Source organism: Danio aesculapii, chromosome 2 (genome assembly GCF_903798145.1).
Source record: "Danio aesculapii chromosome 2, fDanAes4.1, whole genome shotgun sequence".
Taxonomy (NCBI): domain Eukaryota; kingdom Metazoa; phylum Chordata; class Actinopteri; order Cypriniformes; family Danionidae; genus Danio; species Danio aesculapii.
The window spans coordinates 48,693,589-48,758,588 of record NC_079436.1 but is presented as its reverse complement, the minus strand read 5'-3'; the positions used below and the strand labels follow the sequence as shown (position 1 = coordinate 48,758,588).

At 35.9% G+C, this 65,000-nt stretch overlaps 2 protein-coding genes and 1 long non-coding RNA gene across 4 annotated transcripts in view; 2 read left to right on the top strand and 1 right to left on the bottom strand.

The window, feature by feature from the left end:
- The first annotated feature begins 1,326 nt into the window (after positions 1-1,326).
- On the top strand, positions 1,327-4,339 carry LOC130237210 (uncharacterized). Of its 2 annotated transcripts, XR_008838529.1 has the most exons (7): positions 1,327-1,599; positions 2,133-2,202; positions 3,049-3,106; positions 3,194-3,292; positions 3,405-3,568; positions 3,659-3,754; positions 3,928-4,339. It is a non-coding gene; the product is annotated as an uncharacterized LOC130237210 (long non-coding RNA). The 2 variants fall into 2 exon arrangements; XR_008838528.1 differs by lacking the exon at positions 2,133-2,202 and having other exon boundaries at positions 1,330-1,599.
- A 6,207-nt stretch (positions 4,340-10,546) lies between these two features.
- On the bottom strand, positions 10,547-19,562 carry LOC130237200 (natural killer cell receptor 2B4-like). The gene is made up of 7 exons (XM_056468075.1): positions 19,333-19,562; positions 18,334-18,639; positions 15,379-15,678; positions 15,162-15,287; positions 12,805-12,845; positions 10,888-11,013; positions 10,547-10,764 (listed from the first exon to the last, which is right to left on the bottom strand). Exons 1-7 carry the CDS (start codon positions 19,388-19,390, stop codon positions 10,618-10,620), a joined length of 1,104 nt encoding a protein of 367 aa, XP_056324050.1. The 5' UTR covers positions 19,391-19,562; the 3' UTR covers positions 10,547-10,617.
- Positions 19,563-62,778: 43,216 nt separating this feature from the next.
- The window catches only part of si:dkeyp-94g1.1 (uncharacterized protein LOC797092 homolog), a 9,162-nt gene continuing 6,940 nt past the window's right edge, over positions 62,779-65,000 (top strand). The window contains exons 1-2 of the mRNA XM_056469589.1: positions 62,779-63,130; positions 63,206-63,538. Of these exons, the coding sequence (XP_056325564.1) occupies positions 62,779-63,130; positions 63,206-63,538 (685 nt within the window). The remainder of the gene's footprint in view (positions 63,131-63,205; positions 63,539-65,000) is intronic.

The following is a 65,000-nucleotide window of genomic DNA, read 5'->3' as shown; positions in this document are numbered from 1 at the left end:
GTTTTATAGACTTTCATTGGGATACTCAGTCTACATAAAATCCAAAGGCCATAATTGATTAAAACTTAATATGATTTAATCTTGATGAATAAAGCAAGAACAATAAGTGAGATGCATTTTAAAATGCACTACGTTTACAAATAAATGTAAAATCAAATCCGTAATCTTCTGTAAGGGAATGGTTTACTCTCATTAATGTCATGATGATGCTATTGAAAAAATATCAATTTAAGGTAATAGATGCACATTTCAGAGGCGTCATTTTATGGCAGGGGTAACAGCCTTCAATGTACAGATGTCAGTGGGCAGTGAGTTTTGGAAATCAACAAAATTAAAGTTTAAGTAATGATGATGATGATCTTATTTTGACTTGCATATCTCCTAATAGTTTTTTTTTGTATGAAGCAGAAAAGAGGGATGAAGTCAGGGAGTTTAGACTTAATAAACCTAATTCTTGGCCATAACATAAGTCAGGTCTAAGACAACACACAACAGATAATTCTATAAAACATACTTTTTGTGTTCTATACAATCTGTAGAATTTCATTCTAATGAAATTAATATTCATTTATTCATTTTTCTTCAGCTTAGTCTCTATTTCAGACGTCACCACAGCAGAATGAACTCCCATCTGTTCCAGAATATGTTTTACGCAGTGGATGCCCTTTCAGTCGCAACCCAGTACTGGGAAACACCCATACACTCTCATTCACACACTGATGCACTACAACCAATAAGTTAATCAATTCCCCTATAGCACGTCACTAGAATCAGTGACCTTCTGGCAACAGTGCTAACCTGAGCCACCATGCTGTCCTGAAATTAATATATTTACGCAAAAGATTTCTTAAATGATCTTAGCATATCACTTCAGTTGTATCTTTACATTGCTTTCCAGTTACATTTAGAATTGATTCCTTTCATTTATTTATTTCTAATAGAATAATTGTATAATAGTAATGAGACTCTAATTTGTAAAAAATATTTTTAAAAGTATTTATTAAAATAATATATTTGTCATTTTATATATTTATAAATAAACAGTGTGTGGCTTTGTTGTGGGGGCGTGGGTTAAATGCTCACTCCAAGCTAAAGCCAAAAGGTGGCAGCCCTGGCTTTATTAAAATGTTTTTATACATTGTAGACATTTTTATTATATGTCCTCACTTTCTATATAATATGTAATGTATTTCACGTGTGTCTATCACTTATCTAGTGTTAAAATCTGACATGGAGCTGCACTGAAAAGACATGAGGTGAGGAAGGTAGTAGCTCTGCCGCAATTCTGTAAACCCTAATGCTGTAACTAATTAATTGAACTGAGTTGTATTAACTTAAATCATTAAAATTCGTTAATCTTAATTAACCTAGATGAGTATTTAGAACTTTTTCTTATTTTTGAGTTTGTAAAAATTAAATCTTTCAAGTAAGGTGAACGATTTTGCTGTGTTTAATTTATACAAAATGTCTCTTTAAAGTTTCATTAACTCAAAATCTTTCAGCCCAGTGATTTTGCGTGTGACGTCATCCAGGTTCACGTACGTTCTCGTGCTTCATTCGTTTTTTCAAGATGGCGGATCGGCCTCGCTTCACACTACAGTAAGTAAACTATTTACAAATCCAAGAAATATTAAATTTATGTTTTAATCAATATAATCACAGTAACAGTTCAATGTAATGTAGAGTTTGTCTGAATGCGTTTACATGTCGTGCATTACATAAAACGTGTTTAGCCCCACTTGTTGCTAACTAACGTTAACATTACTGTTTAAAAAAAATTTGAATCAGTGCAACGTTAGCGTTAGTTGTAATGTGTTAACTATGAATTTTAACAGTGTTATAAGGACAAAAACATTTGAAATCGGCAGATTCAATGTTTAACATATTTTTAAATCTTGGCGCGAGCATGCGTTTAGGTTGTCATGGTGACGCGCGCTCACACAACCGCACGTCATGGCACTGCGCTGAACTCTGTCCGGACTGTAACTGTGGTATTATCTTCGCGATCTGTAGGCACTACGGAAACGAAAGGTGCATAATCATAACTCAAATAATCTCCGCCTAAATACTGAATGGTATTTTCTGATGACGGGCAAAAACTACCTCAAAACGTAGCTGTCTGTCACACACAGCTTGTTGCATGCTGATCCATACACGAGAGCCTAACGGAGAACATTTAAGCTGTGCTCCTCACCTGAGCAGGTACAGAGCAAAGCTTCATCTCACACTAGCACATTGAGGTAAAGTTGGTTTTATATTCATACATTCGTCCAGTAACAACTTGTGACTCTCTCCATATGTCGTTTACCATGGTACTTTGTGTATTCGGTCTGAAATCATATACAAGTATGACATGAAAACAACATTAACGTTACACTTAATGCACAATTTTTTTGACTGAACAATGTTGTACTTTGAAAGTCATTGGCTGCTAATATGATTTTACTATTTAGAATATACAAAAACTACTTTTCTGAAATTATATTATATTATTAAGGAGAAAGTCTGAATGTGTAAATATAAAACTAACTTTACCTCAATCACCAGTACTGATCAGCACTGATTATTTCCCTGCGATCGAGAAGACATCTCTGCATATCAATGATTACCTGATCAATGCGATCAGTTAAATGATTTTAAATGTCATTTTAGTCAAACATATGTTAAAGATATGGTAAACGTTTTTTTTTCCAATCTATTTTTTAAAAATATTTACTCTGGAGAGAATATATGTAGCCTAAAAACAAAGTATGCCTATCTATAACACCGTAATACAAAGTAATTAAAATTATTAAATAAAATATTAAATAAAATAATAACAAAACAAATATTCTAATCATCCAGACGTGGTAAACAAGAAATAGTTTTTCTGATGTGCAAATTTTGCAGCTTAAAATATATTTATATCTTAAATATATATATTTTTAGGCTATATATTTTTACATCATTAGACAATAAGGTAAGTTTTGTTATTTCTAGCTTTTAAAAACAGGCCTTAAATTTATTTGTCGTCCTATTCAATGACACTGTGACTTTGTGTACATACAGAATTGAAGGTCGGTTGTTGCTGACTACAGAAAGATTCTTATATGGAGGCATGTAAAAGGTGGGTAAAATATTCATTTTGTACTACTATGCCTGGCATATCCAGTTAAAATAAATATTACAGTGTATTTGCAATGATTTTTTGCAGCAAGGAAAGTGAAACTTCAGCTAGACCTTGAGTTCAGTTTACAATATGAAGATCCTGATATCAACATCTGATCTGATCAACACCTGATTTTCATCTGAGGTAAAAAAATAAATAAGTAAATGAAACATAATGATAATATTAATATATTTTTCTAGCATTATATATTTTGTAGTGTGGGTTTGTTTTATGAAATTTTCTCTTGTTTTTTTAGCTGCAGAGTACCAACATGTTACAAATGAGAATTTTCCCCACAAATTCTTTGGACAACCGCACCACCACCAATTTCATTTGATGACAATTTTAAGGCAAACAGCATCCAAAACTGACAAGACAGCAGATACCCTGGCTAATCTTTTGAAGGTTTATGATGAGCAGGTATGTTTAGGGTCATGTATTAAAGTATTAATTAAAATATGAATATATATTTTATTTAGATTTTTTTTTTCTTAATTTTTGTCTTTGCAGGAACTGCATGATGTCAGTTCATGATGGACTACTGTTATCAGAGGTCTTTTGGTCTTGCTGCGTGAGCGTGACTGGGGATTCTTTAGGACCATCCTGGTAAGACTTCATTCATTCTTTTCACAATTAGGCATGTTCTATTGAAAAGATGAAAGTTGAGGAGCAACTTTTACTTAACATATTTGTAATCATGACTTGTTGATGAATCATGTAAAATTGGCTCAGTCATATTGATATTGTCCTAACATTAATATCCTTGAATTATATTTTAGATTAATAATCCTGAAGTGCTGACTGAAGATGCTTTATTGGCCCTGCAGTCACTGAGGGTCTCTGCTGTCCTGAAGAATGAATTGGACACCACCCACAGCACACTTCCAGACCTTTTTTGTCTTGTTTGGATTAATGTAAGCTCTTCACATAATATATAGTAAAGGACTTTGAACTTGTACAAAAAGTTTTGCTTGGCATGGATGATAGAAAATAGAAAGTCGATTAGCATAGAATCCTTAAAGAATGAGTTGATGTAGAGCCTTTTTTTGTACTCAATAAAGACTGTCACTGGGGTAGTAACTTCAAAACATGAATGTACCTTTAATTGGTAATGGTGCATTTTATTATATATATATATATATATATATATATATATATATATAGAGATAGATTGTCTAAAACGTAAAATTCTGTCATTTACTTACTCTTCACTTGTTCCAAACCTGTTTGAATTTCTTGCTTTTGTTGAACACTAAAGTTATTTTGAGGCATTGACTTTCTAATAGGAAAACAAATACTGTGGAAATCAGTGGTTCCAGGTTTCAGCTTTTTTGTCAAAAATAACCTTTTAAGTGTTCAACAGAAAAAAGAAACTCAAACAGGTTTGGAATAAGTTAGAGTAAATGACAGAATCATAGTTCAACCAAGACTGAATATTTATATATATATATATATATATATATATATATATATATATATATATATATATATATATATATATATATATACACAAACCATTTGATAGTTACTGTGCCAATGACTTTTTTTCTAAACAAGAGTCACTTCACAGAATGTGCACTTATTCTTTATTAACGAATGCTTTAAGACTAAGTTTCGTAGTTCTTATTAATCTTATTATTATTTAATTGTCAAACTTATAGTGTTTTTTTTCTTGAAGCTCTTGTTTGATATATTTGCATTTTGGGAAATTCTTATTAATTTCAGAATAGTGTTTATTTTAAATCTCCTAATGTCTAATTGTTTTTATTGTTTCATGACATTTGTAATTGCACAGGAGGCACATTTGTACTGTTGGACATTTTTTCTTTAAAAATAAATATCTAAAATGGAAATATTGTCTGTGTGTTTAAAATTACAGATGTATTTTGATAGATTTATAGGGTTTAAAGATTAAAATTATGGCTAATTTCATTTGTGAAACTGAGATGAAGTTAATTTAATAAAAATGCTATCAAAATGTATGAGCTGGGTGACTTGAGTATTTAAAGTTGAAGGAAATTAAAACAATTAGGTTAATTACTATTAAAATGTATGAGCTAGGTGACTTGAGGATTTAAAGTTTGGAGAAATTAAAACAATTAAGTTAATTGCTATTAAAATGTATGAGCTGAGTAACTTGGGTATTTTAAGTTAGGAGAAGTGTCTTGCATGAGTACAACAAACTCAAAACTTGATGTTTCTGTTTACTTAAAATAGAAAATTTCATAACTTAAAAAATTTGACGTAACTGATTACCTCAAATTTTTTGAGTTTTGTCAACTTATTCGGGATTACAGTGAGGGTGCACCTGAGCTCATGTTAATTCTTGTTCAGTGGTTGCTCTTCTTCTACGCAGGAAAGTTCAATAGGAGTCTGTTTTGCTCTGACTGACTGCAAATATATATCATATTAGCTCAAAAATTTCTCAAAATTGGACTTTCAATCAAAACGTAAATAAATAATGGCCAATCAATGCCGGAGGTAAAGGGCTGGCTTCAAAGGATGAGATAGAAGATAACGCCATCATTTAAAGGTAATTCAAGTCATGTCAAGACTTCATTTACAAGTACCGTTACTGTAAAGGTAAGACCAGTGTGCAAATCCTGTGTGTGTAAATGAGAGAGAGAGAGGGTTGCTGTTATAGTTGCCTGTACTAGCATACAGCTGGGTGTTTTTAGGGAGGCATATTTAATCGCTATACATTTTACATTCTTCCTTGACCCAATATGTACCTGCCATGTGTATAGAAAGAATGCTGATATGATGTATGAAACACAATCAGTAGTTGGCAAATAAATCAGGTGTATATGTTTGTAAATCCGACTTTTGACTTTGAAAGTGTCAGTTCCTCACCAGTAACAAACCTCACCGCACGTCAATGGTCATGTGTAGCATATTGCAGTCTGGGAAACAGTATCCCAACCGGAGTCCTCGCATTCATCAGGTTTAGCAACAGTAGTAGTAGTGTTGTCACGATACTGGAACTTCCAACTTTGATACGATACTACGGAAAATATCAATACTCGATACAATTTTCGATACACCAAGGAACTAAATCTGTAACATTAAGGGTGCTTTCACACCTGTGAATCGATTAATTTGTTCCGAAACAGGGATTACAATTGTTAAAATGTTGCTCTTTGCTCTTGGTGTGGTTCACTTTCACACAGCAAAGTTTCTAAATGGACCAAAAGAGCTAAAACAAGTCACGTGTGAGTAAACTCTCCTCACATTGGTCAGAGTTTCAGGGTTTATTTTGCAGAGTCCCGCTCAGCTTTTAGGGGGGTGGTGGTTTGATTGTGTTTGATAAGGTGCGCGCGACGTGTCTGAAGAGCAAGGAAAGATGCAGTGGGGGGGGTGAGAAGGGTGTGCAACGTATTTGAGGACCGGGAGGAAGACGTGCAATTTCCTGGAGATTAACACTCGTTTGCGGGCATCCAGGAGTCTCTGTGCATTTGCGGGAGACTCCCGAAACTTCCGGGAGACTTGAGATGTCTGGAATGACCTCCCGCCCTGCACATAATTCTTTCTTCATATAGCCATATGCCTATTACATATCCATAAAACACTGTGATATAACCAGGCTCGAATCGTATTGCTTTCTCACTACAATCGATCTGCTCCAGAGTTCGATTCAATCGAGCCGAGACCACCTTATTCAAGTGATCTCAGAGCGATTGTTTTGGCGCGGATCCGCGATTGCTGGATTCACATATGTCAAACGAACTGTGCTAACGGGGCAAACGAGACCGGTTCTGAAACAAAAGCCTAGGTGTAAAAGCACCCTAAGAGTATTCAAGTGCAGTTAAAAAACTAAACCATACCATGTTTTGCCATTTTTTTTTATTAGGTGTCAGCAGTCCTAAAGTCTAAAAGGCAATGAATTACTAGTAAAAACAGCTAAAACAATCTTATCTTATTTTCTGATTCTAACAAAAGTTTTCAAATCTTAGAACTCTTATGTAATATTATTAAATGTACCAGAACTAGCATGGGCATTTGTATTTTTTAACTAAATATATATACAAAAAAAAAATACTTTAGCAGATCTATTGCATATCAATAATACAGTACACTACAAAAATATACAAAACTGATCTTACTTATATTGAAATTCTGTGTTTGACCACTGGGTGGAGCAGTTCCACCCAGAGAGGAAGAGAGGAACAGGTGTGTAATCAAGGGGAGCATAACGTTTCTTGATCGTGACCATGATTGTGAGTGTGGAAAAGCAGTAAGGAAAGCCATCCTATGTGGTTCATGAGTCCATGATGAAACAGAACTGTGAGTTTATTACATGATAAACATATTTTTTTCTGTATTCTTTGCAATCCTGTATATACAAAGCAAAGCATGTGAAAGTCCAGTTATGACATTGAAGAAATAAGAAAGATTGAATGTAGAGGTCCACAACTTGAGAGAAGTCACAGTCACTCTGAACTGTGGTTCTGACCACAGTTGTTCCCAAGGGGTTGGTTATTCAGGCCACAGGATTTCCAATTATTTACAATGTTTTCTTACAGGAGCATACATTAAAAAAAGTTACTGCTGAGTTACTGATGTGCATTAATGTTATATTTTTTTCTTTAAAAAAGCGTGATTCTCTTGCGACAACACAAGTATTTGCTGCTTCAGAATATTTCAGACATATGAACACATTGGATAATTCAGTGGAGCAAAGCCACACCACATGCAACTTGATCTTCCATTGTTAAATGAATTTAATAAAAAATGTGCAAAATTTTCATGCTAGAAAGCATGTTTTATGTGGGAATGTAACTGATATGATATGCTGCAACGGTCCCTTTAAATACGAGATCAATGTAGTGAATTTTGCCGCTCTCGCCGCCGGAGCTGAAGGCAGACAGCGTTGTCGCCAGGGTGGCCAGAGCAACCTTTGACGCTCTCACTGCCTTCGGTGTGAACGCACAGATACATTTCTCACAAAAAAATAACATGGAAATAGACATTTTTGCACATGCTGCAGTGCCATGTAACGCTTTATTAGGAGACGATGTAATCTAGCAGCTCTGGTGTATCGAAAAAAAAGAGTGAATATTACAATGAAGGATGGACTTTACTTACTTTCAAGAGTTCACATTTAGCTGACGATTGATTATAAAGCTTGTTTGGCATGCTGTCATGGGAGAGAGCCCTGAGCTCATAAGATCCTCAAACCTGGGGCTCCCTCCCGTTTGCAAGGCGAGAGGGGAGTTTGAGCTCTGGTAGATCTCGAGAACTCCCTTGCTGTAGTAGCTAATAGTGATTGCTCTTAAGAAATAACTACTTATTAGGAGCATGTCTATGGTGCCGATTTGGATTAGTTAATTAACTTAATTTGCATGTTTTTGTATGGTGGGAGGAACCTGGGAGAAACTCACGTGAGCACAAGGAGAACATGTAAACTACACAGAGAAACGTCGGCTGGCTTGGTAAGGACTAGAACCAGTGACGTTCTGGTTGTGAGGCAACAGTGCTAACCACTGGGCCATCGTGCCGCCCATCTAGGAAAGGAGGAGTAGGGGTGTTAAGGGGGGATTCTTCAAAACGAAGATGGCTATTATATGGAACTTAGGATATTTATAGTGTCTTAGGAATCGTCTGATTGGTCAATCATAAATTGAATAATGTGGGACCAGTCGCAAGCAATCATAAGCACGTGATTCCACTCAAAATTAGTTTATAAATAAACTTATTTTGTTTATTGTCAGTAAAACAATCAATGCTAATCATTTCCCAATTCCAGCCTCCATTTGCCCCCAACTTTGAACCTTTGAACAGTAAGGACGTGTGTGCGTGAGTGTGCTGATATTGTTCTGATGTGGTAATCTGTTATATTGTAATCGTATCTGTACAATTTAAAATTATAAAATAAGTAAATATTACTGCAATTATTCAACTCCCTGCTGTTATGTAGAGACCAAGAGAGAGAGCAAGCAAGTTTGTATCCTTTAAAATTTTTCAGTATCAATATTTATCAATATATCGAAATTTGAGTAGTAGGTAGTAGGTAATCTGGGAATTTCACGCATATAGAAAATCTGTTTACTATTTGTAGTATACATATTACATACTGCCAATATAGTACGAGTTGCCTGGTAGTATTTGTGAGAATATAAATTGTTTCAAATTAATATAATATATTAAGTTATATAGCTGTAAATTTATATTCTTTAGTTTTTAATGTCATTTCATTCGAAACTCTAACAACCCAGGTGTGAGAGACATTGCCTTCCTGAGCATTGGGGTATCCCGAAGTAATGCAAATGCTACAGGCAGGGTCTCAGGCCAAAGAAACTGTTTTATTGATTAGATTTGGGCAGGTGAAACTTGTCTGGTCAGTGGCTGGACAGGTTCTTTCACCCATTTACCTCATTTACATGTTTTTGTCTCCTTAACACTGCCCCTCCTAAAACGTATAACAGACAAGAAAACTCTGTTCATAGGAGACTCTTGTAGACTCTAATCTAGACTCTTGCAGCCTCATTTGTACTCCTTGAAGATAACTCTTTGACACACAGTTCAATAAAGAACTACAAAATTGCTGTTATATGGACTACAAATCCTGTCATGCAGCGCTCAATCAGAGCTATAGTCCTTTATACCTGGACTATAAAGAGAGCACTCTCACACACACGTCAGGGCTGAGTCTTGTTTGAAGTATACTGAATGACAATAAAATATTGACACTGTAAATCCTTGTCATTGGCAATATTTCTAAAAAAAAAAAATAAGCTTGAAAGATTGTTGTTAGCTGGGTGGGGGTGACATTGCAACAAGCACCCAGAAGTCAGTGTACAGTAGTTTATTTATAGCCTAATGGTTTCCAGTTCTTGTGCTTGGATTTAGGATCCAAAAGTCATAAGTTGTATTATCTTTTTAGAGCTTATTATTTGCAATAATCGAAAAGCTGATTTTAGCTACAGATTAACCTACAAAATGATGTCATAGTTCCTCCACTCTATTGAACTGAGTTTTACTCATGAGCTGAAAGAGGCAACCGCATGCCATGTGATTATATTTGTTAAAAACAGTGTTGTAACATACACTGTAAAAAAATCTGTAGTTTTATGGTTTATTTCTGGCAGCTGGGGTGCCGGGGAAAAAAAAATACGTAAAAATTGAGTCCGTTAAATTACAGAAATGTTCTTAAATTTAAATTTCTGGTAAATTTCTGTAATTTAATATCCATTATTTTACTGTAAATATCTGTAATTTAAAGGTCGTTATTTTACGTTTTTTGTCTGGCACCCCAGCTGCCGCAAATAAACCGTAAAATTACGGATTTTTTTACAGTGTAGGTTATTTTACCTTGTCAGTGTTTCCAACAAAGTTTCAGAAAGGCAACCACAAGAAAAGTCTAATTACTAATGACTTCAATTTTGTATGCATGGGTATGGTATTTTAAAGATATGTAAAAATATATATATATCTATTGACACACATTTTATTTGCATTCTACTAATATATTATTTATGAACAGGTGGTCTGCCACGTTGGGGTTTTGTCACAACCGAATAAATAGTATTTTCTGATTCAGTGGGCAGTGCTGGTGTCTGGTGTTCACCTATTGTACTGTAGGTGGTGCAGGGGGGATTTTCTATTGTAGTCTGTGCCTGTATGTGAGGAAATACAGATGAAGTAAACATAAATCAAGTGGAGTACATACAGTAGGAAGACAATGTAACTGCTCTTTTGATGCTGCTTGCATAAGGTAAATGATTTCATCTCTTTCTCACCTCATGTGTTGTGATTGTCTGACTGGTGTCGTGAGTTTGCTTGTGCTCTCCTGCAAACCCATACACAGTCTGAGGATTCTCCGATTTCTCCAACATCTCATGAGGGCTTTTTACTTTATTCTTTGGCTGCAAAACAATTTAAAGAGTCATATTAATCCTACTGTACATGCTTAATTGCATTTATACTACAAGTGTAATCAGGGTGTGAACTACGGGGAGCTAGAGGGAGCTCGGCCCCCCTAAATGAGGCATGGACTCCCCTGAAAACATGATTCAACAGTTCCCACTTAGATATGCTTGGCGTATAAAGCAGGTTTGGCATGCTGTCCCGGGAGAGAATCCTGAGCTCGGAGATATTTGAGCCCAGGGCTCCCGCCCGGTCTATAAGCATATCAGGAGATCCGAGATCAGGTAGGTCTCGAGAGCTCGCCCTTTAGAAAAGGAGGGAAAAGGAGGAGATGGGGTGAAAGGGGGGATTCTTCCAAACAAAGATAGAAACAGTAGGGAGAAAATGATCCATTTATAGTAAATTAGGATCACTCTGATTGGATTATTACTGATTACAGATGAGTGGCCAGATGTGCTCAATCATATCACGTGCTCCTCTCGAAATTAGTTCATGAAACTTCACTTTGTGAAATTTTGTAGGGTGTCAAAAATATTGACTGTATTATTTTGACGTGTGTTTTCTGTATTGTGTGATGTAATCGTGGATTATTATGTGTAAAAAGGCAAACATATCATTAGATCATGCATGACGGTAATTTACACCTCACTAAAAAAAGATAACTCTTCTATTCTTGTCATGAACATCAAGGTGTGGGGGCGCTGAGGAGCAAAGTCCAGTCATGTCAAGGATGCTTTATGTACGTTGAGACTCTGCTTATTCATTTTCCAAAACAAATGGTGTGACATTATTTCATTTTATTTGCTTTATACATTAGGCCAATACAATGTTCTTTTTTTAAATGCTGACGTTGCTGTAAACATGTTGGACAATAAGCTAAAACAGGTAAACTTGACAAAACGGAGCCCCTTTCAATGTTGTTTTTCATTTTTTAATTCACGATTATGCTTTACTGGAGTGAAAAGTGAGATCACATGACATTCGATAGCCCTATGTAAAATAAAAAAGCATATGCTGTCCTTAGTGTCATCATCTTGAACTTATAGAGTGTATTGAAAAATGACGAGGTTATTCATTTTGCTGTTAAGTGAAAAATATTTGTTTGTTGATTTTATATAAATGAAGGTATTCCTTTAACAGTGCAGGTAAAAATCAGACAATGATGTTCTGTTGCTTAGGCTGCTGTTGTTTATGCGTGTAAAACATTGCTGTTTAAGAACAGGGATCCTGTGTGTTTTATAGCCTTAAAGGTCCTGTGAAGTGCTTTGAATTTAGCATTTTTATTCGATGTTTGACAATCTCAATTGAAAAATTAAGAAAGGGTGGGACAGAGTAGCTCCTTCCCTTTTAAAAAAAACAGCCAATAGTGTTTGGTTTTCTCACAGCTCTGCCAGTGAGTGGTTGAGCTCAAACACATCAAATGAAAAGTAAATGAGAAGGGGCAGATACTAGAGAGCATGTGATTGGTCAGAAGATTTGATAAGAAACTGAAGTGTGACATGACTTGAAAAAAAATGTTGATCTATTTAGGCAGAAGATCTATCAGTTTTATATTTTCTAAACGCAAATTGTCACTTTTTTTTTTTTTGAGCACACTAGATTATAGACATCTCAAATCAAGTCAAATATGTACAAACCAAATGTTGGGTTAATTTTTTACATTCAATTTGACATTTTTAACTGTAGGATTTGTCAATATTTGACCCAGCATTGGGTTAATATAACCCCGCATTTTAAGTGGTCATTCCAGATTTATCTATGATGTTGCACAAAAATGATTTAAAGCTTACCTTAACTTGTGCATAGATGGTGTGATCAGTCACTTGGTCTTCTAAGAGATTCAGAATAGAACAATTATGAAGAATCCCGCAAAGAATAAAAATAATATATATACAGTGCATCCGGAAAGCATTCATAGCGATTCACTTCTCCCACATTTTTTTGTGACAGCCTTATTCCAAAATGGATTAAATTCATTTATTTCCCTTTCAATTCTACACACAATACCCCATAATGACAATGTGAAAAAAGAGTTTTTGAAATTGTTGCAAATTAATTACAAATAAATAACCTCACATGTACATAAGTTTTCACAGCCTTTGCTCAATACTTTGATGAACCTTTGGCAGCAATTACAGCCTCAAGTCTTTTTGAATATGATGCCACAAGCTTGACACACCTGTCTTTGGGAATTTTTGCCCGTTCCCCTTTTCAGTACCTCTCAAGCTCTATCAGGTTGGATGAAAAGCAACGATGTACAGCTATTTTCAGATCTCTCCAGAGATGTTCAATGGGATTTAGGTCTGAACTCTGGCTGGGCCACTCAAGGACATTCACCGAATTGTTGTGAAGTCATTCCATTGATATTTTGGTGGTGTGCTTTGGGTCATTGTCCTGCTGGAAGATGAACCGTCACCCCAGTCTGAGGTCAAGAGCACTCTGAAGCAGGTTTTCATTCAGGATGTCTCTGTACATTGCTGCATTAATCTTTCCCTCTGTCCTGACTAGTCTTCCAGTTTCTGCTGCTGAAAAACATCCCCACAGCATGATGCTGCCACCACCATGCTTCACTGTAGGGATGGTATTAGCCTGGTGATGAGTAGTGCCTGGTTTTCTCCAAACAAAACGCCTGGCATTCACTCCAAAGATAATTTTGTTTCTTATTGTCTGAGAGTCCTTCAGATGCCTTTTGGCAAATTCCAGACGGGGAGTGGCTTCCATCTGGCCACTCTACCATACAGGCCTGATTGGTGGATTGCTGCACAGATGGATGTCCTTCTGTAAGGTTCTCCTCTCTCCACAGAAGAATGCTGGAGCTCAGTCAGAGTGACCATCGGGTTATGGATCACCTCTCTGACTAAGGCTCTTCTCCCCTGATCACTCAGCTTAGATGGCCGGACAGCTCTAGGAAGAGTCCTGGTGGTTAAACATCTTCCACTTATGGATGATTGAGGCCACTGCGCTCATTGGAATTTTCAGAGTAGCAGAATAGTTTCTGTAACCTTCCCTAGACCTGTGCCTTGACACAATCCTGTCTCTGAGGTCTGTAGACAATTCCTTTGTCTTCATACTTGGTTTGTGCTCTGACATGCACTGTCAACCCTGGGACCTTATATAGACAGGTGCATGCCTTTTCAAATCATGTCCAATCAACTAAATTTACCACAGGTGAACTCCAATTAAGCTGCTGAAACATCGCAAGAATGATCAGTGGAAACAGAATGTACCTGAGCTCAATTTAGAGCTTCACAGCAAAAACTGTGAATACTTCTGTACATGTGATTTTTCAGGTTTTTATTTTTAATAAGTTTGCAACAATTTAAAAAAATCTTTTTTCACATTGTCATTATGGGGTATTGTGTGTAGAATTTTAAGGAAATAAAATGAATTTAACCCATTTTGGAATACGACTAACAAAAAAATGTGGAAAAAGTGTAGCGCTATGAATACTTTTCGGATGCACTGTACATATACATATACAGTGGTCCTTCGCTATAACACGATTCACTTTTCGTGGCCTCGCATTGTGTTCTGCATCCTGATTACCGCATTGTGTTCTGCGCCCTGACAGGCTGTAGACCATAGTCAATCAATCTTATCAATGCCGTGTCTTCTGTACAGTACAGAATGCGTGTTGCTTGCCTAATTTACATTATTCATCAATCACTAGCAGTGTGACTCTGAAGTGCTGTACTGTATGTTTGCAAGTGTCACAATGTTTGCACTATGTCAACCAAACGTTCGGCACCGTCAAAGCCACCTGCGGTAGCACCCAAAAGGCAGAGGAAGATGCTAACCATCGCACAAAAAGTTGAACTTCTGGACATGCTAAAGGAAGGTAGAAGTTACGTGGCTGTAAGGCATCATTACGGAATAAATAAATTATCAAATGGTTTTGATCTTTGGTTTCATTTTCTAATACTGGACTTATTTTTCAATGAAGGTTTGAATTAAGTTAATGTCTGTCTGAGAAAAGTGTATAAAGTGTGTAATTATGAGTTTTGCAGCCTTAAAACATCCATAATAATTAAAAGTAAAAAATAAAGTTGACTACTTCGCGGATTTCGCCTATTGCAGGTATTTTTATAACGTAGCTTCCGCGAATACCGAGGAACCACTTTACATATTCTTTTCATTTCATGCATACCTTTTTTATGCTTCTGGCTAATCCAGAATGTTACAGAAACTGCTACAAAAACCACCATTGCAACACCAGCAGCAATGACCAAGAGCCAGTGCAGAGGAAAAGAACTGTGTTGTGTTTCAGGAGGTTCTGTTGAAGTGAAATGTGACAATAACAGTCATCAGAGCTCTCCATTAAAGATATTTCTTAGTATTTTGAGTATAAGCGACTAAATATTTACGTGAAGGTGATGTACTGTTGGAGTTGTTGCTTGCTTGATGAGATGTGCAAAGTTGGTTCATTTCTATCGTGGCGTTTTTCCAGCTGACTGGGTTACTGTAATTACAAACAACCACATTCTCTATGCAATACAGGGTTAAAGTCTGCATTTCAGATGATGTCACTTCCTCCTGACTGCAGTTGTCGCTGTAATATCGATTGTTGAGTTGAAGGGTATGAGCACTACATGAGACGTCAACAAAGCAGGAGTTAACACTGATCATGATCGACTTCTCATGCAGAACAGGAGAGTCCACTGCATCTGGAATATATTGAAGTAAATTTGGCATTAAGAAGCAGGTTGAGAGCTTAGATGGACTTGTCAGAATGCATGTTGTTGTTGTTTTTTAGAATAAGGGAGCTGAACTCTCGTGACCCAAAAATCAGCACTTGATTGCAAGTTAAAAGAACAGAATGTCATTTCCCCACTAGGAGGCGTAGTTCACAATAAAGATGTATGGTGCATTACAAATGGGATATATCACCCTGTGAAGAACACTTTGGAGAAAACAAAAATGGCCGCTATATAGAGCTTTGGAACATCTACGTCATGACGAGTTGCAGTCGGCCTTGTTTGTGGACAAACGCAGGAGAGCACAATGTAAACCAATGGAAATCACAACCGAAAAAATACCTAAACATAGTAACATCTTTTGAAAAACATCTCCCAGCTGACGTGTATATAGTTTTTATAAATGCTCTTTGTGTGTGAAGCTGATAGTATGTATTCCATAACATTCTGCTTCTCCAGTTAGACTTTACTGCTGAAGACAGAGCATGAGCGCAGGGGATGGATCAAATAAATGAACGAGTTTATCTGTAACTGACAGGGTATCAACGAGCTGCTGCAAGAAAACAGTTCCAGATATGATTTTCTTCTTTTTTTGTAGAACAACAGTTAGTTTATTGCAGATGAGTGTATATCTGATATAATAAATCAATAGAGATTAGTGGGAATCAGACGCAGACAATCCGGTATCGGTTCTGTAACAGATCCTAAGCAGTTATTAAGTAGCTACTGAAATAATTTATCTCATATGCGATATATTGCGGTAGCTTACGAGGCGATCGCGAGTAATTAAAAACACTCCATCTACGTAAAAAACGCTGAAACTCTGCACACGTTTCCTCTCCTCCTTACAACGATACTTTTGGATAGACGAGCATGTCTGCAGAGTGAGTTTTCTCCCCGCGTCTATCAGGATCAGCTGTGATCACCGCTGCTGTTTATTAGTGTCACTTATCAGTGAACAGCGCCAGAGCGTTGGAGCCAATTACAGCCTTTTCTGTTAAGCGCGTGACCAGTAGACGTTTAACAACTCGCTTGACAATGCTCTAAAAGCAAGCGGGATCATATTTACGGTTGTTAAATTTTAAATGCTTATGTTATTCTGTGCATTTAAGAGCAGGAAATTTCTTTGAGCAGGTAAAATTAAAGGTACAGTACATATATCTGACTGCTTGTATTAAAAGACAAAATTGTATTACAAATACACAGTGTATTAGAAATTATGCACTTTTATACAAGAATTCTTGTGCTGTGAAGTAAAATATAAAATTGTGTATGGAAAGCATAGTCGATGCACCGAGATATTAAATTGAACCAAATCGAAGGCATGATAATCGTAACCGAACCGTGAGACCAGTGTAGGTTCATACCTCTATGGTGGAGCTTAATTTTATAAGTTATGTGAGCTGTTTAAGTCAGTTTAACATAATGTAAGTTCAGTGGACTCGTACTTAAAAATTTAAGGCAACCATGATTTTTTTTTTTACAGTGTGGGAAATCGTAGTTTTTGCTATTCATGTATTCCTACGTGTTGTTTGAGAAAAGATATACACCCTCATGACAATGGTGTTTCCTAATGAGAGATGACTGAGCTGAGTCATGCACTCTGCCACTGCACACATCATTTATGGGCAGTTTTTATTCAACTTATTGTGTGATGTGGAAGTGCGCTTGTTTTTGTGATTGTCTTAGAACTTTTGAAAATTCTGTTTCCTATGAGAGAAATGACTTGGAATAATAAATGACAGATAACGGTCAAAATACTTGCTCTAAAAACAAGTGTGTTCTAGGCTTGTGCCGGTATTCGGTAATGCGATAAATCACGGTAATGAATATGCACGATATTGTTATCGTGGGCACTTCAAAATACCGTGAAAAATAATAGATCCGAATTTATATTCTTAGAACGTGCCTTAGCTTATTTTCCATCAACCGCTTGAAGAAACACTGCGTATACGCTGCGCAGAACTGATGGTCACTCTGATGTAAACAATCCCCACATGTAGAAGCCCTGTGTGCACGCAGTGCGCGCCGCCGCTGCCACCGCTCTCTAATCCTCACACGAAGAAGAAGCATGGCGGAAGGAGGAACGCTGCCGACAATTTATCCCCCTTCAAAAAAAAAGTCAGAGGTTTGGAAATATTTTGGGTTCCAAAAAAATGCAGAGGGATTGCTGATCGAAGACGGTTTCCCTTTGCACATTCACTTTGATATAATTGCTCAAGTTTACTTTTATATTGTGTATTGTTTTATTTATATTTATTTGTATTTAAATGTTTGAAGTACTTTTAGTTCATTAAAAAGTTATTAAAGTTACTAAGTTGACGAAACTGAAGTTTTTTGTTTTTTTACCTGTTTCTCTAGTAAAATTACAATATCGTGATAATACCGTATACCGTGATAAAAGCTCAATCAATTAATCGCAGCATGAAAATGTGATACCGGCACATGCCTAGTGTGTTCATGACTATACATAAAAAGTAGAATCATTTAATCTGAAAATATCGTTTTGCAGCAGGAAGCAGCTTAACAAGCTGTTTTTAATGTTAAAAAATCAATGGAAGTGGAAGAGACCGGAAGACATGAAGAATATAAGGTCAATGTTTTGAATAACTATGCAACACTCACCTATAACTGACACATCATATGCAGCAACCACTGTTTCTTTTTCTCCACTTGCTTTTGCTGTGTAGTTTCCACTGTTGTTCTTTTGCATGTTCTTCAACGTCAGAGAGAAGGTTTGATTATTGAACTCTGCTCTCTCCTTATATAAACTGTGATAATTAATTTTTTTAGAATTATTGAAAAATCTGACTATGTTCTCATTTGAATCTTTAATCCAGGTTAATTTACTAAACCCAGGCAGAGTTTTACTTATTTCCAGTTTAACGGATTGCCCTGTTTGTACGAACACAAGACCTTCTGATCTGGATGCTGAGGAGAAAAAACAACAATGTATATGTTATTTTACTAAAGCGCAGGTCATGCCTCAGTTTATTATTTCATTAAATTGATATATTAGCCACATGCAATAACCATCCATGACTTATTGTGTAGAATTTACACTAGATGGAGCTGTTTTCTTAGCTGGACATGTTAATAAAACAGAATAGCTCACTTAAAAAGGGAAATTACCTCAAAATTAAATATCAAATTATCTCAAGATTTGAATAGAGATTTTAATAAATATCATAAAATTACCAGTTCAAACTGTCCAGCACTGTCATTATTTACTAACCCTCAAGTGTTTCCAAACCTTTGAGTTTCTATTTTCTGTCAGATAGCCATACAACAGAAGCATTGACTCCCATTATAATTTTTGCTACTATGGAAATCGGTGGATTCAGATTTCCAGCATTCTTCAAAATATCTTCTTTTGTATTAAACCAAATACAAAAAAGCTCAAAAGGTTTGGAAGAAACAGAAGATAAGTAAATGAGGACAGAATTGCATTTTTTGGCTGTAATATAAACAAATATTTGTCATACAGAAATGTCAACAAACGTCATACAGTCCGTAAATCATCAGACCATCAAAAATCTAAAACATGCATGCTGTAACGAAATGCAGCTAACCATAGAAACAGCCATTAAAGAATAATCAGATTAAATGAACATGGTTTGGTACCTGTGCTGCAGATCATCAGAAATGTCATGAAGAACACGAGATGGTGACCAGTTTTCATTGCAACAGACTGACAGTTGATCCTTCTGTGGTGATCTGTTGCTTACTTTCAAGCTAAGGAAGTGTGAACCTTATTTAAATTGTCTAGACAGGAAATCCAAAAAAATACATTGAGTGTTAAAATTCAACAAAATAAATGTAAATATGTAGTACTGCGAGTCTGTTTGTGCAGTCATCCGAAGACGGAACCCAAAATGGCTTGATGTGATGTTAGCACAACACAAACCCCTCAGAGATCTCACAACAAAGGAAGATCTCACGTACAACCAACCACTTCACAAACCACTAGCCCTTAGCAGTGAGCGTGTAAGACCCTAAGTAGGTTTTGCACAGTATCAAGTAGGTTTGCACTTGACAAACTCATCTTCAGACTGTGGTAAAAGCTCGCCTCATAGTCTCACTCTTGATTTTCTTTTCATGCTGATTGGCTATTTTCTGGACATTAAGGGGGTCAAGAATTTAGGAATCTAAATTCCTTTGATATTTTGACATAAGAGTTTTTTTTTTACTCGACTCAAGTACAGAAACAGCTTTTTTGAAAGTCATTGGGAGTTCTGAATGTAAATATCTTCACGTCAGAAGGGCACATCGTTATTGCCAGAGATTTAAGGGTGCTTTCACATCTAGACTTTTGTTTTGGAACCTGGTGCATTTCCCCAGTTAGCGCGGTTCGTTTGGCATATGTGAATACAGCAATCGTACTCAGATCTGCGCCAAAACAATCGGTCCGAGATCACTTGAATGAAGTGGTCTCGGCTCGATTGAAACGAGCCCTGGAGCAGATCGATTGTAGTGAGAAAGCAATACGATCAGACCCGGGCTATATCACAGTGTATTATGGATATGTAATAGGCATATATGGCTATATGAAGAGAGAATTATGAGTAGGGTGGGGGGTCATTCCTACCAGTAAATGTGTGTTTCATGTCAAAAACAACAGTGAAAGCATGTTAACTATTAAGGAGAGCTGTTTATCCATTAGGAAAATTGACCGAACAGACTTGGTGTATCTGTTATTTATCTCTATAGTGTAAAACCTATAATGCAGTGGTTCTCAAACTGTTGTATGTGTACTACTAGTGGTACGCAGGCTTCCTTCTAGTGGTACGCAGAGGATTCGCTGAATAATTAAAATAAAAAAAATGAACACACTTTTAACTCTTTGACGCATACGATAACACCGATGTGATCAGTAAATTGATTTTAGTAGGCTTAACCCTTTATTTTGTTTTCAATTTTCTAATGTTTATGTATTCTGTCATTTGAAGCTAATCTCCTCTCCATAATTGTAACGGTTAGTCTAGTGCAGGCATGTCCAAGCTCGGTCCTGGAGGGCCGGTGTCCTGCAAAGTTTAGTTCCAACCCCAATCAGACACACCTGGGCTAGCTAATCAAGCACTTACTAGGCTTTCTAGAAACATCCGTGCAGGTGGATTGAGGCAAGTTGGAGCTAAAATCTGCAGGACACCGGCCCTCCAGGACCGAGTTTGGACACCCCTGGTCTAGTGGTTAGCACATCGACATATGGTGCAATAGCATGTCAGGGTGTTCAGAGTTCGAATCCCGGCTTGAGGACTTTTCTCTACCCTACACTCCACCCCACCCCCACACCCACACATCGTCAATCAACGTCATAAATTAAAATAAGGACGCATGACAGCTGAGCGGGACTCAAAAAAATTAACTCTGAAACTCTAACCAATGTGAGGAGAGTTTACTCACATGTGACTTGTTTTAGTTATTTTGGTCTATTTAGAAACTTTGGCGTGTGAAAGCGAACCGCACCAAGAACAAAAAGCAACATTATAACAATTTTAATCCCTGTTTCAGAACAAGAGAATCGATCCACAGGTGTTAAAGCACCCTTACTGTCTCATGTGGAGCGCTAAATTCAATATAGGCAAAATGGCTTATTATATTGTGTTCTGTTGTCTTAATTCATGTTGCAACCATTATAACATTAAGCATTAGTGTTTTGCATAATGGCACTATCTAAAACACTAACTTTATTGTTTGCTTTATTTTACTATGGCTTAGTTTTTAAATGAGACAAAGTTGTAAAGTAATGTGTATTTATATAGCGCATTTATCATATAGCCATACACCCAAAGTGCTTCACAATCATGAGGGGGGTCTCTCCACACCACCACCAGTGTGCAGCATTCACTTAGGTGATAAGACAGCTGCCACAGGACAACGGCGCCAACACCAACATGGTGCGGCTAAATAACTAAATGGCCCTGGGAGTAAGTGCTGTTTGCAAATTGGTTCACTTTTAATCTCCAATGACATCTGGACCCAGTTTTTTAAAAGGTTTAATAATAAAAAAATGGATCTGGATTTAGTTTTTTTTTTTTTTTTCGATCCATGATCATGTAATCCAGCTTACTTTTTAAGCCAGTTTTTCAAAGCAACATCAGATTGGATCAATCTGATCCGGATAGGAACTTTTCAGAATCACTAAATCTGGATAACCAGTGCTCAAACAATGTAGAACTATAGATATGTAAAGAGCCACAAGTAGAATAGCCAGTTTGGAATCAATAAAACTTTTTTTTATTTGAAAGGAAAACAGACACTTAAGAAAAAACTAAAAACAAGAAAACCCCTCGCCATCCTCTTCCAGCAGTCCACTCATCTGAGCTCTACAACACAAACACTGTACATTGAGGATATTTAGAACAAGTTTTAAATATAGATGTATTGAATTTAATAAAAAAGACTCAATGTCAAAAACTCCACAATCATTTCAGACTTCCTCATCTAATGTGGAGAGACCAGCTTGTCTGAGCGTAACCTTTAGGAAGCGGATCCCATGTCTGGCCTTGGTTTGCTGCAGTTTAGTCAGTTGTTCCTCTACCAGATGAAGCTGTGCTTCTGCCCTTTCAGTTTCTTTGTGCAAATGTTGAAAGTGATTTCAAAAATCAGTGATTTGCCATTCTTTGCATTTTTTACTAATGTATCACTAATAAATATTCCAAAAAAACAAAAATATTTTCCATTGTGATGAATATATATATCAATTAGTGACGGAATAAAATGTTTTGTTTTTGGTCAATTTTGACAGCTGTTTGGGAGATTATTTTATGAGGCCAAACTCTTTCTACTTTGCTGTAGGCCTATACTGAAAGGTTGAATACATTAAAGCCTACCTAATCACTGTAGCCTGACGAATGAACAAATACAATTAAAACCTTAGGAATAAATAGGATATATTGTAAGATACCGCATGATCCAAATTAAGTATTATTTGATACATTTTTTTAGTTTTCATTACATTGAGGGCATGAAATCAACACTGAATCCACCCTTCTGATGGCTTCAGTTTAATCCAGATCTTTTTAGATCAAAGTGATCCAAATCCTACAAAAAAGGTCTGAAAAACCCAAACTAAAGGTTTGATCCGGATCAAAACCAAGATTGGATTATGTGATCTAATCCAATTATGTAATCACTTTGAAAATGCCATTTTCAAGATTTGATCCAATCCATTATCCAAAATCCTAGTGGATTACTTTTGAAAAACCGGCCCCTGGACACTAAAGGAAATGTCATGCATGCTCAGATACATAAAGCAAGTGGCTTTTCTTGATGAATCTCATGTTTTTCACCATTTGATTTTGAAAATGAATTCTGTGTAAACAGAGTTATTCAAGTCATCTGGAAAATTTAATTATTCAAAAGTCAACTTTTGGTTTCAATCTCGTGCAAACCTATTTTACATTAAAGCAATGTCTTTTACTCCGTTAACTTGCAAAACTCGCAGTTTGCCCATCCAATTTTTAAGAGGCGAAAGGGAGGATCTTCATTTTATCATTGTGATTTGTTCAAAATGCATCAGATGGCGAGCTCCATTTGTGGATCTGAAAGTTGTTCAGAGAAATCGTCTGATAATCTTAACAAACGCAAAACTGTTTCATGAAGCAGATTGAGAAAGCTCAAACTCAAAATGAGTTTCTCTGCCAGGAAGTTATCTTTTTCTTCAACTTTGCCTTACATGATGGCCTGTTTAAGCTTCTAGAATAACAGATGTGGGTGAGAGACATCAGATAAGTGACTGCTTGGAGCCCACATATGTTTCCACCTTCAATAAGCATGTATATCTGCACATTCTGTCAGAAGCTGTTGTCGTATTGAGAGGTGTTTAAAAGTGTCTGCATGAGAATTATTTGAGGTTATTCTCAGAATGCTCAATGCACTGCTGTGGCAGGTTATTAATTCATCTATGGCTATGTATTAATTTTAATGAAGATGTTTAATTCAGTCTATTTGTCAACCCACTGTTTTTTGGTTTCTATCATTATTGATGGCCACAGTTTGGGGTCTTTTATAGGCTATATAGTGGGTGCTGTGCTTTTATTCTTGTTTTCCTCAGAAATAAGTGTTTGTCAGTCTCTCCTTATTTGGACATTCACTGCTTAACTGTCTCCACTGTTAAATTGATGGGAAAAAGGAATATATATTTTTATTATTTTTGTCTCTTATCAAATTATTATTTGTTTTGGTCATTTAAAAGTCAAATATTAAGTGAAGTTTTTCTCGAGTCTAATGTTTTGCATACTAACGAAGCATTTTTGCAGAAGTCTCAGCTTCCTGTCAGCAGAAAGGTGTTAAAACTGAACATAGGACACAGAAAGTCTCATGTTTTTATTGTTACTGAACACCGGGAGACTGGAGAATGATTGACAAGTGATGAATTTCACTAAACTCCACCTGTTAATATCAGCTGCCTATATAAGTTGAAGTTAGGAAATGAAAAGCGTTGCGCACCTCCTAAATGTAACTTTTGCATTGCATTGAGGAAAACATTTGTATCCAATAAATTGTTACGATATTTGACATTGAAGAAAAACCTCTCCTGATCTTTTTTTATTGAACACACATGGAATTGATTGAATATTGCAAAAAAATACATAACTGACTGGAGTCACACACACACACACACTTGGTCTATCTGGTCACACATTACAATAAGGGTTTATTAGTTACTTATTTATTAGTTAATTATTATTTACTAACATGAACTAATTATGAACATTACTTGAACAGCATTTATTAATCATAGTTTAACATTTACTATTGTCTTGTTAAATTTGAAATTCATGCTTGTTATCATTAGTTAATGCACCGTGAGTTAACATGAATTAACAATGACTGTATTTTCATTAACAAATACTGTAAATGCATTGTACATTATTAGTTCATGTTAATAAATGCATTATTACAACCTTATTGTTGGCTAAAGTGTTACCAAAAATCTGTTGTCTGATGATGTTTACTGGCATAAGAATGAGACAAACCAGTCTACCAATAGCAAACCAAAGCCATCCAATCAGTTCTGATGAATGAAAATAAACCCTGTCTTCTTTTTAATATACTGTAGGGAAGGACGTTTTTTTTCATGCCACCTTATGACTATCCATGCAAGATAAAAAAAAAAGGATTAAAACAATGAGTAAGTCCTTATCCATTTCTGTTTTACCTGTCATTTAAATGAGTATCTTGTATTAACCAGCCTGCCTTTTTTATTTTATTATTATAATTTTTTTAAAGGAACGGTTTAACGCCACTTTTACCTTTTTACTGAAACCTTGTCTGGTCTTGCCCTGTATATTGTATCTACCGTATAACCTATTTAGATAAAGTCATTGACATCATGACACGTCAGATCTTTACTAGGAATGAATCAAATGGTTCTGAATATTTTACGGCCAGTTTCACAAGCTTTGTCCCAGATTAAAATTTAAGCCTGAGCTCTTTCTAAACTGAAAGAAACGTGCACTCGCTGAACTTAATATACAGCAGTGCCTTTTTGTTTCAACATGGACATCAGTAATGCCTTTATTCTGGTGCATATTTATAAAAATGACTGAAATGCCATTATTAAAATATGGCCTAATCCTTGATTAGTCTGAGCTCCATCTGTGAAAGACATGCATTAGCCACAATAAATTGTGATTTGTGAATGAATTCATATTTGAAGTTGTTTGCTTATCAAACCAGTTTGAATTTTAAAACAACATACACCATATCCAACCCAGGCTCATTCTGATTACGTACCCCATGTACATTTATGGAGAGCGCCAAATACCTCCAAGGAGCTATGTTTTTTTGCAGTTTTTGTTACCGCTGTGTACGCTTTGTGAGATCTCAAATTTCTCTTGCTAGTGTCATTCGCGCCTGCTGTTCTCACTTAAATCCACCAGAGGCCGCTGTTGACTAACTCACTGACTGACTGACCAACCGACCGATCCCTCCACACTTCCCCTTCCCTAAACCCCCACTTATAGACCCGCCCACCCCTTCCCTAAACCGAACCGACAGTGTTTTGAAAAGCAATCCAGAAAAAGAAAAGATGCCTGTTTTTCTTACCATGTTTTTACATTTGACCACATTCTCACCCTGTTATTTAGTTGATTATTTTATTTTTTGGCTTCTGTTTTTGTCATACCTGTTTTCTGGAACCGTTCTTTACCTGACAATGTATGTGTTGAGCTACCGGACAATTGGTAACGGGTAAGTGGTCAGTTGATTAGCGAGAAAAGGAACGGCATCATACCTGCACGTAGCATTCGTTTAAAAGATGACATGCAGCCATACGTAGCTCTAGCTACATAATTCGAGATCTCCAGAAATGTATACAGGACTACGTTTTCAGAATGAGCCTGTGTTGACCATATCATGTCAAGGGGTTTTCTTGTTCTGTAAATCTTTAGTATGTTCATTTAAAACAAATAATGAAAAGAATGCTTGGTGAAGTGGATTTTTTTGCAAATATTGATTAACACAAACATGCAAAAGTCAACTTTCTGCAATGGAAAAAGCTGTTTAAAAAGCAAACGCACATTTCAGAGTGGTTCACTAATGATAATGTCTTGTCTTCACTACAAGAAAGCTTACGCAGTGTAATTTTAGGGAAATGGTGCTGTGGTTTGTGAAGAAAGTTTTGCAGTGTCTGTTGGAGAAGTTCTGTCTAATCTTAACTTTTATGTTCTGAAACTCGATTTCTGATCTCAATCACTTCCAATGGTTTTTAGCCCTACAAAACAGCTCGTTATGCTGCTTGATGTTTTAAATAGGCTTTATTCTCATCCTATTATTACATTTTTTATATATTGTCACAAACACACTGGTTTTATAGTATAAGTAGTTTGACTATTTACTATCAGCTGTGGTATAGTTTACCTATAGCGGCAAATAAATCAAAGCTCTAATAGATTCACAGAAAAGAGCTTACATCTGCATTGGTTATGATTGATAGGAACTGAAGTCTTTTAACTGATGCTAATCATAGTAAGAAGTTGAAAAAGAAGAATTATTCTAGGTTACTTTTTATTTTAAGTCATATTAACTACTGATAGATGTACGCAGTAGTTAAAATGACTTTAAGTGTAACCAAGAACAATTCTTCTTCTTTTTCTGCCTTTTTAAATGAATAGTTTGGTACAATGTGCTTACAGTTGAAACCAGAAGTTTACATACTCTAAAAAAAGGAACATAACCATTTTTAAAAAAATGTCTGATGGTAAATCATACTAAACGTTTATTATTTTAGGTTCGTTAGGATTACCTAAATGATAAATGCCAGAATAATGAGAGAATTTTTTTAAATGTTTTTATTCATTTCTAGACAGTCAAAAGTTTTACATACATTTTCTTGTTTTTATTAGCGTTGCTTTTAAACTGTATAACTTTGGTCAAATGTTTTGGGTATCCTTCCACAAGCTTCTCACAATAGTTTGAAGGAATTTCAGCCCATTCCTCGTGACAGAATTAGTGTAACTGAGTCAGATTTGTTGGCTGTCTTGCTCGCACAAGCTTTTTCTACTCTGCCCACAAATTTTCTATAGGATTAAGATAAGAGCTTTGTGTTGGCCACTCCAAAACATTCACTCTGTTGTCCTTAAAGCACAGTTTAACTAATTTGGCAGTATGTTTAGGGTCATGGTCTGTTTAGACGACCCATTTGTGGCCAAGTTTTAATTTCCTGGCTGATGTCTTGAGATGTTGCTTCAGTATTTCTACATAATGTTCTTTCTCCATGATGCTATCTATGCTGTGAAGTGGACCAGTCCCTCCTGCAGCAAAACAGCCCCACAAATTATGATGCTGCCACCCCCATACTTTACAGTTGGGATGGCGTTCCTAGGCTTGTAAGCAGGAGCGATTTTAGGATTTTCATTTTAGGGGGCTAAGCTCCTTATAGGGTTAAAAAAATGTAATTATATATATATATATATATATATATATATATATATATATATATATATATATATATATATATATATATATATATATATATATATATATATAAAGCCTAATATTACTTTTATAAGTAGTAATTTAATAGTAATACACTTAAAAATGTTTGTTTAATATGGGTTGTATACTAGTATTCCACTGTATTACATAGACAGACATAGCCATTTGAGTTCTGAATAAGACAAATAGGCTAAACCCTCCTGTTTACCATAGTAAAAACCCCTTTCTATATTCAAGTGCATTATCTGTTTCCATTATTAAATAAACTGCCACTTTTCTAATTAAATGACACACATATAAATATATATATTTTAAACTTATAGGCTTATTCACATATTCCCCGATCTGAATGATGATAATGTATAAGTAGTAGCCTATTTTTTTAATATAGACAACACTTGATGTTTCTATCTCTGTCAGTGACTGTTCAAATGAGTACATTCTCTAAGTGGTTCAGTCACTGTGTTTAATCCTTTCTGTGCAAGACTGTATGGTACAGTTAATGCCACATGGACTGTAAAGTGTTTAATATTGGTAGTTCATTTTGAAATAAAAACAACAAAATGTTTGTTAAGAGTTGGATTTTTTGCTGGACGAAACAGCTGTGCTGATGAGGTGAGCGCCGAGAAAACCCGACTGCTCCTCCATGACATTGAAATACAAGTGATACAAGGTTATCTATATCAAAGAACTGCAAGTAAGCAGATTATAACGATTTATCGATAAACACACACCTCGTTCTCTCGCTGTCCACAGCTGTGGTTTGCTGATCAAATGAAAAGCAAAAGACGGGGAGGAGCTGAATTCTGCTGCTGTTTTCTTAACAAATTTAAAGGGGACTGAGGCATTAATTTAGTGTACAGTTTTTGAGCTAATTACAAAAGTTTTAGGGGCCCTGAGTAAAAATATAAGCCCCCGTAAAATAGGCCTAGCAGCGCCCATGCTTGTAAGCTTTCCCCTTTGTCCTCCAAATGTAACACTGGTCATAATGGCCAAACAGTTCAATCTTAGTTCCATCAGACCACAGGACATGTCTCCAAAAAAAGATTATTTTCCCAGTGTAATTTAGCAAATTGTAATCTGGCTTTTTTGTTGTTGTTGTTTTTGTTGATTCTGGCTTGTTGATTGTCACAAAAGGAAGCAGTGTGTTTGAGGTTTTCCTTAAATACTATTCTACAGTTGTGCCTCCAATTAACTCAAATGTTGTTGATTAGCCAATCAGAAACTTCCAAAACCTTGACACCATCATCTGAGCTTTTTCAGAGGCAGAATAATCTTATTGTATGTAAACTTGATTTTCAAGAAAAGTTATAACAATTTCTCCAAAAATATCTCTCATTATTCTGCTGTTAAGCATAACAAACAAATTTGATAATCCTAACTTACCTAAAAGAGAACAAGTTTAGTCACATTAACATCTGACTTTTTAAAATAGTTATGTGCCGTTTTATACAGTGTATGTAAACTTCTGGTTTCAACTGTATGCACATACATGTACATGTATTGTACTTATATTTTAGAGTTAATTGCATATACACTGTAATTATTATTTCTGTAATTACATTTAAAATTACACTGTTGACCCTCCCTTACACCTTAACCTACCTATACCTACAAACCTGTCTCTAATCCTGCCCACATCCCAGCATAATATCATATTAAGTCCTCTGCAGTGCAATATGAACACAATAAGTGCATTACACTTATTGTGTGATGGTAATGTAAGGTATAACCACAATGTTGTTTACTTTCATGCACATTTTTATCTACAGTATAGCGAGGACTCTCTTTTGAGGAATGTTTTCCTGCCTATGCCTGGTCCAATACCAAGAACGTTTACAGTGGTCAACATTTGCATCAAAACCTTTTATTATTTTTATTATAACCTTTATTTTACCAGGAAGGACGCATTGAGATTAAAAATCTCTTTTACAAGAGCGTCCTGGCCAAGATTAGGCAGTATACATGTCACATGGGTCTAACAAACAAAAAACAATTGACCGTTAAAATGAATCACACATTGACAAACAAACTATTCAAAACATCTACAAGCCTGTGTTTCAATTTCTAAATCAGTTATACTTATAAAACCTTCATCAAAGTTGTCCTAAAACGAACTAACAACACCCATTCTTGTCTAAGGACAATTTTGATCCACTTCAAATGTTGGCTACAGTAGTGGTGTCTCATAAATGTTTGCACTAGTTTATTTAAAAACCAAGCAAAAGAAACATAATGCCTAATACCAAATTCTAGATAAAGTTGGAGCTGGGAGTTTCAATGACCTCAATGTATTCCAGTCAAGCACGTACAGTATATTCACCACACATGGTCACATTTTGTGTTGTTGTGCCTATCATTGCAAAAAGAATATAAATTGCTGCTTTTGATTGCAGTCAGAGACATACAGACTTGCTGGGACTGACCGTTATATTTGAGATACAGCCCAACCCCTTGTGGTTTTTGCACTTCACCAGCTTTTAAAACGTATTTGCTTGACAAGGCACAACCCAAAGTGTTGATGTGGGCTCAACGATTCTAAGTGTATTTAGCTTTGAAATACCTTCTGGCACATGCACTTTTGTTGTGATGTAAAAATGCAGTAAAGTTTTTGTTTTGGCCTATACATTTGAATTATCAGTACTACTCACTAAAACTTCTAATTTGTCTGCTCAGTAGTGTACATGTAATGACCTTACTTAGTCATTGTGTTGCTTCCAATTAATTGACACATTAATTAACTGCTTACATACAAAATATTGGCAAAAAAAAAAGACTTTTGACACAATTGTGTGCATTTGACCAATCACATTTTTATTAGTTTGTTATAAAATTCAGAGTGTCACAAAGTAATACAGGGTTTTAGTTAGTTCAGATGTACTGTGATGTATACATTTACAGTTGAAGTCAGAATTATTAGCCCCTCTTTGAATTAGTTTTTCTTTTTTAAATATTTCCCAAAGGATGTTTTGAAACTTTCACAGTATGTCTGATAATATTTGTTCTTCTGGAGAAAGTTTTATTTGTGTTATTTGGCTAGAATAAAAGCAGTTTTAATTTTTTTAAAAGCCATTTTAGGGACAAAATTATGAGCCCCTTTAAGCAATTTTTTTATAGTCAACAAACCATCGTTATACAATAACTTGCCTAATAACCCTATCCTGCATAGTTAACCTAATTAACCTAGTTACGCCTTTAAATGTCACTTTAAGCTGTATAGAAGTGTCTTGAAAAATATCTAGTCAAATATTATTTACTGTCATCATGGCAAAGATAAAATAAATCAGTTATTAGAAATTAAAACTATTTTTAGTTATTAAAACTATTATGTTTAGAAATGTGCTGATAAAATCTTCTCTCTCCGTTAAACAGAAATTGGGGAAAAAAATAAACATGGGGGGCTAATAATCCAGGGGGGCTAATAATTCTTCAACTGTATGTGTTTGGGAAAAAAAATTAAGATAGCATTTAAAGGCCCATGAAACCCCCCACTTTCGGTTCAAGTGTACCTCAGAATGCTTTCAAAAAATGCTTGAAAAATACAAAGAAGTTCAAATGCAAAGAAATAAACAGTAATTTAATGCCCTGCTACATTTGTTATTCATAATTTCATTGTCATTATAAAGCTAATCATGTAAAGGACTTTTCTCCTCCTCAATCCCCTGGTCTGAATGCAGACACAGTGGATAGCAGTACAGCATGTCCCTTTCCCTGTCTATTTCAACTCTTAGCCTTGCTGGTAATCTGTATGATTTTAAACATGGACGAACACAGCAGCACGGATAGGCGATGTGTCTGAATGGTAACAAACTCAACTGGTAAAAGAAAAGTCAGCCATTCTCCAATTCTTGCAAATTGCTCTCCCAACAAAAATGCTTGCTGGAAACCAACAGCTTTGCTGTATCAACCCTGACAGAATCGCAGGGAAAAACATGCCACAAACCCTGTGAATCATGGAAACAAACACATACGATCCTTCATGAATGGCTAAATACTGCTTGTCGTGTGCGAATGCGCTCTCACCCAGTCACTGGGTCTCACAGCTTGTCAGGTCGGCCTTTGTAAAGCATGTGCTCTCATAAATAATTAAGAAGCAGGGTATTCTCATAGGATTAGAAAACTTAGTCTATGAATAATAATGAGAAACCGATGCATTATCACCCCACTAGCAGATTTGCGCTACGTCAGCGATTTTGATCCCACCCCAAAAATGAATTTAAACCCGGAAGATGAAATAAGCTGACAAAAGCTCAAAATTATCCAGTTTTCCCCACAGTTAAAGCTGACAGTTGCTAACATTGTCCTAACTGATGCTCAACACACACAAATCTGTTAAAGTCTTAAAAGAAGTACTCCATGGTGTCCTGAACCTTTACAGTTGCACAACATATAGTTTCAGCATCAATATCGCAATGTGCACATCCTTAATTGTCACATTGCAGGATCTGGAACATCAAGTCATGATTTCTTGGTTTTTATTTGATAAAAAATAGAGAAATACACTTAATTCATTAAGGATATACACAACGATCTAAAAACAAAACTTACCTGCTTATATTTTTGACAAAGAGACAGATGAAAACATGTAATTTCTGGAAAACACAAAGCAAATGTAACCATGAAGATTGCAAAATGTTTATCATTTGCATGCGTTTTAAGACTTGGGACTGTGTGAGCATTTCAAGTCAGTTTAAAGCATTCAGACACATGAGATAATCATATCTGCAAGTTTATGAAAGATAGATTTTATTTATGTATCAATACGATGAAGACTATACAGATGTTGTTGTTGTTTTTTTACATTTGATCAGTCAATTATAATCAGTTAATTATACGCCATTATACTTAATATCGCTATATATAATCACAGAAAAATAAAAATTGCAATGTTGATTTTTTTTAATATCATGCAGCCCTACTAGCATTGCATTAAAGGTGCATATTTTGATCCGTTCTTGCTGTCCATTGAAATCTAACTTATGATCTTAGAAAATGTTTATGTCATGGAAAGTATCATTTGTTTCTGCATACAACATGAACATTTATTCATAACTAAAAACATAGTATATATTTTTTGTTTGTCTGCAGCTTCAATACATAACTTCAATACAAGACTACAGAAATCATCACTGAACCCAAAAGAAAGAAAAATGTGATCCATGTGAGGGAAACCGGTCCTGATCCACCACTGACTGTAAATAATGGAAAGTAAGTAAGCATTGAAATATACAATTAAAGCTGTGCAACTCTCAACAAAACAAAAATGGTTTAAAAAAAAAAGTATTTCTTACCAACAGTTACATTGTATAGAGCAAGTATGATATCTGAATCTCCACTTGATTTAGCAGTGTAGACTCCACTGTCTGTCTCCTGTGTGCGGTGGATTGTTAGAGAGTAGTCTGGATTAAAATCCACTCTATCTTTATAGGAAGTCTGAATCTGTGGGCTATTAGAATGGTAAGCGACTACAATGTCGCCATTATCTTTTAGCCATTGAAAATCATCATAATGTTTTGTTTTGCTTGTGTTGTCTTGTATGGTAAGTGTAACAGGACGTCCTTTATTGACACTTATTGCTTGTAGTTGAGCCACCTCACTGGATACTGCGAAGAGAAAACAATTAGTTTAGACAGTGAATCTTATTTCTGAAAGAAACATGTCCTGTCTATGCAGATAAATAGCTATTTAGTCTATTAATGCATCTGTGATCAAGAGAATGTTTACTTTGTATAGCATTTACCTTAGTTAGTGTGTTATGTGTTTTTCAAGGCTTCTAAACTAACAGCAGTCAATTAATTTTATTCTTTTGTACTGAATACAATGACAACCTGCAAGAATTTTAATGTATTAATACATTTCATTGCTAATAGTTGAACTGCTTGTAATTATAATGTTCATTTTGATTATATCTGTGTATTGAATCATGTTCAGACTCTATGGGCTCTATCATAGATCAATAAGGCACAAGGTGTGTATGTTGTGATTTGTTGCTATTTTCAGACCAGCTCAACTGTCATTTTCAGGTATTGCGCCATGTTGTTTAAATCGCAAATACATTTTTACAGCTTTGTAGACTCATAGACATGCTGGTCTAATAAAGAAGTGTGTTAAGGCGCATTGTTGCACATTGCTATTTTAAAGAACTAAAATAAACTCCGCCATTGACCAACTAAAAGCTAGTTGAAAGTCCCATAGAGAGTTTTTGTAATTTGAAGAGAATGTTAGTTATGTGTCTATGCGGGTCCAAAATATTTACACATTGCTTACTCCATGAAAGTAAAGAAGTAAAATAAAGAGTAGAAGTAAAGAGGGCGAGTGGAGGAGGCTCGTTCTTTATCCTCACGCTGCAGATGCTTTGTTTAAAGGGCACCTAGGTTACCCCTTTTTCCTGATTTAATATAATTCTTTTGTGTCCCTTTTTGTGTCTGTAAAGTTTCAGATTATTTATTTACACCCATCAGATTATTTATTATAGCTTTCTGAAGTTTCTGTTTTATAGCTGGTAAAATCTTGTTGCTGTTTTTTTGTACTGGGCCTTTAAGGCTAGTCCTCCCTGCCCACCCTTCCCAGGTGCCTGTCAGTGTGCTTCAATCTCCTCAGCTGCCTCAGGAAGCAGATCTCACGTAAAGAGAAATACTACAGTGAGAACTTTAACATCGAGTATTTGATGCATTTGTTGTGGAGTTGTAACGATGAGCCAGGCACAATGTCAATACAAAGTTCACATACACACACACACACACACACACACAGCGGGCGCGTTTAGCTTTGCACTGTTTTTGCTCGCAAATGTGACAGGATACAGGTTAATATCCACTGCTGTATGGATATCTGTTATGTTAATGTACAAAATAAACCTGATTTAATGTCCACAAAACGGAATTGAAGCGTCTTCTTTTATAATTGTTATGACACGTGGCTGTGCTGATAATCTAAAACTGAAGTAAATCGCTGTACTTTATTACACACATGCTCTGTTTTAAAATATTTTTAACTTGTAAAACTCACTCTTAATCACATTTGATGATGATTGATGATCCTAGCAAACTGAACAGACCTTTTATTGCCGGTTGCTTTGCGCATGTCCTGTCTTGTTGATATGATTATATGCGTTACTAAGGAGACATGTTAATACGCAGCTATCAATCAATTCGGTGGGCGGGGGGACCGCACTCCTACGTCAAGTTGCGGTCGTTCTGAAAACCGCTCCAATTGGTCCATCGTTTTTATGTTGTTAAATTAGAGAAAAGTACTATTAATAAATTAGGACTGGGTAAATTAGGACTGGGTAAATCACCCCAATATGACGGTCTATACACTATACCTACACATATGTCTGTCCAAACAGAAAAGTAGATTTTTCACCATAGGTGCCCTTTAACTGTTTTCTCGCTAGTGAAGAGTTCAGTTTTTCCACTTACAAATTCTGCCATGTAAATAGCAAATGCGCCATGGTGCGACACAACTGAATGGGAATGGGAGATGAGACTCTGATTGGTTTAATGCACATTATGCTCAAAAAACAGCCATAACTCATTAAGAGAATAAGCACAACCTTGTTAGACCATGCGCCAGGGCTTTAATGCTTTTGCATTATGCGCTTTAGACTTTACGCTTAGATCGTTAAAATGAAGCCTGATCATTTTAACTGCACATAAGTGTGAGTACAAGCAATACTTTGCTGGTTGCAGTTAAATATAGTGCAGTTTCCCTGCCTCTCCCATTTTCAAAATAAGAGTCCCACATACTTACGCCCCAATTACACAGGGCGTCAGCTTCAATGCTTCCCATTCACTTTGAATAGGTGATGTCAGGCATTGCCTAACTGCATTGTGGATCCGTCGGCGCCGCTTCAGAGGCGGAAACATCAGCCAATCAGATCGTTGTATGCAAATACACCAGCTCAGACAGTGGCCTATTGCTAACTAATTTCATTGGCTGACGCTGTTATGATGATCGCGTCAGCCCCAACTTCAGACACAGCCTCTGTCAAGCGTTGACGCTGAAGCCCCGTTTGAATGGGGCGTTAACCCTTTGACTGCTGCTCTACCAAACGGTTGATCATGTTTTTACTTTTTTAAATAATGACTGTTAAAGTAATTTAAAAAATGACTGTTTAATATAATGGTTTACACACAGCATTGTTGGCTTGCAAAAAATCAAACAAACATAATCCTGTTTACACCTGTTGATTTAAAAAAACAAAACAAACAACAAAACAAGAAAGCATGTTAAATGAGAATCTGAAATATTTTATGGCATACTTCAAAAAATAAAGATAATTTATTCAAACATTTTTTCTTTTTTTTTTATAAATTGGTCTTACACTTCATATTTTCAGATTTTTCATAGTATATGTATTGATTCTGGTACTTTTACCATAAAGCGACGATCAACCATTTGGTAGAGGCTGATATTTTAGAAATGTGCTGAAAAAAAGCATTGAGTGTGTTAACTAGCAACATTAGGAATTAAGAAACGCAATCCAAATTTTTTTTCTTGTTGGTGTGGTTAAAGTGATATTAAGTTTATTCTCAGTTAAATCAACCTAAAAATTAAGAGAAATAAATACCATTATTGTAATCTCACTAGGAAATATTGTAATTAATCAAACGCAGCCTCTGTGTGCATATAGATGATCCTGTGTGCAATGTAACAGTCTGCATTTTGTTCTGATTAGCATGTTCTCACAATGATTTTTACAGTCACTGTATTTACATGATAATGAGGGAAAAATTATGTTTGAGGGTTACGGTGTGGTCATTTCCATGTACTGAACTCTTATTATTCAGCTATGCATAGGTTTATCTGAATTTTCATTATATGACACCATTTATTTATTTTTTATGCTTTTAGTTTGGTGGCTCAGAGATGCAGTTGAAAACTAAATAAAACCTAAATGAATAAAATAAGAAAATAACAAATGTAATGATGCATCTTAAAGCACATGAAGTTATAAAACAGAACAACAATATTAAAAAAAAGTCAAGAAAATGGCAAAACTGAAAACAAATGAACCAATCAGAAAACCGTGACCAAACTAGAAATACCAAACAGCCAAACTGGAAATACCGTAATCAATGGTAATGGTGCTACACTGTGAAAAATCTAGCTGCCTTAAATTTAGTTTAGCTTTAGATCATCTCAACTTAATTTATCAAACATTAATCAAACTGACTAAAATATGAAGTTTAAATATGTATAACTTAAGCAATTTAGTTGAAACATGATTAACGTGAATTATAATTAAATGAATAACTAAATTAAGGCAATACAAATATTTGTTGTCTGGACTTTGTCATAAAATATTTTAGTGTAGTCTGTTTGATATTTATATAACATCATGAAAAACAGGTTTAACTTTGTGATGGTTTTCTTTACATTTAATAAATGTACCAGTTCATAAAAACCACTACCATGCCAAATTAAAAACAAGATACTGTATAAACACCAACTTAGTATAAAAAAATACTTTACATGGAAGTCAAGGGGTGTAAGTTCTACGTAGCTACTTTAAAAACATGCCTATAGTCCTTTTGGATGCCTTGATTAACATATTGTCAGATTGTCTGGTCCAATCAGAGATGAGTATTTCTTTAACAAAATATACCTTTTTTATTTTGTCTGATAGTTTTGCTATGATTTCTGACTCATTTATAGAAATCAAGTTGCTTTTTTCTGACTTCATTTTTGATCTGCCTTTGCTTTTGTACTTATTTTTTTAGCGTTTTGTTCATTTATACTTTTACTGTTCAGAAAAATAACCAGTGTTTACCACTGCGTGTAGTTTAAATAATTTTGTGTTTAGTTGTTTAAATAGTAATCAAAAAGATGGGAAAACATGGTTCTGTACATACATTCTTTCAGCTTGTTCATTTCTTAATCAGTATAACAGTGTTTCTTAAAAAGACTTAAAAGTCAAACAACTGCCTTATGATCATAATCTTATGATTAGTCATATATATACTGATATTAACCAATAACATAATTTAGTTCAAGTAGAACACAGAGGCTTGGTACTGTACCTGTGTTGAAACTCTGTAAATGGATAAATATCAAAGCGACGATCAGACGCAGATTATTTAATTCCATTTTAACAAACTCCTGGCGTGAATTCAAGAAGACGCTTTTTTTTTTTTTTTTTTTTTTTTTTGAATGTGAAATAGGAAGCATTTGACAAGACAGGAAGTTACTAGAAACTGAAAGAAACACACACACGCACGCACGCACGCACGCACGCACACACACACACACACACACACAAAACCCTGCAGTAGAATCAGCAATGTTGTTCCCTTAATGCTTTTTTACAAAAAAAGAAACATACATATTTATATTTTTAACATACAGTAGTTTTTCTCTTAATATGACTTGAACATAATTCCATATCTTTACCTTGAGTATATAAAACCCCATGATAAATATGCAAATAGACTATGCTTCCCTGTTTGATCTCAGAAAAAAAAACATTAAAATCAGTTGCTGACAGAATTCTGAACATTAACACAAATGCCCCTTACATAGGGATGTGCTATGACTTTTGATCATAGATGATAAAGATGTATCCATTATCTGATTTTAAAGATACAATGGGGGAAATAAGAATTGAACATGTCACCATTTTTCTCAGAAAACATATTTCTAAAGGTGCTCTTGAAATTTTCACCTGATGTTGATAACCAAAGAAATCCATATATGCAAAAACTAATTACTTTACAAATGAAGTTGTGTAATAAAATGAAATGATGCAGGGAAAATGTATTGAACACATGTAGAAAGGCAGGTGTGGAAAGGCAGTGAAAGCCCAGACAGCAGCTGAAATCTCTCAGTAGTTCTTCAGCATCCCTTTACCCTTCATCATCGTAAATTAATATTAGCTGCTTCAGTCCAACATCTACATTAGCAGGATGATGAAGATGAAACCAGAGTTGACATTTCAACAAAATGATGAAAGAAAATCAAGCTGTAATATAGCCCAGCCAATCACCTTGCTTGAATTCAATAGAAAATACAAAAGATCAGATTTGACAGACGAGACCCACAGAACCATCAAGATTTTTACACTCCGTTGAAGTCTGTGAAAAAAAAATCACACTTGAGCAATGCATGTGACACCAAAAAAGTGTTAAATACAATTCAGTAGTTCAGTACTTTCTTCTGGTGTCCTTCCATTATTACACATGACATTTTGTTCAGATTTTTTTTATTTAGTTTTATTTTTATCTTTGTATTGTTTGGGTTTTTCCAAAATATGATTTAATTCCATGTCAGCAGCTCCTTTAAGTATATTATTCCAGGAAAAAACATGACATGTTAAATATTTCTTTCCCCTACTGTATGTCATAGTATTCTGCTACAGTGCATTGGATTTATGCGCAAAATATAAAACATCTGCAAATGAAGCACAAATTTTACCCAATAGTTTAGAATACAAAAATGTCACTTCCTGATAAACTCGTGCCAAATATCAAAAAGAGGTTTCTGTCTTGTATACAGTATGTACCCCTCGGCACATATTCCCAATGTGCCTGGTAATAGCAAGAAAACTAACAGGTAAATATGACAGGATTACAACTGCACTTGTTTTTGCACAGTCCCTTATGAAAAAGACATTTATTATGTTAAAGAGGTGCTCCAGAGTATATTTTTAAGGCTTGGCTGTGTTTAAAAGATGCAAAGCAAAGTGTACTCATGCGTCATTTGTAAAAAAAAAAAAAAAAAACATGTTATTTATTCATATATCTTACTTTGATTATATACAGCTACTCGGCTAACATGAAAATGACTGTCATATTTCCTAGTTTCTCCGAAGGCCCGCCCTCAACAGGCTCTGATTGGTCAGCTAACATAATGTGCTGTGATTTGCGGATCATCTCTACATAACTAGGATCCATCGCTATCATAACATCACAGCACATCTGGCCACGCCTCTTTGCTGCGTGGGGTGATTGTGCATAACCTGAAGGGTTTATGACATCATTAACCCGGATATATTTTTTGTAGTCTCCAAACTTTGTTCGCTGTAGGCTTTGCTAAGCTAACTCTGTAAAAGCCAATGTTTCACTCTGCATTGAACTTTAAGTGTATTATATTCAGAGATGTTGTTTATGTTCACACAGCTACATTACACATCAGCTAAAGTTCAAAATATGATATCGTAGTGGACCACCCCTTTAATATTATATTACATACTACTAGTCCAGCATTATGACAAAAATAATAAAGTACACCTTCAGTCTATTTTTTTAAGTAATGCTTCTCTGAAATGTACTTTCTTAAACAAATATACTTAATTTTGAACTTGCGTATACAGTACATGGCAGACTTTGTAAATGGAAAAACTGAACGCTTTCGTAGCGAGAAAACAGTTAAACAAACCATTTGCTGCACGAGGATAAAGAACTAGCCTCCTTTCAGCCTCTTTACTTTCTCTTTACTTTTACTCTTTACTATACTTCTTTACTTTCAAGGATAAGGAAACGGTGGAAACTCACTCCGCTGAAGACATGCATTAGCCTACATATTTAATTTAGTTTAAGAGCAAAGATTTGTTTCAAAACTATTTCTTAATTCAGTTCTAATTTCCAGCAAACCAATAAATGAACAATAATACCAAATACCAAATGTTCTTATGCCCCATATGGTGATGCATACGTCTCCAAAACCCGACAGGTGGACAAATCTAAAGTTGTTTTTATTATAACAAATATAAATATTAATATAATAAATAATACTGCTAATAATAATAACATTATACAAAAGCAAATTATCATGAGTAAACTGAACCCCCCCCCCCCCCCCCCCCCGATAGGTGGATAACTGACGCTCTCTGCGCTGGACTTTGTCAGCTTTTAGTTGGTCAATGGCGCGTCTATTTCAGTTGAGCAACGCGCCAACAATGCGCCTTAACACAGCTCTATTGTAGACCAGCACATCAATAAGTTCACAAAGTGGTGCAAATGGATTTGCTCTTTAAACAACGTGGCGCAAAATGTAAAAATTAGCATTGTGCTGGTCTGAAAATGGCAACAATTTGTGCCAATCACGTTTTGCACCTTATTGTGCCGAATGTATGAGAGTTAAGTTCTAGAATAAAGCAATAGGCAGTGTTTTTTTGTTGTTGTTAATTTTTTTTTTTTTGAAAGAGAGAGAGAGAGAGAAAGGGGCAGCACGTTGGCGCAGTAGGAAGCACAACCGCCTCACAGCAAGAAGGTCGCTGGTTTGAGCTCTTTAAAAGACCCCGGCTGGGTCATTTCTGTGTGGAGTTTGCATGTTCTCCCCATGTTCGTGTGGGTTTCCTCTAAATTTTCTGTAGTGTATGTGTGTGAATGAGTATGTGTAGATGTTTCCCAGTGATGGGTTGCAGCTGGAAGGGCGTTCGCTGCGTAAAACGTGCTGGATAGTTTGGCAGTGCATTCCGCTGTGGCGACCCCGGATTAATAAAGGGACTAAGCCAGAAAGAAAATGAATGAATGAATGAGAGAGAGAAAGAAGAGTGCTTCTGCATGTTATTTGTCAAGCCCACTTACCTGTGTGAAGCACACTTCATAAGTGCATAAAGTTAGTTTTTTTATATGTAAAATATATGTGACTGACATCAACAGAGGGCGACGCAGTGGCGCAGTAGGTAGTGCTGTCGGCTCACAGCGAGAAGGTCGCTGGGTCAGTTAGCATTTCTGTGTGGAGTTTGCATGTTCTCCCTGCGTTCGCGTGGGTTTCCTCCGGGTGCTCCGGTTTCCCCCACAGTCCAAAGACATGCCATACAGGTGAATTTGGTAGGCTAAATTATCCGTAGTGTATGTGTGTTAGAGTGTATGGATGTTTCCCAGATATGGGTTGCAGCTGAAAGGGCATCCGCTGTGTAAAACATGCTGGATAAGTTGGCGGTTCATTCCGCTGTGGTGACTCCAGAATATTAAAGGCACTAAGCTGAAAAGAAAATGAATGAATGAATGAACATCAACAGAAAAGTCTTTTATATTTGTTTATATTTGGCCCATACTTGTTCACTGAAATAATCTGAAGACTGACTTTGCCAGATAAGTTGTCCATATTGAGATAGATAGGAAACACATTTGATTATAAATCACAGACACCATTAAGGGGCTTTGTGTTTTTTATTTGGTGTTCTCCAAAAAGAATTCAATTCAATTCACCTTTATTTGTATAGCGCTTGTACAATGTAGATTGTGTCAAAGCAGCTTCACATAAAAGGTCATAGTAAATAGGAACAGTGTAGTTCAGTTTGTAGTGTTTAAGTTCAGTTCAGTTTAGTTCAGTTCAGTGTGGTTTAATAATCACTACTGAGAGTCCAAACACTGAAGCGCAAATCCAACGATGCGCAGCTCTATAGATCCCGAACCATGCAAGCCAGTGGCGCAAAAAAAAAAAATTGCCCAAAAAAATCCTTTAATCATCGCTAATGTGCCCCAGTAAACATCATTAGTGTAAAAAAGAATAAAAGTTATTGGTACCATACTACCCTATAGTGTTCATTTGACCCATACTGCAGTCAAATCTATATTTAAGTATGTTTTTGTGGCTTCACAATTGTAGGCTGGGACGCATACAGTGTTTTCATTTGAGCTTGTCAACCTGTTTAAACCTGTGAGCTTGAGCTTAAAATTGCCAGATGAAACTGAAAGTCACATGATTGTGGTGACAACTTATAAATACCCTTTTGCTTCTTTAAAAAAAACAACAAAAAAAAACATGTCATACAAAAATACATTGTGATATTGTATGTATACCCTCATAGTTACTTGCTAGCTAAACATGTCTGAATCAGGTAACGAAACAGAAGTATAAAAGAAGGAAATCAAACAAAAAGCACTGTTGCAGTAAAAGCATTTAAATAAATGATTTTCCAGAAGTAATCTCATGACTGAGCTTGTGACTAATAATGTTAATGCATGTGGGAGGAAGTGACACAGAATAGGTTTTTATTTTAATAAAGGAATAGGGCATTTAACAAATAAACACCTTATGTAAATCTTTCAGGCTACAACAATCCCTGTTTTTAAAAGTTAATGGTTCAGTCAATGGTGCCTCTATTAGACCACTACAAAAATATATTTTCAAGAAATAAAAAAGCAGTTACGTTGCTCTCAGTAGTCTCTCTGTGTTTTTCTTTCTGCAGAGTATGACTTTGATTTTACAGTTACTACTACTATTAATGGTTCTAAATGACAGTGACTTCTCTAAAACGTCTAGCATAAAAACATTTCTGTTCCTCTCAGAAATGAGCTGATCTGCAGGTATGATGTTTGTAACTGACTTCCTGTTTTGTGGTCTTCTTCCTTTTCCCCTCTGGCACTTTACTAGCTCTCAAACCTATTTAAAAATAAATGAGTAAGGTGCAGAAATGCTATGGTGATATCATTGTGATACTTGCTTTAGGAGCATTATTAGCTGTGTCCAAAGTTCAGCTGACCAGAGGTAAAAAGCAGAGCAGAGGTTATTTCCATCTACCTGTTAAAAAGACTAGATTAAAGCACCCTACATGTTTCCTGCTTTGAGTCGTGATTATGTCCCCACCTCGTGTTCACATGCATATTCAGCTGTTTGAATGTGTGAGAACACACATTTGTCTGTCACAACAGTTTTAGGGGAAATTATTTTCTTAAAAGATGTGAAGAGACTATAATAAAAGTATTTTCACATTTTATCATGTGTATATATGAGTCAAACATGTGATGTTGTCTTCTGGTGTATGCATCAAATTACATTTGCAAAAGTGACTTTAAAGAGCCCCTATTTTGCATTAAATAATGACATATTTTGGGTTTTGGGGTCTCCAACAACAGGCTGAAATGGATGCAAGGTCAAAAAACACTTTCATTGTCTTATAATATGCATTTATTTTTACCTAATTATTCCAGCGACTCCCATATGAATCGTTCAGCGATTCATTTGTTCCCAAACCCCACCTTTACATGCTAATCTGCACTGATTGGTTCGATGACCCAGTCTGTTGTGATTGGTCGACTTGTTTCAGTGCGAGACAGAGAGAAACGCCCATCATGGCTATGAAGTAGCACTCAGAGTATATGTGAGAGCCCAATGCAGGAATGCAATTGCAGTTAAACCCCAGCATATACTCTACTCTTAATGCTAACCCCAAGTAATAACAAAGACACACATTCAGTATTAATCCACACAGTGGCAAAAGTTGAACTATTTTGAAAATTGACGGCACCGCGTCAGGAATGCATTTAAATCGGTAAAGGAAGAAGCACACGTCACTTTTTCAATGTGGTTTTAGACGCAATATTTGAAAAGCCCCATAAAAGTTTAACCTGAGAGATACAGTATAATCAAAATCGGTTTTATTGCCAAGTGTGCTTTACACACACAAGGAATTTGATTTGACTTCAGAAGCTTCCAGTGTACATAAAGTGACAAGTGACAACACTAGATAAATATAAGAAAATATGATAAACAATAAACTACAAGCACTGATCTATAATAGATATGTGATTACAAGCCATGTGGAGTGATTACAAGTTACAAAACACAATTAAACACATAACTACACAAAACGAGGCAACAAATTTAATTACACTTACTGTTGAAATCAGAATTATTAGCTCCCCTGAATTATTAGCCCCCCTTGTTTATTTTTTCCTCAATTTCTGTTTAACGGAGAGAATTTTTTCCTCACATTTCTAAACATAATAGTTTTAATAACTAATTTCTAATAACTGATTAATTTTATCTTTGTCCTGATTACAGTAAATAATATTTTACTGGATATTTTTTCAATACACTTTTATACAGCTTCTATAAAGTGACATTTAAAGGCTTAACTAGGTTAGGCAAGTTATTGTATAATGATGGGTTGTTCTGTAGACTATAGAAAAAAAATAGCTGAAATGCTAAATAGCTAAATGAAAAAATGCTTTTATTCTAGCTAAAATAAAACAAATAAGACTTCCTCCAGAAGAAGAAGAAATTAACAGACATACTGTGAAAATTTCCTTGCTCAGTTAAACATCATTTAGGAAATATTTAAAAAGAAACATTTTAAAGGAGGAGGGGGGAGGGGTAATAATTCTGACTTCAACTGTACATTTTATGATCAGGAGGAAAACGAAACTGGTCCATATGAACTGTAACAGTTACTGACAAAGTCCCTGTCAAAGTCTGACAAAGTCCCATACATAATAGTCTCTGCTGCTCTTTGTGTTAATAGAAAACTGCCGGTGAATCCCGCGCTGCATCGTAGGCTATTGTATCAATCATGAGAAAAATAACAGGAATAAACACAGCACTAGGTTGGCTATACTTTGGTATTGTTGTGAAAAATGAACTTTAACCATTTATTCCCTGCAGCCGAATCTCCATCTGTCAGTGATTGTCATCTTCATGTCATGATCAGTCCCATAATTCCCCGCACTCCACTAGTGTCTGAAGGGAAAGGTGCGTTCACGTTTTTACTGGAACTGGCACTTTATGTTAGGTGATGCACCGTATTGACGTCGAAGCGTTCAAGCGAAAGATCCAAACCCAACTCGATTCATTCATTCGACTCTGAGTCAACTATTTCGTTAAAGAATTAATAGTTTTAAACAAGGGTGAGGTAGTGCTGTCATCTTACAGCAAGAAGGTCACTGGGTCGAGCCTCGGCTGGGTCAGTTGGCATTTCTGTGTGAAGTTTGCATGTTCTCCCTGCATTCGCGTTGGTTTCCCCCGGGTGCTCCCGTTTCCCCCACAGTCCAAAGACATGCGGTACAGGTGAATTGGGTAGGCTAAATTGTCCGTAGTGTATGAGTGTGAGTGAGTGTGCATGGATGTTTCCCAGAGATAGGTTGCAGCTGAAAGGGCATCCGCCGCGTAAAGCATGTGCTGGATAAGTTAGGCGTAAAGCATGTGCTGGATAAGTTAGGCGTAAAACATGTGCTGGATAAGTTAGGCATAAAACATGTGCTGGATAAGTTGGCGGTTCATTCCGCTGTGGCGACCCCGGATTAATAAAGGGACTAAGCTGAAAAGAAAATGAATGAGTTTTAAACAAGGTGCACTTTCAGATTTACTGTAAACCTCAGCTGAATATTTTCGTTCACTCAGTGCTGTGTAAAGGAAATTTTCAAAAACTAGTAGGGGCTCTTTAATGTCACACACACAAATAATGGCATTACAGTAATCTCATCATCTTTGCTGTTCTAGCAGTGTAATTTAATGCATTACTAAAACAAAATGTTGATCATAATATTATACTTGTTCCTAGACATTTTTGCTTGAAATTGAGCGGTGGTGTTTATACTTAGCAACAGAATAACCAGCTTTTAGAACGATTGTCAGTAAAGTCAGTGCGAGTACCAGCAATGTAAAAGTTAACCTTACATTAACAAACAGCAATTAAAACAATAGTGTAAATGTACAATTATTTACCAGTATCTAGATATAATTTACTTTGTTTAACACAAAGATTACAGAGAGTCTTGAGAATATTCTGCAAAAATATTCATTACCAGCTTACGTAACACACATTAATTGTTTGACCTAGACCACATTTGCATCATTGGAAAGATTTAGGATTCAGTTTAAGATTTAGTTTAGTTTATAATTCTGCTCTGCTCCATGACAGTTATTTCTTCATCTATCTCAGGTTATTTCAGTCAATTAAGGAATAGAAATACAGTAACAAAGAAACAAACCCTGCCCAACAGATCCTGAGAATCAGAAAAATGTCTTGTGAAACTGCTGTCTGCACGTGTGATTGCCGATCTAAAAGCAAAAGTAGAGCAATTTCAATGTCCTGTATAGTAGTAGTAGTAGTAGTAGTAGTAGTAGTAAAACTTTATTGTCCTTGACAGGAAATTTGTTATGGGCATCGCCATATTGCTGCAGACATTCACTTAAAACAAGCAATAAAAACAATACAAAATACAACAGTTACAAAATAATGGTAATTAAGATAGACTCTTATTAAATAAACCCACTGATACAGGTACAAAGGATTTCTTATAATGGTTTAACCTACACTTTGGGACTCTATATCTTCTACCGGAGGGAAGCAGTTCGTAATGAGGAAACAAAAAATGAGTGGGATCGTTTACAATCTTGATTGAGGACACAATTCTCATATAAAACTCGAGGATTAAAATATTCATCGTGCCCAACAATTTTCCATGCTGTCTTTAAGAGATGCGTCAATTTAGATTTACACTGAACAGATAGGTTGCCAAACCACACTGTGATACCATACCTGACAATACTTTCAAGAACTCTTTATAAAACAACATCATGAGTTTCTTGTTAACTCCAAAAAGACGCAACCTCCGCAAAAAGTACAATCTCTGGTGTAAACGAGAACAAACCCACTCAATGTGTGTTTTCCATGTAAAAGAACTGTCGATGTAAATGCCCAAGTACTTATAAGTTTCTGACTGAATAATAGGATGGTCATGTACAACCACTTGACGATGGTCACCTATACATTTTGGGTCAAATAACATCTCTTCTGTTTTCTTAGTATTTATTTTTAGCTTATTTCTATCACACCACTCAACGAACTGACTAGTTTCTGACTGATATATAACACCAATATCATCATTCTCATAAAGTAAACTTAGTATGGCTGTGTCATCGGAATATTTAAATTATAGTTATAAGTTATATTACATTCAAAAAATGTTCAACGGTGTTCTGATCAGTTGACCATGAATTTGAGTAAATTGTCATTTGTTGGTGAATTCATGAGTGAAAAAAATAAAGCATTGTTTCAAAATCTGAACCTGTTAAATCATAAATTTAATATCTAAAAAATGTAATCTAAAAATGGTCATCCTGGAATATGGCTATGGCATACATACATAAATAAAAAGCTACTCACTGCCTCTGTTAGGTAAAATAGTGATACTGTTGCTGGACGTACTGTATGACCAAGCCAGAAACCTATGAACTACTCTAAGAAAGATTCACTCTTTAGTATTTGCTTGCTTTTTTCAGGAATTATGGTTCGTTATTTCTTGGTAATAAAGAAAAATGTCGCAAATAACCTAATTTCTCAGGCCTGAAACAAATCAAATAAAAAGTGTCGTGTCATGTGTTGTATAGAATCCTATTCAAATTGTCCTACTCCAAATCCCATTCAAATTCCTGGCAGCCCGTTTGAGTTTGAGTGTTCTGATCAGATTTTGCATAGCTGTTTTGCTTATTTCTCTTTCTCACACCACATAACATGTGCTAGACATCGTTTGTAGTGAATACAAGAATTTCACTGTAATGTTGAAAAATCTTACAAATAAAAAAAGAATACATTTTGAAACCAAAACCATTTTCTCCCCGCATATACACTGAAAAATATAATTCAAAGATGATTCGTTGGATTTACTAAATTCTTTTAAGTGGTTGTACACAATTTATTTGGGCTGAATTTAACGTTAAGTTGATCACTACTAAACTTCATTTGTTTGGTTAAATTTAACAATTTGGTTAAATTTGGTTAAATTCTGCAAACATTTGCAAAATGTTTGCAGCGATTTTGCAGACATTATTTTTTTTCAGTGTACTGTTTTAATTATAAAGTTTATATCATAAGTGTGTAATTAGGCAACTAATCAGACAATATTCACTATCAGCAGATAAATGTAAACATTAAGGAAATACAAGCAGATACAATTTATCTATCTATCTATCTATCTATCTATCTATCTATCTATCTATCTATCTATCTATCTATCTATCTATCTATCTATCTATCTATCTATCTATCTATCTGTCTATCTATCCATCTGTCTATCTATCCATCTGTCCGTCCATCCGTCCGTCCGTCCGTCCGTCCGTCCGTCCGTCCGTCTGTCTGTCTATCTATCTATCTATCTATCTATCTATCTATCTATCTATCTATCTATCTATCTATCTATCTATCTATCTATCTATCTATCTATCTATCCATCCATCCATCCATCCATCCATCCATCCATCCTTCCATCCATCTTTCATAATTTACTTTTTAAAGTTGTACAGCAAAGATGTAATATTGGATTTTCCATCATCCTGAAAAACCTTTTCTCACATTTTTCCTATATTCAGTTTATATAACAAAAAAAGTTATTAACAGACAAATTAAGAAAAAGAAATATTTGAATCATTTTCTAGTCTGAGGAACGTAATAAATGTGAGACAATGTTCAACAGCATCTTCAATGAAAATCCCTTATTTGAATATGAAAAATACTTGTCTTTGCCTCTCAGAAATCCACATTCATTTTAATTAGCTCTGACGTGCTGGTTCTTTAGGTACTTTTTTGCTTTCATGGAATATTACATGATAGACTGAACCTCCCCATATCATTCTTAATAAATGTACTTTTAAATAAAGTGTATTTTAGGGATTTGAGATGGTTTACACCTCATGTCATTCACTGTTTCTATAACACTTCATTTTTGGTTCCCATGTTGGAAACATTATTTGTTAAAACAATTTGAATTTGTTTGTTGTAGGCTTAGTGGCTTAAGTCTGATCTACATTGCGATTTCATTAAATTATGGCCAAGAACCACCCTGTAGGACTTAATCACCCTGAAGTTAGCAACCAGTTTGTTTTGTTTACCTCCCTTTTAGAGGCAGTTTTTTCTGAAAGTAAATAGAGTGGCTGGTGTTGCCTCACTTTAAACAATTACAAGTGAGCTGCAGCAGACACCTCTGGCAAAAAAGGTAAGATTTTTCTTGGCTTCCATTTAATACATAATGGATGATGTTGTTTTTTATTTGATGCCTACACAACATCCACACAGCATTTAAAATAAATAAAAAAGTATTTGCTAGCTTAAATCTAAACAACAACCCTCTTTTCAGGCATCATGGTTTAGTACTTTTATGTTATAAAAAAATGTTGCAAATAACCTTATTTCTCAGGCCTTTTCCAAACAAAACAAAAAATGAAAAAATAATGTCTGCCTACATTCATTTGTTGCATACAGTGCATCCGGAAAGTATTCATATCGCTTCAGTTTTTCCACATTTTTTTATGTTACAGCCTTATTCCAAAATGGATTAAATTCATTTATTTCCTCAAAATTCTACACACAATACCCCATAATGACAATGTGACAAAGTATTGCTCAATGACAAAGCATTTGCTCAATACTTTGTTGATGCACATTTGGCCGCAATTACAGCCTCAAGTCTTTCTGAATATGATGCCACAAGCTTGGCACACCTGTCTTTGGGAATTTTTGCCCATTCCTCTTTGCAGTACATCTCAAGCTCTATCAGGTTGGATGGGAAGCGATGGTGTACAGCCATTTTTAGATCTCTCCAGAGATGTTCAATAGGATTTAGGTCTGGACTCTGGCTGGGCCACTCAAGGACATTCACCGATTTGTTGCGAAGCCACTCCATTGATATTTTGGCAGTGTGTTTGGGTCATTGTCCTGCTGGAAGATGAACCATCACCCCAATCTGAGGTCAAGAGCACTCTGAAGCAGGTTACCATTCAGGATGTCTCTGTACATTGCTGCATTCATTTTTCCCTCTATCTTGACATCCCCAAAGCATGATGCTCCCACCACCATGCTTCACTGTAAGGATAGTATTAGCCTGGTGATGAGCTGTGTCTGTTTTTTTTCTAACATAACGCCTGGCATTCACTCCGAAGAGTTCAATTTTAGTCTTTTCGGACCGGAGAATTTTGTTTCTTATGGTCTGAAAGTCCTTCAGATGCCTTTTGGCAAATTCCAGGCGGGGAGTGGCTTCCGTCTAACGACTCTACCATACAGGCCTGATTTGTTGATTGCTCCACAGATGGTTGTCCTTCTGTAAGGTTCTCCTCTCTCCACAGAAAAAGGCTGGAGCTCAGACAGAGTGAGACCCCTTCTCCCCCGATCACTCAGCTTAGATGGCCGGCCAGCTCTAGGAAGAGTCCTGGTGGTTAAATGTCTTCCACTTACAGATGATGGAGGCCACTGTGCTCATTGAATCTTTCAGAGCAGCAGAGATTTTTCTGTAACCTTCCCCAGCCTTGTGCCTCGAGATGCCTGTCTCGGAGATCTACAGACAATTCCTTTGTCTTCATGCTTGGTTTGTGCTTTGACATGCACTGTCAACCCTGGGACCTTATATAGACAGGTGTATGCCTTTTAAAATCATGTCCAGTCAACTGGATTTACCACAGGTGAACTCCAATTAAACTGCTGAAACATCTCAAGGATGATCAGTGGAAACAGAATGTACCTGAGCTCAATTTAGAGCTTCACAGCAAAGGCTGTGAATACTTATGTAAATGTTATTTTTCAGGTTTTTTATTTTTAGTAAATTTGCAACAATTTCATAAAATACTTTTTCACATTGTCATTATGGGGTATTGTGTGTAGAATTTTGAGGAAATAAATGAATTTAATCCATTTTGGAATAAGGCTGTAACATTAAAGTGAAGCGCTATGTATACTTTCCGGATGCACTGCAGAATCCTATTCAAATTGTCGTACTTAGAATACCATTCAAATTTCTGGTAGCCCGAGAGTGTGGATATATATAGAGTGGCTAGTGTTGCATCACTTTATTCAATTACAAATGACCTGCAGCAGACGCCTCTAGCTAAAAAGGTAAGACAATTTTTGTCTTCCTATCACTTGATATATAATGAATGTTATTTTTTTATTTTGTTTTTCAATTTGATGCTTATATAACATCCACACAGCATATAATATCATAAATCTCATGGTGGCAGATTGCATTTTTCTGCACATCATAAGATTGCACAGAATATGTAAATATACAGACTACTTTTGCATGTGAACAATGTATTTATATAGAATGGTTGACCATGTATTTAAATATTCATTTTTAATCGTATTTGCTTATGCTTTTTGTAAAATACAGCATTTCTGATTTATATCAATTTGAATTCAGAAGTTTATAATGAAATAGAAGAGATGCATTTTTAAACTAATTTTGGTAACACTTTATTTTGGTGGTCCATTTGAGAATTAGTAGACTGTCTGCTTAATATCTGTTGATACTGCTCCTTCAACAGATATTCAACTGACTATAAGAAACTTTGCAAGTACATGTCAACTTACACTAACCCTAATCCTAACCCTAATCTAACAGTCTACATATTCTAATGAGAATTAGTTGGCATGTACATAGATGCAATGTTACTTAAATTCAACAAACGGCCCATCAAAATAAAGTGTGACCCAAATTTTGAATTGATATTCAGGCATGTGCTTATATTGGCAATTTTCAGGAGTCTCCCGCATTTTACACCCACCAAATTTGGTACAGACATCCCCCTTCCATCCCAACCTAGTTTTTAAAAAATGAAACACAATGTAAGTCATTACATACCTTTATTTTGTTGTAAACCTAATGGTTTTTGTCTACATAATTTTTTTTCATATCATACATTTCAGTTATTGCATATGTAATTTAGCTGAATGTTGATCATAGAATGCTAGCCCCATGCTACACCCATCTGGACTCTGCAACCTTTCCAATATCTCATTGTATTTAAATACATTTTACCATTGGAAATAAAAGTTTTTTGTCATTATTATTATTAATATTATTATTATTATTATTATGCAAAATATGTATTTAAACTCTGCTTGAAATCAAAATTTACAATGTTTATAGTGGTTGCTCACATTGTTTTTCTTGAGGTGAATAATCCATGAAAGATATTCCACTGAAAAAAAAATTGTTTGTCGTGGTAATGTTCAATCAAAGCTCATTTGCTTCTGCGTTTGGAGTGGTGGTCCTTCAGTTGATGTCAACCTGAGGGCTTTCATTGGAACTGCATATCAATACCTTCTCTCACCATTAGTTTGCTATTAGGAAATGATGCACAAAAGAAAGCCCTGCCCCATACTCAATATACTGTTTCAGTTAAAACTACATCAACATACTGAAATAAAATTCTCAGCAACTTCCAGTTCATGCAGACTTGAAATATAATTTATTAGTTTGAATTTTTGTTCATTTTAATAAATATCAAATATATTTAATAAACATTATTTAGGGGAGAGCGGGACGAAGGTACCATTTTTATAACCTCATTTAATTTTAAAAGATAATGTTTTAAGGAGAAGTGTATTTTGCTGTGGTTACTAACTCACAAGTGTGGTCTATCAAAATCAGGTGCTATTTTGTGTCAGTGTACAACAACTCCAATATAACTTAATTTTAAACAAATGTTGTATGATGTCACTTTTGACCCCATCAGCAGGGATGGAAGTAACACACGGGTGGGTCAAAAGTAACACAACAATATCTGCTAGATTTACTGGCTTAATCTTGTTTATTTTAAATACATCTGACTATATGACCTTGTTAATGTTAACTGCAAACATATTTTTCCTTTATTCCTGCAAAAAAAATTTAATTGTATTCATCGTTTAATTTAATTAATTTAAAATTTCAGTTCCATTAAATGTTTCAAAAGCAATCCAGCAATGCAATTTTTTCTATATTTTTCTGTATTTCTGTATAACTAAATGTTCTATTATTCTATGTTTTTTATAATTATTGGCAATACGCATTAGTTTTATAAAACATCTGAACTGAATCACTGCAAACTGTAATTTGGAAGTGAAAAATAAGGTATGGCTATAGCAGTGGGACATAAATAACGGTGTTACTTTTGTCTCCACAGGACAAAGCCATTTAAGCCATTTAAACTCTTGCCATTTAAACTTGATTTATTTTTAAATTTAAAAAGAGATTGCAAACGTATGTGTTATTGCCTAATAACCTGTAGATTGATCATTACTGTGACACATGAAAATAGAAATACAACTTGTAATAAAGAAAAAAGCTACAATAATTTAATTTCTGCACTTAAAAACGGAAATCTGAAGCTAACCGCGGGCCACGGTCCTTAAATCACATGATATTTGGCAGCTCCACCATGGGTTGCATGTAGAATGTGCTGTTAGGCTGGAAAGCAAATGTTGTCAGGGGTTCGAGAAAATCAATTTGTTACTTTCGTCCTTGCTATCTCCTCTATAAATAAATGTTAAACCGTACTTTAAAAACCATATTCTAATTTTTATTTGGAGTTTAACAAAATATTAAGTATGTTTACTATAGTTGTCATATTTTTGTCCCCGTAATTTATCAGAAATCATAGTAGTTGGTGTAGATTTGAAGGGAGTCATTCCAGACATAGTGTGGCTCAAGGACACATAAACTGACACACAATCAACATATGAAAAATGCCATACAAATAAGTTACATGTTTTAGTGAGCATTCTTTTATTATTAATTGTCAAAGGAGTTTTGGTGCATGAAGACCAGCAATATGAGTCAGTGAGTGGAGAAAAAGCATGTGAATGAAATTGAGCCACAGTATTTGAATGAATTTCACAACCTCTTATCATCACCAAAATCATATTTAATCACACTTTATTTTAAGGTGTCCTTGTTAAAATGAACTATTAATTTAACTACTGGGTAACAATTGATTTCATGTACTTACTACAGGAAAAGGGTTTAGAATTTGTGTTAGGATAAAGCTTAGATGTATAGTAATTAAGCATAATAAGTAATTGTATGTACACAGAACATAAGGATACCTTATAATAAAGCATTAAATCAGCTTCTTTTATTTTGTGCTACACTTGCATGCAGGCAAATGCATTCAAATCAACAGTGTTGTTTTAGTAAGTACATCTTGCTTTCAGGGAATATATCACGTTATGGTTGAGACTGAAACTTCTTGTCTGATTCTCATGCTCAATCAGAACTTAAAAAATTGACTAGAAATATATTATGTGTTCCTGTAGAATTACCAAGCTCAAGAGTTTGCCTGCTTTGGCAATATGAAAAGATCAAATAAACTGCACCTTGATTGCAATGTAAGCAAATATGCATAAAAGCGTCTACCAAATAATAAAAGTAAACCATTCTTTAAATTTCCTTCAGCTTAGTACTTGATTTGTTAGGGGTCGCCACAGCAGAATGAACTGGCAAATACTCTGGCATATATTTTACGCAGTGGATTCCAGCTGGGACTCGAACCAGCGACTTTCTTGCTGAGGCAACAGTGCTAACCACTGAGCCATCACACCCTCTAAAAGTAAACCACAATGTTGATTGGTATTTCCCGCATGACTAAATTTCAATAGTCTGAGAAAGTATCGGTATTAGTAATGTCTACAATATGAGTGTGCTTCTGTCTAAGACTGCAGGAATTGTTTCGAGTTCAGTGAAATCTGTAGTCTGTAAAGTTGATTTTGGGCTTTCTTGCTATCAAATACATGTGCTGTGCAATCAAGAACATTTATAGACAGAACTGCGAAGTTACGGTTAACAGTATACACCTAACACTATTGTATACTTCTGAAGGAAATGATAATTATGTTTGAATATCTCTTCATCAGTGCAGAGAAGATCTGGAGTCATGCATGAGAGTCTGTTTGTGCTGCTGCTGCTGCTGTCAGGTTGGTTTGGTCATTTGTGGTGTATGTATACTGTATCCACTTAAGTCGTGACGTATAAAATACTGTTTCCGGGTCCAAGCCACTCATTTGAATTTAGAAAATATTCATTTATGACCACTTTTTAGTCCTATCACACATTAAAGTGAATTTTATATAAAATCATGGTGTATCCAACAGTCTCTGGACTTGCTGCATCATAGACACCAATATTTTAACAATTTAGAAAAATGTATCACTTTCTGGCCATCGGATATTAGGCATGGAAATATATTAGGGGTGTGACGAGACACCTACTCCATGAGACGAGACGAGACACGAGATTGGGTTCACGAGAACGAGATGAGATTTTTACACTATTTTAAAGAAATCCTTAATGATGAAAGATATGAATGGAATATTCTTAGAAGTCAAATATTTTGCTAATATATGAATGGAAAATAGATTTTTATGAAAAAAAAAAAAAATCACAAATAGCAAAACAATTTAGGTGTTTTTTTTATTTATTAACTTGTAATGAATTTACTTCCATTTTTATATATATGCAATTCCCATAATTATTACACTAATTTTATGTGTGCGGTAGTTTTATATTATTTTACATTGAATTCCATGCAATGAACATGTAAACTCTGCACTATTTACATTGCAGATCTTGATGGTCAATTCGAATTTTGTGACAGTATCTAATTTATTTAATTTAAAAAATTTTTTGATGACCTGCTTACATTTAACATCTTTTAAATGTAACTTGTATCTAATTGTCTGCATTTACACAGCATACCGCAAAAGGTGCAATGACCAGGAAAAAAAAAAAGAGCGGGCGCTGACTGACAGCTGATAATAAAAGAGCGCTCTTTCTCCATTCCTGTATTTAATCTGTTCACAGGATTTAATTTTAGATTTTTTTTTACAAAAAAGCAGCTGTTTTGCTGTAGTTTATGAAGGAAATGTTCTCATTTGGCCATCTTTTTTTATTCTAGGCCTTTTTAAACCAATAGGCATCTTAATGTATTGTCCATGGTGTGATTTATTCACGTGATGTATGTAACAGTATTATTTTATATTGGTTTATTATGTAATATATATATATATATATATATATATATATATATATATATATATATATATATATATATATATATATATATAGTGATTTTTGAATGTATTACATCGCTTTGTAAACGTTTATTATTACCATTTGTTGAGCCTCCCCATTTAATTTGATAGAGCGCTTGAACCCAGAAGCTTGATTTGCGTGATGTCACACTTAATTAGCGGTTAAAGCAAACATGTATAGTTGAAGGCCCAATTGTAATGCTGGGGTCACACCAGACATGGAAGAAGCATCAAGCGCGAGTGATTTACATGTAAAGTCAATGCAAAGACGCAAATAGACATCCAGCGGCGTGAATGAAGCAGTGCGAGTTGAGCGTTTCACGCAAATCGCTCGAGTTGGAAAATCTGAACTTCAGCAGACATTCCCTCCGCGTTCACCAATCAGGAGCTTGCTCTTGTAGGCGTGTGATTATGACAGAGAGCCTGTTGTTCGTATCCCGGGGGGAGATCTCATGCTGACACCGGACAACAGTTCATTAACTGGAAGCACAGCTGAAAGCTTCCATTATCCAGGTATAGTTTCTGGAGGAGTTTATGAGCTCACAGAGCTAGGTGCACCTCAGAATGGATCTAGTGGACTCAGGCATGACTCTGAACGAATCGACGCCATTTTTCAGTCTTCCTAAAGCGCATAAAGCACAGTTATTCTCTAAATAAAATCAATATTAGCCATTAGCAACGAAGCTAGAGTCACCGGGCAGACAGAAGCCCCGCAGACAGAAGCATGACGCAAATCCACACCTGTTGTGAAGTGAATTTGACACGCGAGTAAAGCTGCGGTCACACTTGGCTTTTCCTCCCATAGACTTCCATTCATATGCACGCGAATGCGTCAGACCGGAAACGCGGGGTCATGCGTCAAGTTTCGCAAGTTGGTGCAGTGCAAAGTTCCAGCTTGGTGAACTCTGACCTGCGAAATCGCATCACTTGACTGCGTGAGACCAATTGAGGATTAAAACATGACCTCTCTGGACAGAAATTTTAAATATTGAGCAATCGTTGGCTTTTTTAAATGTCTAATCTTGTTTAATCAGCCAATCAGCGTCAGCCAATCAAATAGCTGTATGCAAATACACCAGCTCAGGCAGTGGCCTATTGCTGACTAATTTCATTGGCTGACACTGCTATGACGATCGCGTCAGCCCCAACTTCAGACACGCCCTCTGTCAAGCGTTGACGCTGAAGCCCTGTGTGAATGGGGCGTTAATGTTCAGGCATCTATTTACGTGCGATTGCGTGATTTATCCGTGCGCACCGTGTCTGGTGTAAACACAGCATTAGGCCTTCTGTGAAATTTAGATTCTTTTTCAAATATTTTCCAAGTGCTGTTTAACATAGCAAGAAAATGATCATTATTTCCTATTATATACAGTATTTTTCTTCTTGGAATAGAAGCAATTATTTTGTATTGTATTATATTATTAGACACTTTTAGAATTAATTTGTTTTTATTGGCTACAGAACGAACCACTGTTGTCCAGTGACTTGCCTAGTTAACCTAATTAACCTAGTTATGCTTTAATTTGCATTTTAAGCTGAATACTAGTATCTTACTGTCATGATCACCAGCGATCTACTACCACTAGAGTTCGCTGGTAAACATTTACACACAGAGGACAACAAATCTGCTTGTAAATGTTTACCAGCGAACTCTAGTGGTGGTAGATCGCTGGTGATCATGACAGAATGTAGTCCATTTACAAGCAGATTTGTAGTCCTCTGTGTGTAAATGTTTACCAGCGAACTCTAGTGGTGGTAGATCGCTGGTGATCATGACAGAATGTAGTCCATTTACAAGCAGATTTGTAGTCCTCTGTGTGTAAATGTTTACCAGCGAACTCTAGTGGTAGTAGATCGCTGGTGATCATGACACTTACAAAATAACAAGGCACTTTATTTATTCTAATAACAACCATATAGTAAGTGCTTGTATATAATTAATATTACTCAAATAGTTCAATTAACAAATACATACTTAAATGATGTCACTTTAAATAGTGTAATCCAATAGTACAGTATTTACTGTCATTATGCACTAATTTTATAAACCAATGCCAACCATATAGCAAGTGCTTGTAATTACTTAACATGTCTCATAGTGAAATTAAAGTGGAAGTGAAGCAGTCAGTCAAGTTTACATTATTTCAGGAGTCCACACTTAGCTGATGATTGATAATAAAGCTTGTTTAGCATGCTGTCCTAAGAGAGAGCCCTGAGCTCATGAGATCCTCGAACCCGGGGCTCCCTCCTGTTTGCAGGGCGAGAGGGGAGTTGGAGCTCAGGTAGGTCTCGAGAACTCCCCTGCTTGTGAATAATGAATGAATAACTATGGAGAGAAATATTGCTGATTAATCGCTCGTCTATGGTGTCGATTTGGTCAATTTACTTATGTTACATGTTTTTGGCCTGTGGGAGGAAAACAGAGAACCTGGGGAAAACCCACACAAACACAGGGAGAACATGTAAACACACACAATAGTCAACTTGGCCAGGTAAAGACTTGAACCAGAGACATTCTTGCTGTGAGGCAATAGTGCTAACCACTGGGCCTCCGTGCCGCCCTGTCAAGGAAAGAGGAGGAGTAGGGGTGGAAGGAGGGATTCTTCAAGACGAAAATGGTTTTAATATAGTTTTTAGAGCTAGGGTGCCGCCATCTTGGAATATCGTTGTGTCTGACGTCACGAGGTTGGATCCGTTCCCTCAGCTGAACAGATACAGTGGAAGTAATGGACTGAACACAGAGACTGCAAAACCTAATTTAACCTATGCTGGATGGCGCAGTGGGTAGCGCTGTCGCCTCACAGCAAGAAGGTCACTGGTTCGAGCCTCAGCTGGGCAGTGTCGATTTTGACAGCAAATTTTGATTTAGCTTTAGTCTTAGTCTTTTGACTAAAATTCCATTTTAGTTTGTCATATTTTAGTCTCCTGGATCATTTTAGTTTTAGTCAACTAAATTTCAAGATTTTAAGATTTTAGCGGACTAAATCTACTCTATATTTACAGTAGTTGACTAAAATACATTTGGTTTAATTTAAGTGTAATTTAATTAAATATTGTATACATTTATTTATACAAAACATTCTAACTTAAAATGAAATTAAAAAAATCTCATTCAATTATGAAATGTAGCTTTTCCAAACAAGACCAAAAATTAGATAAGCATTGTTTATTTATATCATAAGTAATATGTCAAATTATGTGTCGACAAGAACAGTGGACTACTGAAAATGTAGGAATTCGCAATTATTCAGCAAACCCTTTATTTTAACGTGATGTTATTTTTAACCAGTCTGTTAAACAGTTTAATGCAGTTAAATCTTTGAAAGGGCTTAAAATAGTTAGTTCTTTGCAATGTCAGTCTATAGCAAGCTTTACTGTTGTAGATTGTGTTACAGTACATGGTGCTCAGCTGTATAGTGCTGAGTAAATAACAACGCAGGCTCATTCTGAAAACATAGTCCCGAGGACGTTTCTGGAGACATCGAAATACGTCCCGGGAGGTACGTATTTTTGCAGTTTTTGGTTTTCGCGAATCCGCGAGAGGCCGCTGTGTGCGCCTTTTTGGCTTATCAGATGTCTCCCACGAGTGCCGTTCACACCCGCGCTGTTCTCGCGTAAACCCACCAGAGGCAGCTGTCGAACGAACGTCTGTCTGTGTGAATGATTGACTGGGCGACCGGCCAATCGGCTGGCCGACCCACCCTCCTCCTTCCCTGAACCCAACCAATTTTACAGATTGACCCACCCGCCCTAAACCCAACGAAAAGCCCCTAAAGAAAAGCCCTCGTCTGATTTTTTTTTTTACCACGTTTTCGGATTTTACCACATTCTCACTCTGTTATAAACTTCTTCACTTTATTTCTTGGATTTTGTTTTAGTCTTACCTGATTTCTGGAACCGCTCTTCCCCGGACTCGAACCCGATCGTCGTCGTCGTGGTGATCAGCTCCTCTCTGCGTCTCAAGTCCACCGACGTACAGGACGAGCTAACCCTACAAACAAAGGTAAGTGGTCAGCCGGCAAGCGCTAAAAGGAACGGCGTCATACCGCCCCGCAGCGTTCGCTTAAAAAAATGAAATGCAACCATACCTCCGGCTACATAATTCGCGGTCTCCAGAAACATCCTCGGGACTACGTTTTCAGAATGAGCCTGGGTTGCTAAATAAGTAGAGTAATGACATACTGTATGACTGGCAAATGATAATTTGTTATTTTGTAAAATGTGCACATCATTGCATAGATGAATTCTAAAGCGAAAATGGACATAAAAAAATAAGTGCGCTTCACTTCAAGGCAGTTTCGTTAGAATGTGCCTCACTGATAAGCAGAGATTATAACACTACAGTGTCATTACATATTTAAAATAAGAAACAATCACATCACTGAATGACATCCTGAACGAAGCAGTTTTTGTTTTGTGGTATAGGTACACTGTAAATGGTTGTTGTCATGACGATCGCGGCAGATGCCAACAATGCACGTGAACCTAGCGTGAGTTAGATCAGGCTAGCTAAACTGTAGCCGCAGCTAAAATGAAACAACTCTTATTAATGTACAACCTAATGGCGTCTCTAAAGGTTAGCGAGAGGCTACACCGTTTCAGTTTAGCATAAGCACACACTCGGGTAAATAAAAAAAGATAGAGTTTACCGTGAAGTTTGGGATGATTCCGTGGCCTGATGTCGCTTTAGATTGGTTGTTTTTATCAGCTTTTTCCTCCCCATACGATTTACGAACTTTTTGTCTTGACATCAAATGTGACTCTTCTTTTTCTCTTAGCTGTTGCTCATTATACGTAGTTTAATCAGACAGACAGATGCCCCTATGGATGATGATGTAATCGCATCCTGCATCCACTATGGATCAGTCTTTTCAAATGTGTGCGTCATGTATCACACACCAAGATTAATTCTGATTGTATATTTTCCAAAATTCACTGTTGACAACTATTTGCAATGAAAAGGTGCTAAGTTCTGCCCGAAAATTCGCTAAATGGCGCTAGATTACGTCATCTGTCAATTTGCATATTACTGACGTCATCACGTTCTACCGTTTCTTTAACACCCTATGGTTAATAAAGGGGTATTTATATTTGCACTACGCTTTATGTATGCATGTCAATTGAACTAAATTTATTGCTGTTTGAATACAGTATATCAGTATAGATGTGTAGTGAATTTGCAGTAATCTCTCAGATGTAATAAACTCAGAAACTGTCAATAAAATCTCTGTGATTGTGAACAAGAAGATCACACTTTACAATAAGGTTCATTAGTAAGTGTTAATTAATGCATTTACTAACATGAACAAACAATGATCAATACATTTACTACAGTACTTGTTCATGTTAGTTAACGTTAGTTAATGAAAATACTGTTGTTCATTGTTAGTTAATGTTAATTCACGGTGCATTAACTAATGTTTACAAGCATGGACTTGGATGTTAATAATGCATTAGTAAATGTTCAATTATGATTAATAAATGCTGTACACGTGTTGTTCATGATTTGTTCATGTTAGTAAATGCAATAACTAATGAACCTTATTGTAAAGTGTTCCCGAAAAGAATAAACGGTCAAATTAAATTGTTAAAATAAAGGAGAAGCAGATCGGTTTGACTGTACAATGGAAATACCTCACACTCCCGATGCTAAATCATTTGTCGTCGGTACGCAGAGGAGTGATGCTGCAGGTGGTTGAGACTGTGAATATGAGGACTGGGCTGCCTATCAGTGCTCTGAAGCACGGGAGGGGCTGACGGCATCACCCGCAGCCCATTGAGAAAAGTAGAGCCGGTACAGTATGGGCACATGACAGTCTGTAAAAATCTCCAGTAACACACAAAAGAGTCGCTAGATTTGTCGCTAGTCGCTTTGAAAATGTGTCGCTAAGGGTGTAAAAAACGCCCCTTAAACACATTCTCATCTCATTTATATTAGTCAACGAAAATGTCAGTATATTTTTATTGTAGTTGTCGACATCACTTCATTTTTATTTAGTTTTCGTCAGTAGAAACTTGTTCGTCACGAAAATTATGATGACAATTTTTTTTAGTCAATGAAATTAACACCGCGGCTGGGTAAGCTACACTGTGAATTGGGTAAGCTAAATTGTCTGTTGTGTATGTGTGTGAATGAGTGTGTATGGATGTTTCCCAGTGCTGGGTTGCAGCTGGAATGGGCATCAGCTGAGTAAAACATATGCTGGATAAGATGGCGGTTCATTCCGCTGTGGTGACCCCTGATTAAAGGGACTAAGCTGTAAAGAAAACGAATGACTGACTGCTTCAGTTCCACTTAGTTAAATCAATAGTTAAACGATGTAACCTTAAAATAAAGTGTAATCCAATATTATGTACTGTCATTATGCACTAATTTTATAAACCTAACCCACATTCTAACCCCAACCATATAGTCAGTACTTATAATTTATTAATATTACTCAATAATTCAATGAATAAATCAGTTTAACAACGTCATCTTAAAATAAAGTGTAATCCAAAATTATCTACTGTCATTATGGCAAGAACTGTTAAACAGCATCTGGGAAATATTTCACCGGAGAGCTAATCATTTTGACCTTAACCACATATGAATCACTTCCGCAGGGCTTTTGAGAATGACTTCTGGGCTTTATCGAGATTACTACTTTATAAATGGAAGATTGTCATGGCCAGAGGCTCAGAGTTACTGCAGAGCGAAGTACACTGATCTGGCTACTGTAGAGAGCATGGATGATGTGAACAGGCTGGTAAGTTCAGTGGGTGCTGGATACAGTGGATCAGTGTGGATTGGACTGAAGAGGGTAACACAGAAACGTTGGGGCTGGTCTTATGGAGATGACACAATCGCACAGTACACTGCTTGGCAAAATGGAGAACCATCGAGTACAAATGAATGTGGCTTCTTGGCTTACGGAAACTGGCGTACTTATAAATGCTCAGATTTGATTTACTTTGCATGCTACAATGGTGAGTTACAAGTTTGACACTTGATTATTTCATTTAGCTGAGAATGGAGACTTGTGAACCTATTTTTGAATGCAGGCACTGGATACACCATGTTAACTATGTGGATGAATTGGACCGATGCTCAAAGCTACTGCAGACAGCATTACATAGACCTGCCCACAATCCACAACTCTGCAGAACTGACGCAGATAAACAGTGCCGTTTCATTTAGTGCGTGGCTTTGGATTGGTCTGTTCAAGGACTCCTGGGAATGGTCTGACAAATGGGACTGGTTCTTCAGATTCTGGGCAGCAGGTCAACCATCCCAGAGTGCAGGATCTGGTGACTGTGCCGGCATGTCATTGACTAAATCTGGCAAATGGGCTTCATACAGCTGTAGCCTACAGCAGCCTTTTATCTGCTATGGAGGTGAGTGTTTCTCCTTTCTTGAAATGACATTTTAGTGGTTGATGTTTTTTGGTGTATATAGTGTCTTTTTTAACAGGAAAGTGTTTGCATGCGTAAAAACAATGTGAAAACTGTTCATTCTAATTGCTTGGTGGTTAAAAATTGCTTTTCCACAAGCTTTTTTATTTGATTTGTAATTTTAGCACCTCTAGAGCTGTAGTTATAAGCAGATTTCCCAGCTGTGTTCATTTCCTGCTTACCCCCATGCCAACACTTCAATTCGCAACACTTCAACATCCACTTTGAATAATTTTGAAAGCTTAAAGTTCTCTTACTCCAATTTTATGTAATAAGTTATAAGCCATGAAGATATTTTAAGTGAAGTTTATTTATAAACTAGTTTCAGGAGGATCACAGGCTTATGATTGCTTGCGGCTGGTCCCGCATTATCCAATTTATGATGACCAACCAGACCCTAAGTTCCAAATAACAGCCATCTTCGTTTTGAAGACTCCCCCCTTCCACCCCTACTCCTCCTCCTCCTCTTTTCCTAGATGGGTGGCACAGTGGCCCAGTGGCTATCACTGTTGCCTCACAGCAAGAATGTATCTGGTTCTAGACCTTACCGGGTCAGCCAACGTTTCTGTGTAGACTTTACACTTTCTCCCCGTGCTCACGTGGGTTTCCCCGGGTTCCCTGGTTTCCTCCCACCGTCCAAAAACATGCAACTTAAGTTGATTGACTAATCCAAATCAGCACCATAGACATGCTCCTAGTAAGTAGTTATCTCTTAAGAGCAATCACTATCTGTTCATTAGCTACTGCAGCAAGGGAGTTCTCGAGATCTACCTGAGCTCAAACACCCTCTCGCCTTGCAAATGGGAGGGAGCCCCAGGCTCAAGGATCTTATGAGCTCAGGGCTCTCTCCCGGGACAGCATGCCAAACAAGCTTTATAATCAATCATCAGCTAAGTGTGAACTCTTGAAATACAGTTCAGTTTTAACGATGACAATTGCGCTTACTTAAGTGCACTTCGAAACATTTACTTATGCCATTTTGAACACGGTCATGGCTTAAAAATGATGATTTACAATTTAACATCAAAGTTCAGGAATCACTTCATTTATTTCCTGCTTCTTCTGATGCTAAAGATAATGTTGTTGATTGGAAAATGTACCCTTGATTGCAGGGCTCTACGGTAACTTTTTTATTAGGAGCAGTCAAAAAGTTAGTAGCAACGACTATATTTTATTTTTTACTCCTTAAACGATGCAATATTATTGTGCCACATAACATACAAAAGTATGGAGAGCATGAGAAAATAAAATAGAGAAATAAAGCTTTAGATAAACATTTTAATATTTTCTGTTTCAGAAAAAGTTATAAACAGGCTGTTCTTAAAAATAAAACCATGCTCTAATTTTTATGCTACTACACAATGTACTGATGTCAAAGTGTGGTGCTCAGAAATATTTAAAGGAT

Coding starts and splice junctions, on each gene's coding strand:
- LOC130237200 (XM_056468075.1), bottom strand. CDS start 19,390: ATGAAAACTGGTCACCATCTCGTGTTCTTCATGACATTTCTGATGATC. Junction 15,679..18,333: donor ATATGATGTGTCAGTTATAG/GTGAGTGTTGCA, acceptor AATATATTCCAG/ATGCAGTGGACTCTCCTGTT. Junction 12,846..15,161: donor TAGCCAGAAGCATAAAAAAG/GTATGCATGAAA, acceptor TGAATCTCTTAG/AAGACCAAGTGACTGATCAC.